Source organism: Alternaria ethzedia (assembly GCF_023757985.1).
Source record: "Alternaria ethzedia strain BMP 0044 chromosome Unknown scaffold_12, whole genome shotgun sequence".
NCBI lineage: Eukaryota > Fungi > Ascomycota > Dothideomycetes > Pleosporales > Pleosporaceae > Alternaria > Alternaria ethzedia.
In genome coordinates this window covers 1-63504 of record NW_026056205.1, presented here as the reverse complement: position 1 = coordinate 63504, position 63504 = coordinate 1, and the positions used below count along the sequence as shown (strand labels likewise).

The following is a 63504-nucleotide window of genomic DNA, read 5'->3' as shown; positions in this document are numbered from 1 at the left end:
ACAAGATCGGACGCAACAGCAACCACGGCGATCCAGCATCAGCACTTCTCGAGCTGCTGGACCCAGAGCAGAACAACAGCTTCTTGGACCACTACCTGGATGTACCTGTCGATCTTTCAAAGGTTCTGTTCGTGTGCACAGCCAACATGGATGAGACGATCCCGCAACCATTGCTCGACCGTATGGAAGTGATTCGACTGTCAGGCTACGTTTCAGACGAGAAGATCGCCATTGCTGAGAAGTACCTGTCTCCCGCAGCTAAGGAGATGAGTGGGCTGAAGGACGCCGATGTCGTTCTCGAGAGCGATGCGATTGTTGAGCTCATCAACAAGTACTGTCGCGAGTCTGGTGTTCGAAATCTGAAGAAGCACATCGAGAAGGTGTACCGCAAGTCAGCGCTAAAAATTGTTACCGATGTAGGCGAAGATGCTCTCCCCGAGGCTGCAGCGCTCACTGAAGAGGGCAAGGCTGCGCAAAAGGAGTCAGACAAGGACAAGAGCGATCTCAAGGAGACACCGGAAAACATTGAGGAGCAGACCACCGAGAAGCCTCGCGTCGCGCTCAAGATCCCAGACTCGGTGCACGTCTCCATCACCAAGGACAACCTGAAGGACTACGTCGGACCCGCCATCTTCACATCAGATCGTCTGTACGACTTTACGCCACCCGGTGTGGCCATGGGCCTGGCATGGACGTCGATGGGCGGTTCAGCGCTCTACATAGAATCGATAGTGCAGAACGCGCTCTCAGCATCCTCATCACCCGGTCTTGAACGCAGTGGATCGCTTCGGGACGTCATGAAGGAGTCGACCAGTGTAGCCTACTCGTTTGCCAAGAGTATCATGGCCCGCGAGTTCCCCAGGAACAAGTTCTTCGAACACGCCAGGATACACCTTCACTGCCCCGAGGGCGGCACACCAAAGGACGGACCGAGCGCTGGTATCACCATGGCGACCAGCATGCTCAGTCTGGCACTTGACAGGAAGATCAGGGATGATGTTGCCATGACTGGTGAGCTGACTCTTACCGGCAAGGTGCTGAGGATTGGTGGACTACGTGAGAAGACCGTTGCTGCACGGAGAGCGGGCGCAAAGACGGTCATCTTCCCACACGACAACATGAGCGATTGGCTTGAGTTGCCTGAGGTATGTTTCCCTACTCTCAATGCAAGCAAGAATGCCTGCTAACACATGACAGAACATCAAAGAGGGCATAGAAGGCCGCCCCGTCCAATGGTACAAGGAAGTCTTCGACATTGTCTTCCCAGATCTCGACAAGGACGTGGCGAACAAGATGTGGGAGAAGGAGCTCAAGGGAAAGAAGGGCGACCGCAAGAAGCGCGAGCAAAAGAAGAAGGAAGAGGAGGAAGAGGAGTCTGGTGAAGACGACGACTGAGCGAGCCTCACTTGGGACGAAATACTTGTACGATAAAGCGAATAGCGTGCTCAGCAGCGCAGCGCATTTTGGGCGTTTTTTGCATATGCATTGGCCATAGAGCCATAACGATTCGACTGCATTGGTAATGAATGATAACAATTCTCTCTTCTCATAGTGCGGTTTAATGCGTAGCATGCGCGTGAGTGAAAGAGGTTCCGATGATGCCAATGGATGATCTCACGTCAACCACAATATGCGGGTTGATAAGAAGGAAGCATATCCAGCATGATCCCTTCTGCCCTCTTCCGCGTTCACAGGCTGCCGATAGCGGGGCGGTCCGTACCTAGCTACCACTCCCGTCTTCGTACACAGCTATGCTATACCCAGGTATGTCTTCAGCCCACCAAAGATAGAACCTTGTGGAAGCAGCATCATTTACGCTCATCAATCAGAGTTTCAGCCGTTTTCTGACAGCATGGTAGCTACGTACCCAAGCTGCAGCTTCCCAACCCCTCCCTTAGCCCTCGTGGTTTTTCGTTACCCCTCATGCACGAACCCCACCACGCGTCACAGGGGGGATCGTGGGATGCCGCAGCAAGCCATGCGCATATTTGGGCCGGGCATTTTCGTGACGGCTACACTATGCAATCGATTAGCAATAGTGCGTCGTCAGCTTCAACGGCTGAATTTTGCAAGTGCCGCGTTACGCCTGGTTCACTCTGCGCCTGCATGGCATGGCCATGGAAGGAACTATGTAGTCTGTGACGCAACTGCCACATGTCTGAAGCCACCTGGAAAAACACCAGGCTAAAACACGACTAACAGAAGAGGAGAAAATGCCAACGCTGTTCGTGGCGTTTGTGGCTAGCAAGAAAGAATGCATGTGGTGATGTTTCAGCGCCTTACGCGCAGCCCGTGTGCGTTAGCCCTCGACTCCTTCGTCTGGTGCATGAACCACATTGACGTGTCAACGGGCGTTGCCTGGTATATATTGTCAGGAGCGTGAACAACGCACACTGCGAACTGGAGGGAACGAATCATAGTCAGGGGTTGGGAAAAGTTGAGGTTGTTGTCAGACTTTGCTGTTTCGGTGGTGAGGAAGCTTCACTTTTTGTTTTGGTGGTTTTGCTTGTCCTTGGGCGTGTCCTCGAGGCTGTGATGTGCGGCGGCATGGCGCGGTCCGGTGAAGTGGGTGAGGGACTACAGATCAGGGCTTGGGAATGACAAGATGCGCAAGGGACAGGTCCTTTGTTCATACTTGATGGTCATGATGGACGGCTTCAAGTTGTTGGGAAGACAGCCGGAAGTACAACCCAGGTCAGGGATGGAGATACATTAGCGAGCATGATGGCCCCGAGGTGCAGCAGCAGCTTTACTCGAAGCTTGCCGGAGCGGTGCCTTGTGCGAGCAGGTGAGTGGGGCAGTTCGTGTACTGTTGCGACGACGGAGTACCTTCCCGCAAGTACCATGAGGTGCAGTAGCTGCCCTCGTCTACGCGTCGACTAATGTACGCAGGCCCAAATGAGGGGTTTTGGCTATATGGTGATGTGAAAATTGATGAGGGGCGGCGGCTGAGGCAGGGAAGAGCAAAGGGAGCAAGAGCAGGAATTTAATATGGCGGTTCCCAAGGGTCGGAGAGGCAGCGGGTGGTGGTTGAGCATGCCAGCTGCGACGGTGAGATGGGTGTGACTCTCACCGCAGGTCTGCTAGAGTGGCTGCCACAGACTCGCAGCGGCCAATGGGTAGGGGATCGGTGCTATGTCACGGCGGGACCCAGGGCGGCGTCGCGCCTGATTTGACAGGCAGAGGACCAGATTCGGGATTTTGGTGCTGCGGCCGCTGCAGGCAGAGGGCCTTTTCTGTCCAATGTGGTGTTGGCGCTTGACCGCCAGCTGTACAGCAGATACATGGCTACCATAGGGGGGCGCTGCAAAAATTTACTTCTCCTTTGCATTATTTGATTCTTCCCCGTCTGCTGTCTTCCACCTGGGACCGAAGGCTTAGGCGTGTGTGAGGTGCCGACAGTTCGCCTCTGGAATTGTGATTTGGCGCCTTTGCCTGGGATACGCTAAGGCGGTGTTCAACCGTTCGCCCGCCTGCGCGCTGTCATTGGCTCCGCGCCCCCAGCCTCAGTCGCCTTCATCCCATGTTGCTTGGGACGACTCATCATCGCACATTGCATCGCGTCGCCTCTGGCACACCACCGCCAGCCTCCTCGCCGCCGCCCTGCTCCTGACCAGACCCCCGCCGAGCCTCACCAGCGACATCCGCGTGCATTGCCCTGCGGCCCGTTTGCTCATTTGGGCGCATGTCGCTTGGGCGTCAACAATAGACGACCGCGGTATTTTCGTCATTAGCACGGAGATTGTCGTGCAGAATCTGCAGCCCTCGAATCCGCAGCGAGCAGGTGGCGTGGCACGGAGCATCACGTAGATCCATGGACGCAGACAGCCACCGTTACACAGGACCGCGACACAGCATGCAGTCGGCGCCAAATCGATAGCACCAATCCAGTCGACCCGTATCGAACCACCCCGACCAGGAACCTCCCCGCAGCGCGCCCGCCCGCCAACGTCACGCCCGAAGGCTGGCAGAGGGGGATAAGAGATGCCGCTGCTATCGGCCGACAATGGCGACTCGAGCAGGAGTCGCAGCCGCCAGCGCGCGCGCACCGAAGTGGGCGAGCATAGGAGCATGTGGGACCGCCTCAACTTCCAGAAGATCGGCTCCTGGCTGAAGAAGGACGAGCACACGCCGCCGCCCTCGCCCACCAAGCCCAGGATGTCCGAGAGCGTGACCAAGGAGAGCAAAGAGAACAAGGACAGCAAGGAGATCACGCGGCCGCATTCGAGCGGCGGACTGCTGGGGCGGAGAGGCAGCAGGAAAGTCATCCCAGGTCTGCCGAGGCCCCTGACCTTCAAGCGAATGCAGAGCGAGAAGAGAGACAAGCTGCTCGAGGTGCCCGAGACGGAACATCGAAGAGCTGTCTCGGAAGACCGCAAGAGCTCCGTGCCCTCGAAGCGAAACCCCTCGCCCCCGCCCATGTCGGTCCCATCCATGTCCGCTCCAGACGTGCTGAGTCCGCACGAGAGTCATAGCGAGAAAGAGAAGGAGTCATTGCCAGAAATGGAGTCATTTCCCAGTATAGAGCGCACCATTGGCGGCGGTCCCGACTCCAACATACCAGCAGGCGCGCGCCAGGTCGACTATGGCATTGAAGAACCCGAAGACTACATGTCGGCCGGCGAAATGTCTACGATCGAGGGCCCTCCACAACTCCCGCCAGTGGAAGTAGCAGACGCCTTTTCGGACCGCGGCTCCCATCACTCAGGCTCAGATATCGACGATGTACGGTTGCAGGAGGAGCTCGAAGCAAAGTGGATCCTCAACCTCAGCATGCACTTCCGCGACCTGTCGGACCGCGAGAAGTTCTTCGTCACCTTCGCCGAGGAGCCCACCAAATGGAGGCGAGTTACAGTATCGTGCGACTACCGCCATCTCGAGGCCGACTCACTCGAGGCGGATCTCAAGACGATGCACTACCAACGCGACAAGAGCAAGCGCATCTACGAAGCCATCCGCGACTCCCTACCCGATATCCAATTCTACGACACCGTTACAAACCTCAAGCTCGAAACTGCCGACGGTCGTCTCCATGTACACGTCACCGAGGATATTAACGAGGCTATCCCGTACCCGCCCACGTCAGCCATCGAACACCTCGACTGCAAGCGCTTCCGAGAGAGCGCCATCTCTTTCGACTCTCATATCTCAGGCTTCGTATACAAGGTCTCCGTCAACAACAATACGTACATTAAGAAGGAGATCCCGGGTCCAGACGCGGTCGAGGAGTTTTTATATGAGATCAACGCTCTCGTCAGCCTGCAAGAATCCAAGTCAGTCATCAGATTCGAAGGCGTCATAGTCGATGAGCAGAACGAGCTCATCAAAGGGCTACTCATTAGCTATGCCGAGCTGGGCGCGCTGGTGGACGTCATCTACGACTTCAAGCCCACAAGCCAATACAAGCCCATGGGCCAACTCACTTGGGAACGCCGCGAGCGGTGGGCACGACAAATCGTCGAGGGTCTGTCCGAGATTCATGAAGCTGGATTTGTGCAAGGCGACTTCACCCTCTCAAACATTGTCATAGACAACGACGACAACGCCAAGATCATCGATATCAACCGTCGCGGTTGCCCTGTCGGCTGGGAGTCACCTGAGCTGGCTAGGCTGGTCGAAAGCGGACAGCGTGTAACAATATACATCGGCGTCAAGTCAGATCTCTTTCAACTGGGCATGGTATTGTGGGCGCTGGCCGAATTGCAAGACGAGCCGGAGCGCCAACAGCGACCACTAACGCGCACCCTCGATCGACCAAATACAGATGTACCGGTGTACTTCCGCGATATTATCAGAGCCCTGCTCAGCGACTCCCCCCAAGGGAGACCGTCAGCAGCAAGCCTGCTCCAGAAATTCCCTGACGATATACTAGACCGGGACTTCAAGCCCAAGGCTGCCATAAGAAGCAGTGTTTCTACACATCGAAGTGACAAGGAGTACATCGACCCCAGGACGGCAGTCGACCTCGAGGATATATCCAAACACCGCCGCCACTCCAGACAGCAGTCGTCATTCGAGGAAATCAACATACCGCGCACAGAATACCCCGCATCCTCTGGCTCATACATCATTCCCGACAACCGCTCCGACCGTGGACGGTCTCCTGGCCCCTTGAGCATCAGCGAGAGAAACAGACGAAGCGAATACTCGCCGTATCCCGGCCACCGGTCCGTGATGTCGCTCGACGACTCAGAGCTCGAGAATGAGCTTGCAAGCCTGCCAGCTAGTAGAGAAACGAGGTGGGAGCAGATCTACGTTGACGGCGATACCAAGCTTGTTCAGCGAGGATGCGCCGACCTTGACGTCCATGACTTTGTCACGCAAGAGCCGAAAGACATTTGTATCACAAGTCCACCAAACGAGATGGAGAGTTCATTTCTTGGGGGCAGGCCGGCCGATGACACTCCGCTGAGCGTGTCGTTTGTTGGTGGACTTCAGCCACACTCTATGCGAAGCAGCGCACAAGGATCGTCTGATCAGGATCATCGAGAGTTTGGCAACAAGGCCTCCTTTAGCACTCGCGTACACGAACTGGCACAGACACATCCAGATCAAGAATACTTAGATTCAGATGCCTCGCCGGGCTACGAAGAAGGTCGAAAATTCCAGATTCCTGCCTCTGGGGTGCTCACCAACCTGGAATACGACGTTGCTATGGACTCTTCCGCCTCCAATACTTCCCCCCCGTCGCGCGTCAGCACCGGCTCCTTTGTTTTCGATCGTCCAGAACCTTCACGCAGAGTTGGCACGGGCTTCTCAATAGCGCAAGGGTACCGTATGCCAATGCATCAAGATTCAGGCTTCGGAGATTCCGAGCGGGTATCGTCTGAAAGCGAGCGGATACGCCACAGTCTTGACGAGAGCATCAAGGACCTGAACTTCACTAGTGAAGATGAGGCAAGGATCGACGAGCGACTCTGGGATGAGAAAGGAGCCCCCAAGTTTGGTGACGGCGTGCGGGCAGCCGAGTTGCAGATCAAGCCGGAGCCCATTCCCATATTCACCATCCCGGCATCCCCACGCAAACAGGATAAGCAGAAGCAGGCGCGCGCATCGATGCCACCTCCGCCAATACCGAGCGTTGGACCGGCAAACGTGCTGAGCGTTGAAGACGTCCAAGACAAAGCTCTAGAAGAGAAGAACTCAAACACTACCATTCGAGCGCCTAGTAGACGCAGTCCGTACGCAGGGCCAAAAGCTGTTGACTCTATGGATATTGTTTCGACCGACGCCAAACACACCTCCAAGAAATCACATACCATCAGTTCGTCATCCAAGGATAAGCTATCGAATAAGCGAGCGAAAGATCCCTCGTACGACGATTACCTATCACCAGCCGAAGACGACGATGACGATGACGCTAAACAAGCATCAAACGATCTCTCCGACTACCTCACTCACTCCATTTTCTTTGACCAAACCATTGATTACACACGCGAGCATCAGAAGCAGAAGCAGAAGAAGACCACAGGTCACGGTTCGCAAGGACCAAAAGTTTGATATTGAGACCCTTCGTTAACCTTTTCTTTCTATTCCTTTCCATCAACATGCATTCGCTTTAAGCCTTGTTTTTATACCAGAGTCTTTAGTATTATTTTTAATCCTCATGTGTGTATTCGTTCCTTCTCAACTCCTTCCTTCCTTCCTTCTTCCCTTGTTTTGTTAGCGATTTTCCGGGTCATTGGTACATGAGCGTTTTCTTTTCGGTTGGCGGGCGGGCGTTGTATGTCATGATCTAGGCACTACCTCATGATGTACGATTGACTTTTTCTTGGGATAGGCTGTGATGTCTCCATTTCAGGCGTTTGCTTTTGGCTGGATTGGGCAAGATTGGGGATACCAGGTCGATTTAGCATTTGGTAGCATGGGTATGGGCATTCTGGGAATATATTGCATTGTCCTCTTGCATGAGTCGTCTTGAATGTGACAGTGTACTTTCGTTTGATCTATGATGAGGGGATTGGGGACTGGACGAGCGTGTCTAGAGATAGCACATGAGGTCGTGCAATATGAGCAATATGAAGCAATTCAGTCGCCACGAGCACGCCAATCTAGGAAAAAACTAAACACCCTAGAGCCTACGTTGCTGTTAGTTTACCTACTTTGTAGGTTTTAGTCTTAATGTAGTCTGTAGGCCTGTTTAGTTTTTTTCTTGTATGAGGTGCGAGTATCCTTTAGATCATTAGCTCATGTGTGCATCTTCTCTCCTATCAAGAGTAGGAGGCGAGGTAATGGATGCTGTTTTTACATGAACAATGAATTAAACACAGGTATCAGCCATTATCATGACTACAAGTAAAATACAGATATGTGCGAAGAGCGCAAGAGAGAGTCACGCCTGCGGAACCCCGAAAGGAAAATACGGCCATCGATGCATCACGCCTTGACCCTGCCCACCTTCATAGCTTGGACACCCACGACCTCAATCGGTTTCTTCAGTACCTGGCCGTGCTCATCATCCGAGACCTCCTCCTCAGATTCGTCATCCGAAGTAATGGCGTCGGAAGTGCCAGCATCAGAGATTTCGTACTCCGAACCCCCATCCTCCGACGCGTCATCATCGTCTTCGGAGGAGTCGTGTTTCTCGCTCGCGATCTCGTCCTCATCGCTCGAGCTCGCATCCGAATGTTCGTCCTCCGAACTTCCGAGCTCGGCAGCGTCGCTTTCGTCTTCGTGCTCCGTCTCAACCTCAACCTCACTCTCGCTCTCGTCCTTTTCTCCTGAACCGCCGCGCATCTCCACCCCGTTCTTCACCTTATGCTCTTGCTTGGTTCTGTCTTCATGCTCATCCTCTGACGATGACAGCTCTTCCGGCTCCTCCACGTACATCTTTCCTCCACCCCGCAATCCTGGCCCTTCATTTTCCCGAGATTGTGTCGAGCTCGCGGAGTCCCTTTCCTTTTTCTTGTCCGAAGATGAAGACTTACGACTGATCTTGCTGAATGCACGGGATGCGACAGATGGCTTTCGTTCAGGTTTTTCACGGCCGCGGGCCGACTGCTGACTGCTTTGGCTATCCACAGAAGCGCGATTCTTTGCGCTAGCTTTACTGTCGCTGCGTTTGGGATAATTTGTACCTGAGCTGTTTCTGCTCTCATTGCTGGAGGCGTTCGATCTTCGCTGTACTTGCGAGAATGACACTCGACTGTCGTTGCTTGACGCAGCCGATGATCTCTGCGCTGTCGCAAAGGGGTCTTGGGGGTCGTTGTCAGAGGCAAACGGGTTCTCCAGTGTGTCTTCAGGCGCGGCCCTACGTTTGTAGTCGGCAGGCCTCGAGGTGTAGTTTCCTTCGCCATCGTTTAATGAAATGTGATCGGGAGAGTACATTGACGAAACAGATTTCTTGATGGAGCCGTACGACCGTCTTGCTGCGTTGTCAGAGAAAGGGTCGACATGGGCTCCCTCGGCAATTGACGGCATGGTCGCGTTGAAGTCTGGCCTTGCCTGATCATTCATACTCATGCTCCTAGAGCTTCCTTTACTGTTGCTACTGGTCTTTTCGTCCGTGTTGGGGTTGTCGATACCATCGGAAGCGTCGTTCGCGAAGGTATACGCTCGCTTGGGAGTTCTTGTGAGCAACGTTTCACGACTCTTGCGCTCACGCTTCGACTTGGAGGAAGAGTCGGATCTCCGGCGAGTGCGCGGTCTTTGAGAGTCAGAGGGCCTCTTATCGTCCAGATCGATATCTTCGTCATCGGAAACTTGTGCCAGTGAGCGGGCCTTTTCCTCGTTTTCCTGTCGCTGCTTCTCTTCAGCTAGTCTCTGTTGTTCAGCTGCGCGCTGCTTTTGTTCGTCTACCAGCCTTTGTTCCTCTGCTAGACGATCAGCTTCCTCTTGCTTCTGTCTTTCCACCATTTGCTTCTTCCTTTCCGCCATCTGGCGACGCGCCTCTGCAGCTCGATCTAGCGGTTCAGTCGGCTTGATCGCTCCTGTGCCAATGCTTTGTTTACGCTTGACGTATGACTGGGGGCGTTCAATATTCGCGTTATTGGTCTCGACAATCGTAGCCATGCTGTCAGACGACTCGCGTTTATTTGAGCGTGGTGTGAATGGCAGCGCGGGGCGATTGGGCTTTGCCCATTCTTTGGTGCTACTATCGATATCGATATCTGTCATGGTGTCGCGTTCAAACTCTGAAGGATCTCGGAGTACTTCGGGTATTGGTGCATTCGGTTTCTTTGGTGATTTCTTCTGCGCCTTACGCCGTGACGGTTCTAGCTCGCCCTTCTCGATCTTGTTCCATATCTCTGACGCTGCTGTTTGATCTGAGTCATATGCAGTACTCGCAGGCTCTATCTTCGGCCTTTTGGTCACCGTGCGCACAGGCTTTGGAGAGAGTAGCTCGGGTTGCTGTACCTCAGTGGACAGAAAGACTCGCCCAGGAGGTCTGACAAGCCCCTCACCTCCTGAGTACTCAATTCCCGGAGGATGTGGCAGTGGTTTTGCGGCCGGCGCGACGTGTGTGGGAACTACACCCTCGGAGCCGTACCACTGACCGCTATGATATTGTTTGCGCGGACCTTCGAGATCACGTAGTTCGGTGGGCCGCTGTTGCGAGAGACCGGCGATTTCGATATGGCGGCTGCGCTCCACATCGTGGACTGCATAGCGCACGCGCCTGTATGCCCTGTAAATGTAGAATGTACCGAGCGATGCCACGACGATTACAAAACTGACGATGATCGCTGGAAGTACCGCTAACGCCATGGTATCCGATAGGAGTAGTCGGGGACTTAGATAGTCAAAATAAGTGCTTGATGGTATGGATGGGTGGTAATTCTTCGCTGCACTTTTGCTATAGTGCGTACGAAGAGGTCTTTACAAGTCTGTTGCGGAAAAGATGTAGACATTGCTCTTCATAGACTACCTGTGATCAGTCTCTTGAATTCCATTGCTGCAATAGCCACGACGATGTAGTCGGTGAAATATGCGAACACTTCAAGAGTGCGCTGCGAAGTGCATTTCGCCATCTTCACATATCTCGACCACGTTCCGGATACTATTCCGAATTGACTATATGTTATCATTCCTCAAAATGATCACAGTTGCGCAGACGTCAGGAGTTGTAAGAGTATGTGTATTTGTTTGTATTATTTTCATATATTAACACGCATATAGAGCTGCGTTATGAGCATCGCTTCTACACGAGTGAGGTCTAAATGCTCCTCTCATGAACGAAGTTCTAGTTGCAAGTGCCGGATCCGCTCTGGCATCCAGAACCACAGTGGCCTGAAGTAGATCCGCACCATCCATACTGCGAGCAGCAGTTACCGAATGTTGAACCAGCGCAAGTAGCACCACCCTGAGTTCCGCAAGTGCCATCAGTAGACACCTTCTTGGTCGGGGCGGGGGTGGTTGAGCCGCCACCGCTGCCACCAGTGCCAGTGCAGGTTCCGAAGGCAGAGTTGCAGCCAGCGCTGCAGTGATCAGTGGATGATCCGCACCAGCCGTATTGAGAGCAGCAGTTGCCAAAGGTAGATCCAGCACACGTTCCCTTGCCTGAGCCGCAAGATCCGTCAGTGGAAACAGCAGTACCACTGCCGCTGCCACCGCCGCCGGAGGTAGGAGGGGTAGTAGAGCCGCCGGAGGTGGCAGTACGGTACCAGTTCGCCTCGGGCTCACCCATGCACTCGCCCATGGTGACACCGCGGTAGCCCTTTGACTTGAGGTACTCGAGCATGTAACCAGTAAGATTGAGAGCAGTCTGCTCATGGATGTCGTGGGCGATAGCGAGGCGGTGACCTGAGGCGGGACCACCAACGGTGGTATCAATCTTGTTCTTGAAGTTGTTCTTGGCAACCTGGATGTTGGATAGCTGGTTGTAGTCATCCGTGTCCAAGTCGAAGTAGCTGACTACGTATCCCAAGTTCTTCATCACTGCCTGGCAAGCGTCGTTGCAAGACGAGTAAGGAGGACGCATGTATGTGGGGTACTTTCCGATAATGTTGCGAATGGCCATTTCGTTCTTGACCATCTGGTCGTAGCGCTGCGCATCGGTGATTTGGCTAAGATCCTGGTGAGACCATGTGTGGGATGCGACTTGGTGACCTTCGGCAACCATACGCTTGATCACGTTGGACCACTGCGCTGTGCTGTCGATTGCGCCTTTTCCGAGGTTGATTCCCGTGACGAAGAATGTGGCCTTGAAGCCATATGTGGCGAACTGGTCGAGGACGCGGTCGGTGTAGATGTATGGGCTGGATGCTAATTAGTCGTGCTATCAATACGTGGGGTTGTGAATGAGCCTACCCGTCATCGTAGGTAATGGCGACAGTGCCAGCCTTCTTGCAGGCGTAGACACCACCACCTCCGTATGCGACGCTGCCCCTCTGAGGACGGGGGTCGTTGCGTGTGCTGGCTCCACCAGGTGTCTTGTTGGCGTCGCAAGCCGGGCCAAAGTCAATCAAGCAGTCAGGAGCTTGGCAGTGATCTTTGGTCGTTCCGCAGTATCCCTAGAGCGAGTCAGCTATTGTAACAGTTCAAGATCTAAGATCAACATACGGCACCTGAGCAGCAGTAGCCCGCAGCGCACTTGGCGTTGGCGAAGCTGGGTCCGCAACGGCCGTTCTGACCACCTTGGCGGGTTTCCAACATGCCATCCCTTGGCTGAGCGGGGTGTCGAAGCACGCGAGCAGCGACAGGAGGTTTAAAGTCGGCTTGCAAGTCTCTCGGTAGGCCAAACATCTTGGGTGCCCCTGGGACTCCACCATGAGCAGCCACAAGAGGCGCCACAACACCGACGGTAAGGAACTCGGAGAAGCGCATCTTTCCCAAAAATTAGATAATTAACAATAAGACCAAAGTCAAAGTCTTCAAAGCGAGTGACAGCTGCCAAAGGAAAAGATTGGCAAAGTGAGAGACTGATAAAGGCCGGTGTAGGGACGGGGCGCAATAAAATAAAACAACAGCAGCAGCAATATACTTATAAACGCCAACCCCATGCACACATCTCGACGCATCGATAGAAAAAGACCGGAGAGCATGACGTTTCTGGCAACTAATGAGCGTGCGAGCTAGGTATCGCAGATCAAACATCGCGCATTATAGCCAAGAGGCGCTCGCGCCGGCACACCTCAGAACGAATACGAAGGAGACGGCGGGCGTGGCACTCGGGATGTTGGGGGAGATTCCCACATGGGCCGCGCCCAGAGCATGGCTACCGTACTCTGGCGTACGATTGGGATAACAGTGCTGCAGGCAAACCCCAACAACGCATCGCTAACACTGTTAGCACTGCCGGACCATCGAATTGCCGCCGCTGTCATGCTGTCATTCATGTAGGGACCGGGTGTAGGAGGGCTCCCAGCGCGATAAGAACGGCGATAAAGAAGCAATTCCCAGCTGTGCGACGGCGCACCTTGGCTTCAACAAGCTGACTGTTCGGGCGAGGGAGTTAGGGGGCAAAGTCGGGTACAGAAGTTTGCCAAGATTCGGGAGGATGCAGCGGCGGAACCAAGACTTGCCCAGGCGCACCTAGCGACGCTGGGCTGTTCTAAAAACAGAGCTGCATGCATGGCGTCGACTCGCGAGTGCCTTCTGGATGCGGCAATACTTAGTTGCTATTGATTTTTTGACGCTGAAGTTTTTCGCATTTTTGCGCTTTTGAGTTTCGGGAGTTTTGCGCATGTGGGAGGAATCTGGGGAAGAGATGATGTAATGTGGTAGTCGGATCGGGGCTCCGCCACGCTATCGGATGAGGTAAGCGCACTGGCACAGGCGGATCGTGAGATCTGTCTCACTGGCCTAGCCCTACCTAGGTAGTGTAGGCTGACAGAATTCATGCCCTCTGACCGTATCTTCAAGATTAGCTCGAGTGATTTTGCACGTCTGCCTCAGTGTCAATACCCTACTCTCGTATTGCTACTTGGCTTTCCCCGCTCTACCTCTTCCCCGTCCACTCCCTCTGCCTTTGCCACTCCCGCGTCCTCGTGTCGCAGCCGTCTTCTTCCTTGGCGAGTTCCGCTCAGTCATATCCGTCATATCCGTCTCACCATCGCTTCCTTCGGCAAAGAAGTGGCTCTTGACTTGTGCGTCACTTTTCCTGGCTGCCTTACGCCTCGGCGCTGAACGCGTAGATGGCGGTGGTGTTGGTGGGTCGGAAGGAGCGCCAGAGGGTGTGTCGTTGTCAGACCCTGATTCTATGAACGTAGACTTACGTTTTCGCGTGGACGCTGTCAGGGCTTTGGCTCCGCGACCACGTGGACGTCCACGACCACGAGCTGAAGATGTGGTGGTCGACTTGCGACGAGTGGACTTTGGTTGAGGCACATCCTCTTCGTCTTCTTCGTCGCTGTATTCGTCTTCTGGAGGTTCAGGTGCGTCCATATCCTCGTCCGCATCTTCGTCAGGACGCTCGCTAGATTCGCTGGGCGGCTGCTGAAGCGCCTGCGTGAGGGAGATCGGTGTGCGATACGTACTTTCCGCCATAGGCGCGCGTGACATGTCTTTCTTTTCGCCGTGTTCAATGGTTAGATCCCCGTGCTCAGGGTCGTCTTGACTTGCTGGTGAGAAACCACCAGCCATGTCATCGTCGTGTTGTGTACTCTGGTGCGTCCGTTCAGGTACGAAGCCACCGCCAGAATCAGCGCCATCGCCGCGCATGAAACCGCCCTCGAAATCGGTATGGTTCTGAAACACTTCCCATTGCGATTTCTTTTCCCCACCATCTTCTTCGGGTGACACCACCTTTTCCTTCGCTGGCAATTCGACATCCTCACCGTACTCTTCTCGCATTCTTTCCACGATTCTCAGTCCACTCGCAAACTTTCTCCAAAGTCCCAATAGGAACTTCTCCCTCTTTTCTCTCTCTTTCCGCTGTTTTTCTGCCTCTTCAACTTCCCAAGCATCAATGAGCATATCCTCGTGCTCCTGTGCAATCACAACACCGGTTATTACAGGCACAGCGCGTTGCTTTCCAAACTCGAACCCGGTACACGCTTCCGCGTGGTCTATGTTAAGTTTGCGACATATGCGCGCCGTACCCCTGAGTGGAACGTGAACAGCGCCTTTCGGCACCATCGTGGGCACATAAACGTCAATGTTTCCGTATGAGTTACGCGGGATTTTGCCGTCAACAATAGGATCAGGAATGATCCAGTCCGTCTGCGCTTTAGAGAAGAGACCTTGTTTCACTTTCTCACCTTCAAGACGTTCCTGCTCTTCCATTTCGCGTTTACGTGTTACCGTAACAGCCCGCCTGGGTACGAGCTTGAGGGGCTGTTCACCCTCACGTACCTCTCGGCCTTCTTTGTGCCAGGATTCTTGGGTCTTACAGTTTACAACGTCCTTTCGCAGATATACCGGCTCGGTTTTCTCGTTGCCGCTTGTGCCGAAGGTGAAATGTCGAACGATCTTGGCGCCGGGTATGAGTGCCTCCTCGCGACGCAGGTGGCGCTCGAGCACGTATTCAGTGGAGGTCTTATAGCCCTGTAGCGTCTCCTTTCCGCCTTCGTGCATTTCCTTCTTCTTTTCTGGTTCTACCAAGACAAGATCACCTTCATCTTCAACTTCATCCCATGGCTGACGCTTGTCGTGAGGTCGTGCATAGGGGCGCATTTGCGACTTCACCCAGTCCCACTCTTCCCACCGTTTGACCTTGCCGCGTTTGTTGTGTATGGGTATCTTCTCAATAGGCATGCGGACACCCCTTGTCCGACCAGGCCACTTGGGTACATATCTTACAGTGACATCCTTTGCTGTGCCGTCAGACGAGAAAGCGATGAAGTAGGCCGATACCTGCCTCGCCCTGTCGGCCGTTCCACCGCGAGCGTAGAACTCAGAGAACTTGTCTAAAGACGCCGCACTCGCGATTATTGCCTTGGGAAGCGGCGAAACTGCTATAGGTGTATGGGTGAGATGAGAAATGGCCTCTGTCCAGTAGGTCGGAAATGGCAGTTCATCGCGGACGTTGCGTGACTTTGGCGTTTTCTTAACAGGCCGCTCATCTTCGGATCCCGAAGAGATAGATATGACACTGCTCAGATCGCTGCTATCATCCGGGTCAACTTCGGCCATTTTACCACCCTTATTCGTAGCGGCGGGAGGTTTTGCTTTGCCATTTGTGGTTGTTGATTTCGAAGGCGTGTTATTGTCGGCAGGTTTTGCATCCTTCAGTTTTTCCAGATTCCTAGGCGTTCCTTCTTCGCTCTGATTCCAGCCATAACCAATTGGCTGTAGACTGACTACCATGCGGGCCTCGATGCCGAGCCCTCGTACTAAAGCGGTGAACAATTGCTCTCCCAAGTCCCTGCTCCCCTCACATTTACGAGCTCTGTCGCGAAATGCTTCTAAGTTCTCCACTCGCTCGCCAAAAGTATCGGGATGATCGGGGTCCTCCCTCCAGGTATTGATCTCGGCTTCTAGCGTCGATGGCGAGAGGTAGCCGCGTTTGCGTAGGCTCGGAGTTGTGATTTGGAACTTGGACTTCCAATAAGCAGAGAGATACTTGAGGAGGCGAAGTAGAGGATCCCCAGCTGACATGTTTGGGGCTTTCGGCTCGAGTGGTTCAGATGTCGCGTTCCAATCGCGACCCTTCTTGGCGCCTTTGGCATCGCCCTTGCCCTTGCCCTTGCTTACGGGAGCTTTCTTCTTGTCTTCGCGAGCAGATGATCGCTTGTGCGGGCTTTCGTACACTTTGACGCCGTTCTTTCCGCTGTTCTTCCATGTACCCTTCTTGTCTTTCGTCACCTGCTTGGGTGGAGGACTCGGCGCCCTCTGCACAACGACAAGACTAGGGCCGTCTGTGATTCCGGCGTTATCCCAGTACCTCTCCAGTTCGCGCCAGCAGCCGGCCGACATGCCTTCCACTAGTATCTTCTGCACTTCCTTGTCTTGTATCCAAGCGTTTCTTATGAGATTGTGGTACATCAGGCACTGTACGTGCATACAATGTGTGACATTTCGTATTTGCCGCTGTATCTTGGATGCGCCCTTTTGTCCTTCCGATTTCGAGTCGAAGGCGGTCTTTGGCGCGGCGGACAGGGTGAGGGCGATGTCGCCAGTGATGACGGGTGCAGGACCGTGGTCTGGTTTATTGTTATTCTGCGCACCAAGCGCATCTTCCCAATCGTCGGCTTCGCTCTCGTCGCTATCACCACCAGCTGTCGCCCTTCCCTTGCCTTTGCCCTTGCTTGCGCCGTTCAGCGGAACATCTTCGAAATCATCTTCGCTGCTCTCCGGTTCTGACAACTCGCTGTCATCATCTTCTTGTTCCAACAGGGCTTTGGTCTGGGCCAGCGTGAGCTTGGCCTTTGGCGGTGCGTCGAGGGTTTCGAAGACAGACTCTTTGCCTTTGCGCGTGGGTGCAGTAGCTTTGCGAGCGCGCGCACGCTTCGGTGGCGGTTCTGTTTGCGGTGAGGCGGATCGCGAGCGCTTTCGGGAGAGGATGGGCGGCATTCTGATGCCTAGTTGTCGTTAACGCGATCGTGACATGGGGACAGGCGTGGTGCGACTTGTTTGTGAAGGTTGAGGCTAGATGGCTGGAATGATGACGCACTTTCCCCTGTTGGAATTCCGATCTGGCGGGACGATCTCGTGCAAGGACCCACAGTCGCGTGGCGCCTTTTCGCGCGGTCACGAGCGTCTCACGTCACATCAGGCACATTGTCCAAAGTCCCTGCATTGACATTCTACTACTCCAGCCCCGAGCCAATTTATCCTGTGCATCATAATTGCTTATTTGCTAGCCCCAATCAAGACCGGTCTAGCCTACGAGTCTCGTGGAAGCCAATAACTCTTCTCAGACCTTCTTCCAAAGTATCTCTATCCATTGAGAAAAGAAAGCGGAAATTGCCTGGCTTTTCATCATGATATGCGTGGCCGGCCGACATCTCTACGCCGTGATCATACAGTGCCTGTCTCAATTCATCTTCACTCCGCCACGTCGCGCTCCGTAAACACGCCGAGAGATCGATCCAGAGGAAAAACCCAGCGTTACTAGGTCACATGGTCCTGTCAGTGACTCCTGCCATGCAACAGCTCGAAAACGCTGGGGTGTACTTACGCTTGCTTGTAATAGCGAATTCCAGCTTTGTCAAGTCCCTTGGTGACAAGCTCTTGGTGTTCACCCAGCACCCTTGCACTCTCGGCTAGAAATTGGTTGTGCCATTCGTCGTCCTCAAGTATAGTAGTGGCTATAGCGTCTGTCACTGGTGATGCGCCGTGGAAACGTCTGCCAAGTAGACGTATTAGCCTTCTTAGCTGTACATGGGTGCTCAAGCAGACCTACGCTAGAGATTGCACAGCTTGACCGAGTTCTTCGTTTCGGGTGACCAGACATCCTAGTCTCAGACCAGCAGCGGCGAAGTCCTATCAACGCATCAGTTACAACAACCATTTTTCGCACAAAAGTGGTCTGACCTTCGACATCCCGTACATTACATGGACAAGCTTATCATCAATGATGCCGGCCATGTCTACAGAGAGTACTGATGTAAAGCCTGGATGAGACTCATCCGTTCGATACACTGACTGAGCATAGATTTCATCGCTGATGAGATGTATCTTATGCTTTGAACAAAATCGTAGTATGGCCTCGAGAGCTTTGTGAGTATAGCACTGCCCTGGAAAGATGAGTCAGTTCGACAACCTTTACGAGGGTACATGGTACGCGCCAAGAGGATTGTGCGGGTTGGAAATGACAAGTGCCTTCACGTCAATTCCGTTTCGGCCCGCTTCTTCAAGGGCGCGCTCGTAACATTCGACCGCTCCGGTAATGAACTGATCCACGCCATGGAATGGGGTGTAAACCAACTTGCAGCTGTTCCAAGTTCAGTGGCTGCTGAACGCAGTTATTGACACGTCGAGACTCACTTCGACATGCTTCGCATATCTGGGTTGAAAGAGCCATATATCGGCATGCCAAGGAGCAAACCTTCATTCTCTCCATCGGTCAGACATAATGACAACATGTCGTTCAATGCCGTCACACCACTGACAAAGGATATTTCATCCATCGCCACAGCTGATGCGGGCAAGAAGCGCTTGTTGATGAAGGTAGCCATTGCTTGTCGTAAGCGTTGAGAGCCGAACGGGCCGTCATGATAGGTCAATGTGTCGAGTTCAAACGAAGGAACGCACTACACGATATGTTAAGTGAGACCCTTTTGCTCAAGTGGAAAGACCAACCTTGGTCGTCACGTAATCGAGCACTTTTCTGCGCATGAGAAACTATTCGGTGCATTAGCTCTGATACTCAAAGTATTCCAGCAATGCTGTTCGACTCTTGCTTACGTTCTCCGCATTCCTAAACGACACAAGACCTGTTGGATGTTTGGTTTTGTCGTAAGGGAGGCCACGATCTTTCGTGTAGCTTGCAGCCAGATCTAAAGCCGCATAATTGCGGCCACGTACAGAAAGCATATTCTTGTAAGGGTGAGTCTCAGGTTTCTAGGCAGCTGATTGCGAGAGGCGTCGGTTCATGAAGCAATGGCGCATCTGAAGCTCTGATTCGCAATGCGGGGCAGCGGTCGCATGCATGCCAGCTCTACCTGTGAGCTACTCAACAAGGTACCTACCAAAGTGGTCAAGTGCATGATAGGCTGTGAGTCATATAAAAGGCGCAGCAGGCGGGCATGGTAGCACCGAGTTACAATAGGATGCCCTTTGGACGAGCCTTGCTTACGGACATTGTCTCGACTGCTGCCTGAGAGGCCGCCCCTCTTGAACATCGTGGAACGCCTCAACGAACGATTGGACATGAGATGTGCGCGAAGCATGCAGTATCCGCTGCCAGTTTCCAAAAGGGATAAACGCCAGATGAGACTCATCAACCTGCGATATGAATAGTACCAACACCGGCTGCAGTGGTTGCCTTGTTGCGTTGACGACGTGTGGCGTGTTGTGCTGAGGGCTGACTTGGGAGGTGTCGCGCCGTTATATATCGAGTGCGCATCCTCAGTCTCATGGAATCCATCTGAACCTTCTTGAGATGTTGTTCCATTTAGTGATGATATTCAACGTCTTTCATAATTACGAGGGCGCACTTGGTTGCCGCCTGCCTCTACGAGAGCCACTAAGCGACAAGACCAACAAGAAGATACTAGCACTTGTCGAGCTAGAAGAAACGAAACGATGCGTGAAAGGAGGTGGAAGATGCGGTGAACATACATCGGGCAAGAGCTGTGAGTTTCGCGCGTTCCAAGGTTCCCGCGCGATGACGCACGTGCACGTGACGGAACTCGACGGAAGGTCTGCGGTCAACCTCAGCTCGAGGTGTCTGTTGCTATTGATTCACAGCGCTAAATTCTGGATAAATCGACAGATAGTCACATGTCTTGCGTTCGACAACGTTTCGATAAGTTGCACAGCACCAAAGTCACGAGTGTAGGGAGTTGAGCCGGGCACAACCCCTCACCAAGTCTCAAAATGGTATGGCGCAGGTACCCCGTCGGATTGATCGCTGCACGGCGCCGTCGCTCGTCCCTTCGTCACAACCACATTTACACGTCGCATCGCATCAAGAGTGCACTTTCGTCGCTGCTAACCCCACAACCTGACCAAATCGCCGCGAAAGACGCAGCGAAACCGCCAGAATGCTGCTCGACACCTACATCATCAACATAGCCACACCTGCCCGTGACCTGTGGCTCCTCAGGCAGCCGGCCTCCCTCCCCAGTCCTCTGCCCTTAGCATGCATCGGCTGCGATTGACCTTACGCCCTCTTCTCTACTTTTTTCTCACCTGCGTTGCTACTCTTCACCATAGTGTACCAGCTTTGTTACAGTCTGATTTTGCATACTGTTGACGTTCTCACACTCTAGTTCCGTCATTCTCGTCGGTCCCACATCTTCCTGTCCTTAGGCATCCAGATACACACCGGAGCATGTACCCGCTGCTGCTCTTCACAGTAATTATTACTGTCCTCTCCGGTTCGGTGGAAGCGTCAAACCCGTTTGCAGACCTCATCGTGTCTGACACTCCCATGGACGGAACCTACTCCGGCATCGACGGCGTGCTGTGCCAGCTTTGCTGCCTGCCCTTATGCCAATGCATTCACGCGCACATGGTAGGATCACAAATCGCTTCCTCATAGAGCCTGCTAACAGTTTCATTCAGAACCAATATGGCGCAGCGAGCCCTCTCTACGTAGACCCCAGTGTCTTGCACATGCCACCGCTCGGCTTCGATCGGACGCAACCAGACCTAGCACCGATATATAACTACGTCAACGGGGGACAGCCCTTGCTCAGAGAGCACGTTCAGGTCATGGATGCGAACGAGACCATGGTGCAGCCAGCCACTGTGCAAGCGCATGTTGAAGATACCTATAACCCTGGTGATCGCTTAGCGACACCAGGCAGTCGGAAGCGACAAGCACCTCGCCCGGGTGGTTTCCATTGCGATAAGGATGGCTGCAGTAAGACTTTTAACCGTCAATGCGATTTGAAGTAAGTCCTACTACTGGATCAAGCGTACTCGATTGTCGGCTTACCGTTACAGTCGCCATCAGAAGAAACATTCGACCGATAAGCCTCACGTGTGCTCGAAATGTCCCATGAGCTTCGACTATCCGAAAGATTTGCGGAGGCACCTACCACAACATAACGACTCTTCTTTGGCAACAGACAAATACCTCTGCCCACATCCCGGCTGCGGTAACCTTGACGGCTTTTCTCGCAGGGACAACCTCCTGCGACACCAACGAAGGCAGCATCCTGCACGTTAGGTGTTGCATCGCTACATGAGTCCTCATAATCATTCATTCTTATTCCATATCTATTGTATCACCACAAAACTGAGTTTAAAGGGGTACTGGCGTTTGTATACATATTTCCTTGGCTGTTGGCAATACCCTTTCCCTGATTTCATAGCAAGCGCTGCTCATGACTCCTGTGGCCACGCGCTTTACTTCATCATCACTCAAACGTTACGTGTTTCTTTTCCTGTTTAACACAAAAATGGTGGTATATACGGATATCTTGATAGTATTTGTTACTTGATCAGTCTCTTCCTCGCAGTGGGAATGGAAGCTGGTACACTACAGTCGACGTCGACACTACAATAGACATCTGTTTCATATCCTAGTCGCTTGGCATGTTTGCTTGATATCTTGTATCCCCGTGACTTGTTTGAGAGGTTCAAGTTTCTGAAGGTCAAGAAGATGACGATGTGCTACTCTACCCCCAAAACTTTAAGATACTTGGTGAACTGACCAAAGCCCAAGCTTAAATCCACGAGATATTGCCCGGAGTTTGTGGGTCTGGATACTTCTCTGCAGCACTGCGCCACTAGGTATCTTGTGCGCCCGATCTATCCGGAAACTCAATCTGCTTCAACAAGTCTTGTGCCGCCGTTCGAACGCCGTCTTGGCTTACAAAGTGCATGTCCGGCAACACTTCCCACTTCGCGCCCCACACTAGGAAAGAAGGGAGCGGATATTCGATCTTGATCCACTCCACTTCCTCTCCTCCCGTTACTAAACATCCACGAACCCGCACTGGCGCGAGCTCGCCTTCGCCCGGCGACCACGAATGATGGATAGGAAACAGCGCATGGAGGTTGTATCCGCCCGTTCCCGTCGGATTGCCTGCGCGAACTAAATTCAGTGTACGCAAGAACCCTACCGCGTCGCGAAAGATACCAAGCTGCTCGTTCTCGGGCGAGAACATAGAGGGCGTGATAGGTGGGCCGCGCTGGCAGAAAATCGCGGTGATGTAGTTACGGAGAGGCGACCCAGCTGGTGTATTTTCATAAACCCATCGGACCGTGTCTAGACGACAAATAAAGTACTTCGGTTGCATCAGCGCCATACCCAACCTCAACACCGTATTTTGAGTCCTCCAGATTCCGAGTTCGCCGGCCAATATCTAAGACGTGGGTGTGACAAGTCAGTGAATGTCTCATATCCCGTTTGTACATGAACATATCTTACCCACAGTTTCATCAGGTCCAGCAATTTGGTGTCAGCTTTGTAGTCAGGGGGTTGGCGCTCGTATAGCCATTTGAAGAGGGTTCGGAAGGTATCAGGTTCGGCGTTGGGGAGATGGATGTCGCTTAGTATGATGCGGGGGAGGCCGTTGGGCATGGTGAATAAAGGGGAGACTTTTGAGAGGAGCGAGTGGTGTACGTCGAATCGCGTTGAGTTGGCCGTGGGGCCGACGACGAAGGTTATGGGTACGCCGACGCCTTGGTAGGCTGTATAGGGGGGCAGGGCCATATTCGAACAAACGAGATAGGGGTTACTTTTGGAAGGCTGGGAAGGCCCGATGGATTGAAATATTTTTGTAGTCAGATGTATCTGAATGGCCTGAGTGTTTGCTCATCGTTAACCGAGAAACTCTTTGAGAAAGGAGAGGGTGGATTGATACAATTTCGGATAAGGCAACAGCTTATCTAAGAACACAGTGAAAGACTGTCTCGGAACGTGATTGTAATCCAAACACCGAGCTTCCACACACGGCTACACACTACTAGAACTCTGTATTGTCTTAGAGATTAGCCCGCAATTGCTGTTCAGCTGGAAGCATAGCTGGCTGGACAAGTGTTGGATTTGAGGCAGGGCTGATACCAACATGGTCTTTTTACGTAGTGTATACTTTAGTCATGCAGCAGCTGGGAGGTATTCGCTATTTTTCGCGTTTACGTAGGACGAGAAAAGATTGCGTGTATATCGCCAGGGCGTAGTATATAAGTACCGTACAACTTGGGGGGTTAGAATGTAGTCTGCAGAGACAAACTTTAAGTTGACCCAGGACTAGGCAAAGCATAATACATATCTCTAGGGTGTACACTTAGGTAGAAAATGACTCGCGACACAAGTGTGTAGTCTACTGAGATAAACTTCATATTGTAGGGTCTCCTATATACATTGTTCTATCAGACTGCATTATGATGTTGTTAGCAATCGCGCCTCCAGCCCGGTGATCCTTCTTCACGCTTACGAGATCTGCTACCCAATAACAAAGATCTCGTCAGGTCCAAGTCGAGCTGCTTCCTGCTCATGCACCTTCATCAAATGAGGAACAAATGCGACACCGCAGAACTCAGCAGGACCTTCTCCATGGAGTGCGCCGGTTTCGTGCTCGGGTTCTGGCCATCGTAGTATGTGAAGGGGGAGTTCGCCGTAGAAAACACAGACTTTGTCGCCGGGCTTGCATCCTGGCGTGGCGACACCGAAGCGACCGCCGGTGGTACTGAAGAAAGAATGACCAGTCATACCATGCAATCTATCTGCCCAGAGACTCGCCCGCAATTTCCGCTCAGCTGGAAGATCGAAATAATATTGGCAATCATCATCTCTGAAAATATTCCACCCGTCTTCGTAAGCGATCGCTGCTTCCCTATGGATCCTCGTATCCATGAGTAGAGCCATCATATACTCTGAGGGCATACTGTCGACATCTACTTCTGCATCGTGAGCCGTCTGACGAGCTAGATGGAGGCTGCGGGTAAAAACATCGACATTTGCCGCATGTACAGGATTGCCCATATTGCGCGCTCGGAAATCTGCATTCGTTAAGGAGTCGTAGCAATTTTGCAGTTCTTGGTTTTCCACGACCTCTGATACAGTATCCAAAAGATGACCGCAAGTGTGCAGGTAATCATCCTTCTCCCCGAACGAGATGAATTTGCGCGATACATACGAGGTCGCCAGCTGTCTCAGGTCATTTGGCTGCTGCATTTCAACCCCTTCTTCTACAACCTCCTGTAGAAGTTGTTTATGTTCTTGTCCGCTTACAGGATCGGCCCAAGCCCCTATTATCAAGAACAAACACGCCGGTACACCCTCCAGAGCTGGGCACCAAGACGGAGATGATTGCGACCTTCCCTCAATTGTGGGCGGTACTGTCAGTAGACACAGCGATTGCTCTGCGGCTATGATCGTTCTCGCGAACCGCATGTGCGTTCCCCAGAAGTCGACACGAGCGTTATCGCTGTAATCAACTTCTGGCTCCAATTCCGATCTGAGATGATAGCTCAACAATCCGGTGATTGCCCAGGCTCGATCCACTGGCTCCCTTACATGTCGGTCGCGTAGCGAATAGAGAAGGTAGGGTAGTTGATTGATCGGTACCGCTCCGTTCGATAAAACGTCCTTGCGGTATCTTCTCAAGGTTAGGAACTGGTCCGCACATCTCCCTAAGCCCTTAAACATCTCGACGAGCCGCGGCCAGGAGTACATATATGCCTCAGTTCTAAAACACCCTTCACAGATCAACTCAAGAAACTCTTCAAATTTTAACCAAAGAGGTCCTAGCAACATGATAGGCCGTCTTGCAAGAACTGCCTCTTGAAAGGTCCATAGACGTTCAAACCACTCGTGCTTGCAAACTTGTATCATGCCAAGCCAGAATGGCTCATCTGCACGGAACAAATCCGGTTTCTGAACCGAGGGTTGAAGACCCTGATCGAGCATCGAACTCCACTCCTTTTCCATTTGAAATGCGCTGGAGAACCCGAGCATGAACTGCTCACTCTGCGCCGTGGGAAGGCCCATCCATATGACGACAAAAGTAGCGAATGAGTAGATTCGATGCATCAAGGGTATTTGTACCGCCTTCTCCTCAGAGTCTTGCTGATTGATGCATATAGAGTCCAGCCAATACGGGTAGTTTGGGGTTAGATAATGGAGCATCTCGAAAACAGTGGGAGTAACTGCAAGGTTCTTCCCATTGCATAGGACGTTGATAGAAGCTTCTGCTGCCCCCCAGACATAGGACACCGCGTCGTATTCAAGATCATCTTGAAACTTGTGCGGGGTGACGGTCAGCCGCAAAGTATCCGTGTCGCGAACGATGGTGAGGAGTCGGATTTCATCAGGCTGAAGTAGCCGTTCGCTATAAGGTGATGTGGTGTTTGCGCTATCGCAGGGTTCGTCGGGTTCTTCCAATGCGCACTCTTCAAACTTTGCTTCCAGACTGTCAAGTGCCATTCAGGAGTCGGTATTCGCCGTTGCGCAATGTTTGTAAGCTGCTAGGAGGATGGTTGATGAAAAGCGGGGGCGCGACGCTCAAGTAGCCCGCCACGGCTGACAGCACGAAGATTGGGGGCTGAATGTGGCTGCCTTGCCAACCTGAGGGCGTGACCCGGTGCGCAGCAAGCCACTCCTGTATCAGCCCAAGAGTGACGAATCCTGTCCACTGTCGTAATCATGAGAGGATGTAAGGCGCATGTACATGCGCCAGTTGAGTAAAGCATCACGGTGGGCTTGAAGTAGTAGGGACGCGCGCGTGAACTAGGAGGCGGACGAATTACGCTAGAGCCAACCTTGATGATGTCATCTCAGTGCTGATACAAGGAAGAAACTGAACAGGGGCGTTGCAGAGTACATTGTTATAAACAACGGTATTTGGCGAAGTTTCAACGCAATGTAGACGTCTAGGTTATCGAATTTGGTAAATGTGCAATCTGTTCCTTTGGTATGGTGCTGTAACAGATATAGAAATTGCGGCGCAATCACGTCCCGCCCAGCGCATGGAGAGGCTGGGAGTGCTCATCAATCTTGCACCGACATACTGATACGCTTGATTCATGTGTTCGTGGGAAGATATGTTGTCTTATGAACGTGACCATCATGGCCAGTTCTTATTCGGCGGCCCCTGCAGCTTGAAGTAACCCGGCTGCAGCTTCTGGAAAACCTCAGTAGGATCGTACTTGCGCGCGATAGCCCTCAGCTTGTTTGCACTCTCCCCATAACTATCAACCACATTCTGGAACTGGCTGGCGTAGTTCATATAGATGTAGTCGTTGACCATATTCCTGCGCTTCGCCTCGGCCTCCATCTTCCTGACGATGTTGGCGTTCGCCTTCAACACGCGCTCGTCGTCCTCCTTCTTATCCCAGCGGCTGCTCAAGTTTATGAGCAGGATCGGACCGTCGGAAGGCGAAAGGCCCAGCGCATTCCCGCCCTTCTTCTGCATCTGCGTGAGCTGTGCGACGGTGATGACCTGGAAGGTGTTTGCAGGTAGGATACCGGCCACATCTCGGATCTTCTCGAACTCTTCAAAGGTGGCGTCGAACATGAACTCTACCATCCCATAGTCTAGTTTGGATGAAGCCGTCCAGAATGAGTCTCGATAGCCTTTGGGGTTGCTGTCGTTCAGCATTTGCGTGAAGTTGGCCAGGGTGTTCAATTGTAAGGTGTCCTGGAAAGCTGGGACTGCGCGATACTCATCGAAGACTGGAGCGTCGAGAACCGGGTCAGAGTACTCCAGCTCGGCAACCGCAATCTTGGTGTTCGAAGCGGCATCCAGGAAGATAGCCAAGAATTGAGCAGCTTTGGGATCAGCCTCTTTGTTCGACCCCAAGTTCACGAAGGCATCGATAGCAGCAGGGAAGCTTTCCTCAAAGAACCTTCTCTGTCCACCAAGCATTAATGGGCCGTGAGCGAAAGTTTCGAGATTGAAGGTTGTGACGATGCCGACATTGTTGCCGCCACCTCTCAATGCCCAGTACAGGTCTGGGTACGACTTCTGGCTTGCTTGTACGATGCGACCCGACGCGGTAACGACCTCGAAAGACGCAACGTTGTCACATGCCCAGCCGTATTCGTTAGAGAAGAACGAGATGCCGCCTCCCGTCGTGAGACCTCCGATACCGATAGCAGAGACGCGACCGCCTATGACCGCAAGATTGTCCTTGGCCAGGGTTGAATAGATGTCGTACCAAAGGCTACCAGGTTCAATGGCAGCAACCTTCTTATCTTCCGACAGGGTGATCTTCTTCATGCGCTCGAAGATGACAGTGATGCCACCATCATTGCTCGATGCTCCAGTGAATGCTGCATGCCCTCCACTTCGTACTGCAAAAGGGCATTGGGTGAGTCGCGACAGCAGAACGAGAGTAGACACATCGCGTGCTTCCTCGGGTTTGAAGACGCAATACGGTTGTGCTTCGCGCTGTTGCTGTGACCAGAAGTAGTTCACAGCTACGCCGTAGCCTGTCTCTTCTTGAGTGTCGACCTTCGCATCACCAAAGATGCGTTTGAGAGAGCTGCACTAAAGTCGTGGTCAGTACCATACCTGAAAAGAGATAACGTGTGGAGGCAGGCGGGACTTACAGCAACCGAACATGAGCCTGAACTGGTTCGCTTGGATAGGTCGGTTGGGTCAGGAATATCGGAGACGTTTACACCATTGTCCAATAATGCAGCAGTAACATCAAAGTCAGGTGACTCGAATGTCTGTTGTGCAAGTAGTACGCTTGGGAAGAAGCCTAGGAGAACAAATTGACTAAATCGCATCATGGCTGGATGTTAAGTGCCCAAGAAACAGGTGCGAAAAACAACAACCCCACAGCACGACTCGGGGGCACTTCCTTATAACATCCTGGATTCCTTTGCCACGAGTGAAAAGTGCATGAGCCCGCCAGTCTGGTGCTGCCGGGCGTGATCCCGGGCAGTGGCGAGCTGTGAGGCAGGGTGGGGACCTTCCTAGCAACACCATGGCTTGTCTAGATAGAAAGTTCGTAGCTGGTCAAGATTTAGTCAAGATGCCAGTCGAGTAATGTACGATGGTACCTAGGTTGTGGCGGCCACTACATGAGTAGTTTCCAAGACCAGCACGATGGGGATCTGGGGCTATCCTCAAATGGGCCTAAGCCGTCTCTCCAAGTACGCGTGCGCCCGCCACGATTGTGAACTGCAACTCAGATCGCCTATAACGTCTCGTGGAAGCTAAAACACTTGCTGAATCTATATAATAATTCGCGTCAGTAGACATTTCTTCAGCTGCTGTTAGTTCTCATGGCGTCTCGACGCAGCGGAAAAACGTAGCCGTCGGTGCATGTGCAGGAAGGTCCGATCGGTGAGCTTCATGCAATAAGTGGGTTGCATATATTTCAATAGCTGTAACAGTATTCTCGCTTACGAGAGATTCGTGGGTTCACATTGCGTCTTGAAGATGAGGGCGAAGAGGTCGTTGTTCCTGGGCTGATGAGGGGAGCGGCTCCGAAGGCCGGACCAGGAAAGCGGAGTGAGGCGTGGGTCAACACTAAGCTTGAACTAGCAACGGCAGCCCCACTGCTCGCCTTCGCTTTCTTATCGCCTTTGGAAGTTTACCGTCTCGCTACCTATGCTTTTTGCGAAGCTCTTGTTACCATAATCGACTAAGGCATGGCGGCAATGGCCGGCGCCGTGGACCCCCCATGGCCTCGCTCCTTCCGTCTGAAGCCAAAGCCCAATGGCTCGCGGGTACTGTTCAGCCACGATTGTTTCCAGGGTCCGCAAGATCTACCCCCTGAGGTTCTTTACAGCGACAACTTGACCAAATCCGAACAATTGGCGCGCGACTTTCTCGATGAGGCTGTCGTGGGCTTTGACATGGAATGGGTTTGGCCAGAGACAGAAGTTCTCAAGGGAAGAGTTGCGCTCATCCAGGTTGCGAGCGAGAGCAAAATAGCCTTGTTTCACATCGGACGTCATGACGGAGATGCAGCCGATCAGCTCATTGCGCCGTCGTTGCGCACGCTCATCGAGAGCCCCACTGTACTGAAGACTGGCCAATCTATTATGGGAGATTTCTACCGACTCAACAAGTACTTCCAACTACAACCGAAGGGCGCGATCGAGCTGAGCTATTTCCAAGTGTTGGTCAATCCGGGCAGGCCAAACTTTAATTCGTCCTATTATCCAGGAGGTCTCAGAGGTCTGGTCGAGAAGTACTTCCCGGGATACACGTTGAAGAAAACTGAGCACATGCACAAAGATTGGCTGGCGCCGCTTGAAACAAACCAAGAGCTTATACAGTACGCCGTTGCAGATGCATATGCAGGACTTATGATCTACCATCGGCTGAATGCGTTACGACTGAACATGCAGCCTTGTCCGCCCCTACCAGCACGGGTAGAAGAAACTAGGGCTTACAAAGAATACACTTCGGGTGCTTTTCCTGAGCCCAAGCCAATTTACTTGCAGTCCATCCACCTGCATGGCTCAAGTCGACAAGCTAGTTGGTTCTTTTCGATGGAAGAAGATGATGAGGTGGCGACGGAACTTGATACTGATTCGAGAGCGTTGTACGACCGGCTGGTAGAGCTTCGTCAGAAGATAGCGAATGAGGAGGAGATACAACCTGGCGAGCTCACTACTGACTGTACACTTCGACATATTGCCTCAACCCGGATTGCGACAACGGACGAGTGCATAAAGCTACGCGGGATCTTTCCACAGCTGCGCAAAGTCTTAGCCAGAGAGTACGCTAAAGTGGTAAATGCTTTCCAAGAGGAGATCCAAATTGCAGCGGCAAACCAGCAACCTGAACATGGATCTCCAAAAATTGGTGAAGATGCCAAAGGCACCGTCTCAGATCCTCCCCAAATGCCAGCGGAAGAGACCGGCCAGGCACATACTGGACTTTCATTCTCCATGGCAGAAACTGGGATCGCTACGGACGAGCATACCGGCGGCGATACCGAGCCTGAGAGCGATGCCGACGAAACGAATGATGTTTCAGCAATTCATGCTTCAGCTGGCGTTGAACAAGATCAAGACACCGACAACCATAAGGATGATGCACCGTTAAAGCGAAAGCGTTCAACGAGCCCACAAATCGGTCGGCAACCTCCCGCGAAGAGCTCCTAGACGCTTTGCCGTGGACAACTATACGTCCGATGACGCAATGGTATGGCTGTGGCCACTTAGCGGCTACGTTTCTATTCCATACGAGGAAGCAATTGGACGTCTACCTCCTGGAAGTCTGCAATGTTTTAAGGGTTTTGTCAGCTTGAGGTTCAGTATCAGTGTAGACTGCTGCGCATCTGTTCGGCTTTCCCTTGCACGAGGTGCATCGAGGGCTTGACCAGAACATGACCGCGTTTGAGTAGAGAGGGGCTTGTATACATGCGGGAGCGGGCCTAGATCATGTCAGAAAGTCAGCTTGTACGAGGGAAGGCAAAGGAAGGGACGCCCCGCAGCTTACGGCCGAAGCAACGCCGATTAGGGACCAACGGGGAGTACCTCTTGGTGTATGTATACTCATGGAATGACGGCTAAGCTTGCTTACTCGCGTTGGTTGGACTGAGTAGGTGCACTTGTCAAAAGAGTGTACGAGGCTGCCTGCATGGCTCTCGCATTAGGCGTGCCTAGCTAATGCAAGGCGTAAGCTGTGTATTGTACAAACCCCGCGCCCGTCCACAGCTCTTCTTCATGTTCTCAAAACAAGCCTCTCATCTTATCTACCTTACCTTCAAGTGCGAACTGCCTCCGAACCCAATTAAAGATGCCGATCGACTCGTCAACATGGAAGGAGTACAGCAAGATGGACGCCGAGTTGGAAGCCGTGCGAACCATCAGCAAGTCCATACACGCACTTCGCTAACAGAGTAAGCTGCTACCCAATCTACCACCGAGCAAGTCTTTCGAAGACTACTCATCGGCTGTCGAATTGCGTCAGTCTTTCAATGAGCAAATCGCTCAGCTGGTCGCAGCTGGTATTGTGGCTTTCCCAGACTGGACTGGGTACCATCGATCCGAGATTCAGATTCCGACGCGCGATGGCGCACCCCTGCGTTCGCTCGTGTACCGTCCAGAGGGAAAAGAAGCAGGGCCATTGTACGTGTACTTCCATGGCGGAGGATGGAGTTTTGGGATGCCAGAGTATGGCGAGGGCATGGCGGAAGTATTGGTAAAAGAGTTGGGCTTTACGGTGGTAAGCGTCGGGTATAGGTATGGGCCTGAACACGTCTTCCCTACTGCCGCGCATGATGCTATCGATGCGGTCAAATGGGTAAGTGCATGCACAATCATTTCTTCCAATTCCAAGAGACTGATTTACACATCTTCAGTGTGGCGAGAATGCAGCGTCGTTGGGCGCCAACCCTTCTGAAGGCTTCATCGTGGGAGGAACGTCAGCTGGAGGTAATCTGGCAGCTGTAGCAGCTCATCAAGTTATTGACGACAACTTGTCTCCGAAGGTGACTGGCGTCGTCCTCCTCTCTGCCCCGTTGTGCCATCGCGAAGCCATGCCAGAAGAGTACAAACCCCACATATCCAGCTGGGAGGACCACAAGGACGGCCTGGTACTGAGCCGACAAGCCATTGAATGGTTCTATGGCAACTACAAACCAGATCCTATGTCACCGTTGATGAGTCCGTTGATCTGGAAGACCCATAAAGGCCAACCCGCTGCGTATCTGCAGGTCATGGGGTGAGTGTGGTATGTCGTAGATGCTGAACAGTGCTGACGGACGTAGGACTGATCCACTTCGTGATGAGGCGCTCGTGTACGAAAGTCTCCTCCAGGACGCCGGCACACCGACCAAGGTGGAGGTTTACACTGGGTTGCCACATGGCGCACCCGACTTCTTTCCCATGCACAGCGCTGCGAAGAAGGCATTGGTGGATCTGAAGGAAGGTGTGAGTTGGATCATGCAGCAGAGCTCGGGTTGATACACGACGAAGGATGTATGCTAGAAAATGGTAGATGCTAGACAATACATCGATCTGGTTCGCGTCTAATGGCTAAATCTCACGTAATGATAGCACATGTGAAGAGACAGCCCTACTGACCGTTGCTGCCCTAGGGGCTCGCTTAGGGGCGGGACCCTGCTTGGACGCAGGTGGCCTGCACGCGTTATGGCTCCGTCATAGCGCGCCTTTCTTCTTTCACCCCAAGACACACGATACGGGACATCGTACGCCCGCACACACGACGGGCGACGTCCTGCACCGCAGGCAGAGAGCGCCAAGATGTCGAACCATCCGCGGTCAAGCCCCGCCGCCGCGAGGCCTGGCACTCCACGCGGGGCGCGACAAACAAACAGCGACGCGAACCTCCTTTCACACCCGCTCAAACGCCTGTCCCTGCACTCGGCCTCCAACACCCCGCTACCGCAGTCCCCCGCCTTGAACTCGCCCAGAAGTTCCGCTGACCTGCGCCGGACGCCCTCGACGCCCAATTTCAAAGCCAATGCCATCCAGCGCAGCCCCAGTGTAGCCAGTTTCCGCTCTTCTACGCCCACCCTGGGCAGGAAGACCTCGACCTCTTCCCTCCGCGGCGACCCTCCCCGACCGGGCACTCCCCGAAGTTCCGCTTCCCGCCGGTCGTCGTTCAATCCCAATATGCAGGCACCCATGCCCAAGAGCCCGCTGGGCCCCACACATGTAGAAGAGAAGCCACCACTGCGCGCATGTGATGTCGCCGAGGAGTACTTCAAGAAGGAGCTGGCCCGACATGAGGGCATGGCAGGCGCAGTCAACGCAGGAACTGTCGTCATCGTGCACGACCAATGCTACGGCCATCGCTTCTCACGGCCCAAGACATCCAAGAGCCACCTCAGCTTGATCATGGAGCGACCTGAGAGAATACTGGCGAGCGTTTTGGGCATATCGGCAGCCTACGTACGGCTCGGCGAGCGCCACGCTGAGGGAGACAACCCGCCACATCCACACCACAACCCACCCGAACGCGTACCTTTCAAAATTCGCAAGACTTCGCGGGCCGTCGACATCACTTCGCAGGTCGTCACAAACGTACACGGAATAAAGTGGATGGGCGAACTCAAGACTCTGTGCGACAATGCGGAGAGGAAGCTCGCATCAACTGGGAAGGAGCTGGCCAGGGACGCTCCTGCAGTCCAAGGACAAGCGCCCAAGCAGCAACTCCACGCCGGTGACCTTTATCTCTGTCCCGAATCGCTCAACGCTTTTCAGGGTGCTCTGGGAGGTGTCTTGGACGCCGTGGACGCTGTCTTCCAGGGAACAAGTCTAGGCGGTGGTCCTTCCAGAGCTTTTGTCTGCATCCGTCCGCCTGGCCACCACTGCTCTGACGACTTTCCCTCGGGTTTCTGCTGGCTGAATAACGTTCACGTTGGCATTGAACACGCTATGATGACGTACGGACTCACTCACGCGGCCATCATTGACTTTGATCTGCATCACGGAGACGGCTCGCAGGCCATAACATGGGCGCGCAACAAGAAGGTCCAGAACATGCCCAAGAACACCCCCAACTGGAAGAAGACCTCGATCGGCTACTTCAGCTTACACGACATCAACTCATACCCATGTGAGGACAGCGACGATGATAAAGTCCAAGCGGCTAGTCTCTGTATTGACAACGCCCATGGTCAGTCTATCTGGAACGTCCATCTACAATCATGGAAGACACCCGAGCAGTTCTGGGAAATCTATGAGGAGAAGTACTTGGTACTACTTGAAAAGACCCGTCAATATCTCAAACATCACACCAACCGCTTACGGTCCACACCAAACCAGCCCGCTCCAAAGGCAGCCATCTTCCTATCCGCTGGATTTGATGCGAGTGAGTGGGAGACTGCTGGAATGCAACGTCATAGCGTCAACGTGCCTACTGAATTTTACGCTCGTTTCACTCGGGACGTGGTCCGGTTGGCTGAAGAAGAGGGCACCTCTGTGGAAGGGCGTGTCATCTCAGTCTTAGAGGGCGGATACAGCGATCGAGCGCTCACTAGTGGTGTATTCAGTCATTTGAGCGGCCTCGTGGACGGCCAAGTCCTGAAGGCTTCAGAACCATCAACGGGTCTCTCTCACTCTATGCGCAACAGACTTAGTGGAATCAGCATACAGGACGAAGACGTTCCCATGCAGTCTGTCGAAGCAGAGCTCACGCCCGTCAGCTACGATCCTCTATGGTGGCATGCGGATCGTTTGTCTGAATTGGACGGCCTCGTTCCGCCTCCGCCTGTACATGTGTCGAAGACGACACGCACTGACCGTCTGGCCCATTTTTCTTCGCCCACCCAGTCCTACGTAGCCAAAGTCGTGGATCCAACCAAGATCAATCGAAGCCTTTCCGCCAAGTACGCCTCAAATCCATTGAGAGCGCCCACCCCACCACCACCGGAGGTTGACTGGGCTACTGCCGCCCATGCTCTGCGTACTTTGCTGGTACCATCAGATCGCCAAACCCGTAGCCACCGACCAGAGGATTTGGCCGAGGTCAAAGCCAAAAAGGAGAAGCCTGCTGCGCCTGCTGCGGCCTCAGCCCGCACAGATACATCAGGGCGACAACTGCGTGGTCGTAAAGCTGCCCCCTCCTACGCTGAGCCTGGTTCGGATGACGAGAAGACATCTCGTGTAGAATCACGGGCGAGTAGGCGGCAGACCATAGCCGACTTTGCACCAGCCAGCTCAGAAGCTCCAGGTACAGCAAGCTCTGCTTCTCGTCGCATGAGTATTGCTTCGAGCGTCTCTTCCATCGGCGACAACAGGGGTGTTAGTCGTGCGCCAAGTGTAGCAGCAAGCCGGAGAAGTGTTGCGCCTTCTGCAGCTCCAGCCAACGGAGTTGCGATGAAGAAGGCACGGGGCTCAACAACGACGGCAGCTGCAGCAGCTCGTGCGCCTCCATGTCCAGCCGTTACGAGAATGCCTTCGACCCAATCTGTCAAGCCCAGTGCCCCTAAAGACAAGGAGAATGATGGCATGGACGCACTTACTTCAGGCTTAAAGCGGGTTACGTTGAAGATGCCCTCAAAAGAGGAATATGATGCACGGGAGAGGGAGAAGGCTGAGAAGTTGAAGGCTGCCGAAGCACCGAAAAGAACCACTACCCGAAAGCCACCGGCTGCTCGCGCTCCTCCAACAAAGCCTACGACCAAACCCGCGACGACCGCAAAAAGGGGTCCAGGTCGTCCAGCAAAGACTTCCAAACCTGCATCCCCAGTTCCCGAGGCCCCGCAGATGCAGGTAGCTGCTGCTGCGCCGCTCGAGCAGCCTCAGCCGGTACAGATGGATTCGTCTACTGTCTTGCCACAGCAGGAAATGCAAGCTTCCATGGAACAACCTCCAATCGATCGTCGAATCTCTGGCGGAATCGTGCAACCACCCACTGAATTGCATGATATGGCTATAACACCCGAGCAAATCCGGGAACAGCTACCTATGGTAAGTTCTGACTACGTAATGCACATGAAACATATGCTAACTTCGCAGCCCTCTTTCGTCACTGTAACAGAGCCGCTCAAGGATGTTTCACCACCTTCCCGCGCCGATACGCCTCCACCTCCACCCCCATCGAATCTTTCCGAGTTTGTCAACTACACTGCGCAGAACTTTGGCGGAAACTCAGAGTTCGTAACTCCGCACGACGCATCAGATCCTCAGGCCTCGGCAACTTTACAGTGGGTTGCCAATACACATGCTGAGGATACAAGCATGCCTGGAGTTCCACTCATGTCACCGCCAAGCAAGAGGGCTGATCTGCCTGTCTTCACATCAAACGGCGCGATACCATTCGCATCAAACTCGAACGGAGCCATGAACTCACACACTAGATCGGAGGATGCCGGTGCCGGATTGAAGAAAGAGGAGAATGGAAGGGATATCTGGGACATACCCGACACGCCAGCTCGTTAGAGTACTTCAGCACTACAGCCCCTCCACTCGATTTTGTTCTGCTTTCATTCTTTGATCACGCGTACCGCGATGCGATATCGCGGTTGCGTTAATCAGTGGTTATTGCCGGCTTACGCGAGGCAGACTATACCTGACGTTTCCCAGCTTGGTGTTTACTGGTGGAGTTGATTTCACTCTAGCGAATCGGCGCGTGAGCCGTAACTATTTGGAGTTGTCTTTGTAGAATTTCTGTGGGGCAGATCGTCGATTGTAGCTCTACCTAGAATATGCGCATGTAGAAGATAGATACCCCCGGAGGCGAGTATGCGAAGGATTTAATGCGAAATTTCTCATACTACACCCGTCTTTCAATCGTGTTCAATGGCTTCCTGCGTTGTCTAAACAGCTTTCAATGTATCAGAGCTGAACCAACCCCGCGGGAGTGAAGTTCCAACACCACCCAAAGTACCAATACACCCCTCCCACAATTGCCACAACCCCCAGGGTAAGAAACCCTGCCTAAGCGCCCGTCCGAATCCCGTACTCAGCGCCGGTGTAACTGCAGCCCCCGCAGGCGGCCGCCCAAGTACATGGTGTAGCATGTCAACATCGGTGTGGGCAGGCGCGGGAACCAATGATTAGCGTGCATTCCGTATCATGGGACAAGGTTTCGGTGCGGGGCAGCCAAAGCGCGACATGCGCATCATGCACGTCCAAGGGTCTTAGCTTACGGGGCGTGACGTACTTCTGGGTCGCGTCCTTGATTGCGATGGTTAGTTGGTTGCCTGGGAGGAGTGTGTGTAGGAGGATGAAACGTACACGGGGATGGGGGGCAGCTGGAAGATGGGGGCGAGCACTGTACTTATGGTGGCTGATCCGACGGAAAGGTTGATACGCTTCTCCTTCGCTCCTGCCTGTGCACCTTTTGACAGGACGCTTGGACGTGGTTTGTTTGCTGGGTCCCGGTACTTGATTAGGGCGAAGGCGTGGGCTAAGGTGCAAGTACCCGATTGACCATCGAACCTTCCACTCTACTCTTCGTTTGTTCAGCTTGTGCTACCTGGTTCTCTTCTTCCTCTTCTACTCTTTTGCCCCCCTCCCACCGACAACACCACCGACTTCTACACCAAAAGTTGCCCCATCCATACCCCAAACAAACCTCACAACCATGGCCGACGCCGCCCCCGCCAACGACTCCAACGGCGGCAGCAGCACGCTCAACCCCTTCGCGAAACGCACCTCGCACTCCGACCAGTCCATCCTCCTCTACAAGATCACCACCACGATCTCCTGGCTGCTCCTCGTCATCTCCGCCATCTACACCACCTTCGCCGCGCCGTCAGGCCCGCACTCGCACAAGTTCTGGCACAACAATCCGCAAACCCCGTTCGCGCAGTCCAGCATCTTCACCTCCATCTACGTGCTCATCATCTTCATCCTGCAGGGCGGCTACGCATACGCCCTGTACATGAGCGACGAGACATACGTGACTGCAGCTGCAAACCTCGGATCGCACTTCATCGCCAACAACCTTCTTCTCTTCGGCTTTGTTCACCTCTTCACCCGCTCGCACTTCTGGCTTGCGCTCTTCTTGCTCGTGCTCAACTTTGGTAATCTCAGCTTGGCTTATTTCCGCCACTCTGCTGCCCCGAGGACGATCCATGTGGGTACTGTGAGTGGACCGCTTGCGTGGAACTTTGTTGCGTTGTACTGGGTGGGTGCTATTGCGGTCCATTCAAATCACTTTGCTGCGAGGATCGTGGCGAATGTGTTTATTTGGGGGTGGCTTGGGTATGGCATGTTCTTCTTGGTCGCGTACAAGGATTACACCATGGGATTCGCCTTGAGTGTGCTGGCTTTCTGTAAGTTCGACCTCTGCTCTCTATCGTGCGAAAGTGATTTGGCTAACTTGGCTTCTAGCAACCGGTGTCGGACAGTTCCTGACTCGCCCGCATCTCTTGCAACTCCAGTGGATCTTCGCTTTCTCAATCGGCGGTCTACTCTTCCTCCTCTCGCTTGCTGTTGGCATGCCTGGCCTGCTCGGACGCGATCCCTTCCCTCGTGGTCAGATTGTCAGCGAGGACAGGGAGAGGGCACCTCTGTTGGCTGATGACTAGATGGTTGTCGAAACGTCATCACGGATCTATTTGCAAGCTGTATTGCTTGAGATAAGGAGATGATGATCTGATTGGGCGACTATTAGGATATGATTTTCGAGGTTCAAGTTTGAGGATATGTACACATGGCACACACCATATTGGTTTAACCGTCGAGACGTATAGGCAACAAGAGCCTATGATACCTATGGCTCACATAGTTGAAAGCGTCTGCTACTATTGAAGTAGCATAAAAGTCTCACCTCCGTCAAGCTTTGTGTGATGTACATCTCCCCGTGATCATTACACTATCTACAAACGTCTACTAATACTAACTGCCCCCTTAAAGTAAAAGATCCTGATTCCCGTCGTTCGCTCCAGGACTCAAAACCATGTGTTGCGGCTCATTCTGATTAACTACCCATCCACCTCCAGCACCGCCGCCGACTTGATCCGCAATAGGACTTCCACCGAAGGTGCTTTGCCTCCCTACACTAGCAAAATACATGTCTGCATCGCTGACAGCGTTCGCCATGCCATTGCCATTTGTCGGCGAAAGTGATCCATTACCATTAGTAGTGGTATCGAGTCGCGATCGTTCGGCGGCGGAGCGGTCTCGAGCCTGCTGTGCTGCTTTGACAGTCGGTAGTTCGTGTTTCTGAAGTGCTGGTGAGTCTTGCAGTTTACGTGGGCGAGCGCTGCGGAAGACTTGGTTAACTGGCTTGAGGTATACTGTAGCCAATGTGCCGACGTTCAGACACATTTCTTCCAGGGTACCAGGGTCGAGCTTCTCGGACTCTTCGGCAGTAATTGGAGGCTTCTCACCCATGACGACCTTCTTCGCTTCTTCGGGTGCCGAAGAGAGTAGACGCCAGTACATGTACCCTCGATCGCGGAGATCGGGGTTGTCTGTTTCCTCAGTTGCCCACTTTAGTACCTTGGGTACTAGATTAGAACCACGAGTAGGTCTTTGGATGAACAGCTTGACGGTGGCAGTGAGTAGTGCCAGTTGCACCTCATGAGTCTCTTCTTGGAAGGTATCCAAGAAGTCTTCTAGCAAGACGTCTGAGTCTTCTATTCGGTCTGCGTATTGCCCGATGACCCAGATCATAGCGGCTTTCGCTTCTGGTTCATCTAGGGAGTCGAGGTTCTCACATAGTGTTGAGATGATCGATTCGTATTGGTTGGGGTATTTTCGGAAGATATTGCGGATGACGACGGTCGCCTCTTGTACGATGTACGAGACTTTCGTGCTGACGAGCGAGAGGAGGGTGCTGATGCACAATTGTGCAGCTGGCGCAATTTTGATGGCGAGTTTGCCAATGGCGCGTACGGACTTGCGCACAAAGTCGACATCGATTTCAGTAGCGTATCTGTCGTGGAGTCAGTTACCCATATTCAGAGTGACCTTAGAGTACTTACTCAGAAAGCTCCGTCAGCACTTCCTTGATGTTTCTCTCCGTCGCCAACATGAAGATGAGCTCCAGCTTCGTCACCTTGACGTATATAGGGTCGTTGTATTTGCAAAAGAAGACGCGGATATCGTTTCGCAGTACCTCTGGCCTGCGCTGCAGGATCAGAAGCGCATTGCGTAGTGCTAGGTACTGGATCTCGGGTCCTTTGGAGAGGAGTGTGACGAGCGGCGGTGACAGCTTGTTGCATAACGAAGTGACGACTTTCTGATCGCTGATGTAGTTCATTAGGTAGAGGATAACGCGAATGCAGGTAAGAACGACGGCAGAATTCGAGTGGGAAAGGCGCGGTGATATGCGCTCCGCGAGGAGAGCAGCTTCGCTCGTGTCCTGGGGGACGTAGTTCATCATAGCCTCTAGGATGTAGGTCTGACCCCATTCTGAGCAGTCTGGCAGAATCTGAACAATCTTGGATGCGCTCGCATAGTCGATCGTGAGCTTGATGTTCTCACTTCGCTCCCAGATGTCCATGAGTCCTGCCAGTGCACTTGACACTACTGTGGGATTCTCGTCTCTTAACATGCCATTCAGCCTGTCGATCAGATCTGATTGTTCCACCAAGTGTCGGTCGTGATCGTAGAGCTTCGCCACGCAGAAAGCTGCCGTCTTTCGAACGTAAGGATCGGAGTCTTTGAGGAGGTTCTTCAGGTGCGGCACGGTTGCCTCGACGAATTCTCGGACGTGAACGTAGGACATGGTCCGTAGGGCGAGTGCTCGTACTAAGGGGTTGTTGTCGTGCATGTCTTCCTGAATGATGGGCAGCGCTTTGAGCGCAATGTCAGGTTTTATCCTGGCATAGTTGACGAGATACAGGAAACACCTGCCCACGTCAGCATAGCCCTTCCTCACATAATCCTCACTACGCACATCTTCTTGATCTCCAAACTCGGTATGTGCATGCAGCCCACGATGTCCATGAATAGCGCGACCATGTCGTTGTTGCTCATGGTCATGTTGGCGACAATCTTCTTGAGGGCCGTCTTCTTCTGGGAGAAGTTCTTGTCCTTCTTGTTGCCATTGTTGAGTTCGACACGGAGTTCCGCGACTTTGCCCTGGTGAGTGCGGAGGTTTTGTAAGCGCGCGTTGTCAAAGGTGTAGGGTAGAAACATCATCATGGCAGTGGATGCCCATAGCAGACAGACAGGCTGAATAGGAGAAGATGCAATTGCACAAGTCGGAGACGTGGGTGGCACGAATGACGAGACAGACGTACCCTCGCAAAGAGCTTCGCATCTTGGCCGCCCTGGCTCATGTTGGGCTAATGATGTCGCGTATGCCAGCTGGGCTGTCCTCCCAATGCATGTGCCTGCCGTAGCACAATCAAGATAACCTCCCTCGCGACTTAGCGCCCCTCCCTTGCCGTCTCGAGGAAGCGTGCGGGGTTCGATGGCTGATTCGCTGGTCTATCGGCTTCGTATCGTGTCGCGCATATCGGAGGAACGTGGAAGAGGGCTGGAGAGGCGTAACGACAGAAATGATTTGTGATGTTTAGGGACCGTAACTTTTAGGAAGCCTGCCAGCGGTCAACACGGAGGAGGGGACGTGCATCCGCCAAGGCCGCCATATGTGGAGCTCTCCAGAGGCCCGCTCCGCAACACCACGAGCGAAGTTGCAACATCGTGAGACCCTGGACCCTGGCCACCGCAACACCATCTCAGACTCTGCTATCCGATACTCCGCCGTCACGAAGACGCCCCATCATGTCGAAATCGCCTCCTCCGCCCCCGCAGTGGGTGCTCGACCTCAACTCGACGCCCGCATCCAAGCCGAAGAACGCCTCGCTCTCAGACCCACCGGGCTACACGGCTTCTCTCACCAAGAAGGAGCGCTCTCAGGCATCAAAGACGCAGAGGCAGCCCCCGACCCCGGAAGAGATGGATACACTCAAGATGAAGAAGGCGTGGGAGGTCGCCATCGCGCCCGCAAAGCAGTTGCCCATGAACGCTTTTGGTATGTCATTTGACAGGAGACTCTGTGAGCAGACGCTAACAACACCAGGCATGTACATGACAGGCAACACTCTGCAAATCTTCTCCGTCTTCATGGTCTTCACGCTCTTCAAAACTCCCGTTCTCGCTGTACTAGGTCTTCAACGCACCTTCGCTCCCTTTGAAACCCCCGGCACATCTGGACGACTCCTCGGTGTCAAGCTCGTTTACATTGCATGCAACATGCTGATGTTGGCGTTGGGTATATGGAAAGTGAATGGCATGGGACTCTTACCAACGACAAAATCAGACTGGCTGGCATGGGAAAGTGAGAGGATATGGTCTGAAAGGGCAGTACCGAAGGAGTGGTTGTGAACGCAATCCTGATTGGAGATACGTATTCTATGATTACTGTGACGGAATAGTCGCTAAGGCTTTATACAAGGCCATCATGCTGACTTCCTCCGTTCCATCTTGGTCATCTCTGATCCTTTCCCTGGTGTCCGTCTCGTGTTGTTCGTTCTTGTCCTTCTCTTGCTCGTCCTCCATCAGAAAGCGGTGTTCAACTTGCCTCAACCGCTACGGGCCCATTCCTCGTCCTTGCCAAACTCCACATCTCCGTGTTTAATGAACCTCATCTCGTCGTCCGTAGATTCAGGATTCACGCCCGCATGATCGCTTCCAGCCAGCGTCACAGAATCGTCTTCTGAGATTTCCCCTAACGCTTCATCGTCGGCTGCTACCTCAATCACAGCTGGCTCTTGTACGGCGCGGTCGAGTTCAGCAGCCGTCGCCAGGTCGGCATGCAGCAATTTCATCAAGGCTTTTGGTATGAGATGTGGACCTTCGTGTCGCAAGTCCTCAGCTCCGTCACGGAGATCGGAGACACTGTGGTACCCATCGTAATGTCCACTGAGTGTCATCTCGACGGCGGCTAATAGAACGATGAGAGGGTCTCCGACGTCATCTGTGTCCAGGAAGGGGGCGACATCGCTCCATTTGGTGATGGTTTGCTCTATGACCTTGAGCATATCACTCTCATCCTTTTCAATGGCGTCTTCAGTGCTTGGAGCGGTGGCTGAGAAGTCTATGAGCAGAATGTCTGGATAGCCGCGATACCGATGGTGATGGACAGTCGGGTACAGGTTGAGCATGATGTTCGATGCCTCAATCTTCCCGTGTACCAAACCCTCCTCGTGTAGGAACCATACAGCATCGATCAGGCCCAAAATGATATGCGCAACGAACCAGCTGGGAATGCCGCCATGATCATTCTTAATATTCGCTTCGCCGAACTGCGCCAGCGTGGGACCGAAAATGGGTCGGAGACAGGTGTACGAGGTGGGTGACGAGTCGGCGTACTCAGCGCGTAGGACATATGAGCCGATGAATAGCGAAGCTTTGTCCCTCTTACGGTGCTCCTCGAACTGCGTTGCCTCATTGCGGAGCACGTCCTCGTCTTTCCTTGTCTTGACTACGACCAGCTGAGGCAGCAATCTCAGGTGCTGCTCTGATAGCGCAGACGTACTATTTTCCTTCATGCTCTTGTACAAGACGTCGCCCAGGTTCTTGTATGTCAACAACGGCAGTTGCTGTTGGAGACGCGCAAATCCAGATAAGGTCTTCCAAGCGTCGTGGTTCTCGATGGTGTCATCGGAAATATCCGGATCAATCTTATTTGACGGCTCGAATGGAGGGGGGAGCGCGCGTGGTAGACAGAGATACACTCCCGCGGAAGACTTCGGCGCTGAGAGGGTCTTGACCACGCGGAAGGATTCAGATGGGGGCCTGGGGACGGCGCCGGGGAGACGTTTTACAGCGGACGCCTGATCGAGCGACGGAGCGGAGGAGTCCATATCCGTAAAATTTTGGTAGAGATGTGGTAGAAGAGATGGTTGCAAAGTCGGTTGCAGAGCTGGTTGCGGAGTTGAGTGAGAAGACTGCCCAGTTGGGAAATCACGGTGACTGTGCGCATGATAACGTACGAGTCCAGCATATGACAGCCCCGGAGGGAAGTCATCACTGGCACTACACGTGTGAAAGCGCTCGACGCGCTAACAACGTCATATTAGTTGGGAAATAGCGTATCAAGATGAACCTCAGTGGGATAATGCGTGCACTATTGACAGCCAGAAAGGGCATGTGGTCTGCGAATGTCTGCTTCCAAATTCTGGCGTTAATGTGCCGCTCGATTTGTGCTGCCAGGGAAGTGTCTGGCCGACTCTTTCGCTGGACAAGCAATGGCCATAGAGATCACAGTCTATCCAACAGTGGGAACGATACCGTTAGATACTTCAGTTAGCGATTACTGATGCTGATGCACAAGTGTGAGCGCCACTCGTATAATCCCACCATGTTACGTCTATCTCGCCGACAAGATACGTGGTGAAGGACACACCAGATTACCTAGGTACAGTCAGGCGCTATGACCCTCCCTACTTGCGTGTAGGCTTTCTTCGTATCCTCTAACAAATCACCCCACTACTGCTTGTCTGACCAACATCCTGCCAACACATCTAGCTTCTCTATACGAACATGGCTTCAAATGGACAGCCCTATCAGCAAAAGCCGATTGTACAAACGCACCTTCAAGAAGTTCTAGGCAAGCTTGAGCAGCCAACGCATGAAGAAAGGCTGCTACTACACCAAGTCTCTTCAGTACCATACGACCTGTTCAACGCGGCTGCATGTGAGGGGAACCCAAACACGCTTCCACTTGAAGGCGCTTTACTATCATGCCTTCTTCGAAACTTCCCTGAACACGGTCTATCCGCGACATTCATCTACGCCATTTTCCACGCCCTCCTCGCCACGCTTACCGCACTACACAAACACTCCGTCTTCCACAACGCCATCACCGCAGAGAAGATCCTCATCAAGAGGCCAGACAGACCTCCTCCTCGCAATGGCTTCCGCGCTGAGGATCTCACGATACACCTCCTTCTATTTCCGACTTCGTCACTATCACCAACACCTATCACGCCCTCACAGTCGGTTCCAGACACCGCAGCTGCAATCAAGCTAGTCTACGGACTCACCCAAAACCATCCCTACTTCATTCACAGAGCGGCCAACCAGGCGCTCTGGGCTCCTGCGCCTTGGGGACCACCCTACATCGCTGACTTGGCCGATGAACTGAAGGAGGAAATGTCTGCCCCGAGATCGTTGAGAATCGCGGAGTACCTGTGGAACGACTACATGAAGGCACTGTTGGGCATGACTACAGGGCTGGATCATCACATTCTGAAAGAAATCTGGCATGTGGCTGCGTGTTCTAGGATGGAGAGGTTGCCAAGGTGGTTGGAGTCACAGATCGGGTACTGTGGTCAGGTGGTGAATATGCTTGGAGTGGGGATTGAGGATATAGAAATGTGGAGATTGAACAACGCGGAAACAGACGCCGACACGAAGGCACAAGGATCTGAGTGGTTTTCTTTCCCGATCATGTTTGGTTCGATGGATTGGGCATAATTTTGCGAGCAGGTGAAGCTGCTTTCGAACTTGGCTATGACCCCTCCGCCGATAGTCGTAGACAGTAGATATCTTGCGCAATACACCCTTCATTTGATATCTTGATACTCAGCACTGCTCTTCCAATTCTTCGGGTATCCCCTTGCAATGCGCCACTCCTCCGCCTTAGTTCTCAGCCGCTCATATGCACTCTCTCGCCATCCACCATCACCATCTTCCTGGAAACTGAACGTAATTCCAAAAGGCCAATACAACATGTTTTCAACGCGAGCTCCATCCTTGGACTCCAACAGACCGATAGCGATGTCGAAAATCTGCGGTCGTTTGCCAGTAGTGTAGAAGACCACTGCAGAACATGTGTCGCAGAAGTGGCGATAGACATCGGGCGAAGAGTTGTAGTACTTCAACGTACCCACAGCGGGGTTCTTTGCGTCAATGAGTTCGTTGAGGGCGTACATGTCGACGGGGAAGTCTTTGGTGCTATCTTTTCCAAATGATATGGACTTCGTCTCTGCGTACGTCCAGTTAAAGATGTCACTCCCACTTTGCAATCTGCAGCTGTCGCATCCACAGAAGCCGGCTTTGAGCTTCCTGCTGACAGGTTCGACGTTGGAGGGCAGCTCATCTTCGGCCATGTGCTTGTAATCGCCACGCTGGAGTACCAGATCTACCCCGCCACATTTGCAGCGTATCGGTACACTTTCTTCCCCTTTCGCTTTGAGTTCCGGGAGAGTGGAGGGTTGTGGCCAGTCCGCAGGCAACTCCTTCGCTCCAGGGCCACGACCGGCTACCACACTTTCGTAACGCTTCAGATCTTCCCCTTCGCCATTGAGAGCACAGAGCCAAGGACTTGCACCACCATCTTCCGTGTCGGCCACGAAACCCTGCCCACCGAACTTGATCAACTGGCGACCTCCGATGTCCACGTTACCGAGCGCACCAGTGACCACTCCCAGATTCCTGGCCGGATCTTTGAAGGCACAGAAGACCGGGCTTGAGCAGGTAGGGCAGAACAAGAGGTCGAAGCGCTCCCAGCAGCTGAATGTCCGAAGGCTGGAAATGTCGACGTTGGCGCGAGGCTCAGGCCATGATGTGAGCGATGTGTGGAGCGAGCCGCACAGGTGCCGACAGGTCGTGCAGTGGCACACATGCCCTGGTAAGGGAAGAGCGGATGCAGGAAAGGTTGTACTGTAGTTGTGAGCGCCACAGAGACATGATGCCGTTAGAGTTACGGTCTCGGTGGAAGAAGACATCGTAGATCTCGAAATTGGAAACGATTCTGCAATCGTTGCAGGACACTCTGGAGATGATCCTGCTAGTTATAGGATATCCAAAGTCACTATCAGGATGGGTCTCCTTACTTGCTACGTTGCATGTGCTACGCCGCAAGCATGACGATGCCAAAGTGTGACCACATGCCGGCGCATGTCGAAGGGCGTGGCGTCGGATTGGTCAGCGTACATATGTGGGGCTCGCATTTTCGCGTCGTACCTCGCATTCAGGCTTGGGTGCACAACGAGTTGCTGTTAGCGGCTTGGTTAATATTGAGACGAATCCTGCCGTCGGCTGTATAACTTGAAGGATTTTTAAATCTTGACCACCCGCATGACGTCGAATAGGCCGGTCTTCTGCTTATCGGACATGCCTGCTTTCAGAAGACCAGTTGCATGTTCGCCCTCTCGGCCCCGCTGGTTGCTCACGATCCTTGTGTCGCCTCGCTTGAACTCACATGTGCGGCCTGTCATACCCGAGATCCACATCTTCACATTGCGAAAATGAGGGCCATGTAGCAGATTGGACCCGTATGCTGATGCCCAAGGCGCATCTACGTGCCAGGAGTCCAAACAACCAGGTAGATCTGGCGCGAAGGATGTGACAACAACGATTTGTCGCTCACCCTTTGACGTTCCGGAACATTTCAGTGCTAACGTGCCACTCGGTGATGCATTGGGGCTGTTGACTGCATCCAAGAGCCACCTCAAGTCCCTTTTATGCTCCGAGTTGTGCTTGGCGACGTCCCACATCTCTATACCGATATCCCTGTTGAATTCGGGCATCTTTCGCAGCACAGCAGGTGCGTCCGAATCCGGTATGTTACTCCACAGCGTGCAGCCAAGCAGCGTAATGTTCGTGCCCGGCACGTCGCTTCCCGTCTCGTATAGTATCTCCAATTTCCCCTTCAGAGAAGGCTCTCTCTCCATCTTGTGCGCCAACTGTAAGCCGTCCATCCAGCTAATGCCGTGGAACTCCAGCGGACCGAGAACAAGAAATACCTTCTCATGAAGACCACACCGTCGAATCAGGAACCACAGATACAGCTCGTAGTCTATAAGCCTGCCAATGTTTCCAGCAAGTATCAAGAAGGGCGCCGCGACGGGTACGTGGAACGCGAGGTATTGTGATTCGTAGTCTAGGTTGAGATCTGATAGGACCTGGAAGGAGGTCTTCGGGTTCGAGAACAGGCTAGACAGGCGTCGCAGTTTGCTCGGTAGCATCTTCGCGGGGGCGGTTGTATAGCAAACTAGAAAAAGAAAAGGTGCGAACGAGCGTTGGGATGCACTTGACGACTCAAGCGCTGGTAAGGAGACTGAGGGGGTTGTGTGGACTAGAGACAAGCTAACAAGATCAACAACACGCATGAATGAAGCGACGGAGAGCCTGAGATACGAGAGAAAGAGCTCGTCTTGTTGTAAGGGCTGAGCGCGGCTGCGCCATGAGAACCGATCGCGGTCCGCAGCATTGCGGCGCCTGTGTTACTTTCCAACACCGTCGGTATCAAAGACGAGCAAAGTTGCGACTGTGCCCATCCTTTCAACCCTTTCGATCTTCGCGGAGATTTGCTATTGGGCGCAGCGCGACTGTGCGGCGTTTTGGTGTTGGAAGTTGGTGGCTGTGAAGAGAGATGGCCTTCTAGTAGGGATGGAATTAGATCCCGTCTAGGCCGAGTCCGGATGGCGCAATTTCGGCCCGGCCCCACGTCATCTCCTTCATCCCCTTCTGACCCAGCAGCGCCAGCTTTCGCGACGGCGACGACGGCGGCCTCTACAACCCTCAATGCGTTATAGTTATCCTGCTAGTGTGTGTAGTGCATACAGTCTATCTAACTAAGAGCGCGCTAAGACATAGCATACGCTAACATAAATAAGTAATTTTTAAAATATAGTATACTAGCGTTATACTACTTAAAAAAATTAGCGTACTTAGTAATAAAATTTTAATTTAAATAATTCTTAGATTTATTTTAAATTAATTTAGACTAGATTATACTTATATTATAATATAAAGCCTTTTTTACCTATATTTAATACTAAGCTTAAATTTCTTAACTTTAATATATTAAACTTAGATATTTATAAAAGATTTAATTTATATTTATCTAGCTCTAGTAAGAGTAATAATAGTAGTATTAAAGACTAAGTTAAAGTATATAGTTAAATTAATTTTAAAATAATTTTAAACTTATTTAAACTAAAGTATAGTTTAACTTACTTCTAGAAATAGTAGTATACTTTTTTTAAAGGCTAAAGTTATTAAGTATACTATATATCTACTTTAATACTTTAGTATAAACTTTAGAAGCTATACTTATATTATTTAAGTTTTAAAAGTAAATAGATAATATTCTTTAGTTAAGAAAGTATTATAAAATACTAAAAGTATAAGTAGCTTACGTAAACTATTTTTAGATTAATTTAGAACTAATCTAGTATAAGTAGTTTTAATACTATAGAGCTAGTAAAATAGAGAAGAAGAAGACTTTTAGTCTTTTCTTAAATTTAACTACTTAAAAATAAGTTTTTAAGTACTTTAGTATTAAGATATATAAATATATTTAGAATTAATTAAGAAATTTTACTTACTTATAAGTAGATAAAAACTTATATAAAATACTTAAGTAGATAAAAATATCTATAAACTAAATTAAGTAAAAAAAAAAAAAAAAAAAAGCTAAAAGCTACTTTAATAAGCTTTAGTATTAGTTTAGAGATAGTATTTATACTAATAAAAAGAGTTCTTATAGTCTAGAGTTATTTTAGATAGAATTAATAGTATATATAGTTAAACTATTTTAGAAATAATTTCTAACTAATTCTAGTAAGTAATAGAGTCTACTTCTTAGTTTATTACTTATAGTAATTACGCTCTAAGTAATATAGAGTACTATATCTAGAAAGTACTACTAAGAATTAATATTATCTACTTATAAGCTCTTTTAGATAGTAGAGTAAAGAGCTTTTATAAAAACTATAATATAGTTAAGCTCTAGATCTTACGTTTAAAAAACTATAGTAAGTTCTTAAAGAATATTTCTAGATTAATTCTAAACTATTTTAGATACTAACTATACTTAGAGTTAAGGTAAACTTATTTTATAAAACTATAATATAGTAATTAATATTATTATTTTTCTATATTTTAAGTAAGTTTTATACTTTATAGTAGTTTTAACTAGTATATACTAGTATATACTTTCTCTACTTTAGTAGCTAGATATAGAATTAGTTAAGAATATAGTTTATATATTTTAATTAATATTAATACTAAATACTATAAAATATAAGCTATTTTATTAATATTAATTCTAAATTATTTCTAAACTATTCTAGCTACCTTTTTATAGTCTAACTAGTTTACTTTCTACTTAAAGTAGCGTAAAGTTTTATTAATTAAGAAACTTTATACTACTTAGATAAATAAAAACTACTTTATAAGAATAGCTACTATCTAAAAATTAATTATATTTTCTTTAGATACTAGTCTAAAGAGAGTTCTTTTTAAAAAAAAAGTAAATTATTCTAACTCTACTACTATAAGCGCTATCTAAATTATTTTTTAAATATTTCTAAATTAATTTATATAAGTATATATCTACTAAATCTTACTAGCTAGTAAAAGCTATATTATTATCTAAGTATAGAATAAGTAAGCTAAACTACTTATAAAATAAGAGACTTTCTAGATAGATATATCTTTTAAGCGCTACTATAATAGTTAGAGAGAAATTCTTTTTACTACTATACTAAAGAGCTATAAAAAGAGTATATAAATAACTTTTAAATTAATTTATAGCTAATCTACGTAGTTATTATATTTAAGTACTTTACTACTAATACTAAGTTTTCTAAAATATACTAAAAGATATTTACTATTTTCTTTTAGACTATTAAGAAGTATTTAGATTAGCTAGTATAATAGTAGTATCTCTACGTACGTAGTTTCTATAGTATTACTATTAATATAAATACTAAGTAGATAGCTAGTAAGTTAAATTAATTTATAATTAATCTATACTTATTTTAGCTTAGAATTTAGAAAGTATCTTACTAGCTTTAACTAGCTTAATAGAGACTAGAAGTACTACTTTAGCTACTATATAAGATTTTATATTATTTACTTTCTTTACACTATTAATAAAGTTTATTTTAGTATACTATATATTAAAGATTTTTTATAAAGTAAAATAAAAGTACTACTTACTATAGTAAGCTAGGCTAAGTATTTTAAGTTATATAATCTACTTATTAGTAAGTAGTCTAAATTAATTCTAGAACGTTTTTAAACTATTCTAAGAAAATACTCTAATATCTATAGCTAAAGAATAGGTAAAAAATAAGAAGAACTCTATTATTACTATAGAATTAAATATATACTATAGTAGTATATCTAGAGCTACTTAGAATATACTAGAATTCTATATAAATACTATAGAATAAGTATATATAAAGAGCTATTATACTAGCCTAAGATATAAGCTTTTAGTTAGTATTAGACTATATATTAAATTAGTTCTAAATTATTTTATAACTAATTTTATATAGCGCTATATAAATAGACTTATAAAATATATAAAAATATAAAATTTATAAAAAGTATAGTATTAGATATAAATTAAAGTAAAATTTAAGTCTAAGTAGCTACTTTTATAATAATATAAGGTAAGAAAAAAGTAAGTATTTAGTTATCTATATATAGATTAATTCTAAACTATTTAGAGTATAAGAAATAAAAGAAAGAAAATAAAAAAGAAGATAATATTCTTAAATTACTTAAATTACCTAAACTATTAAGATAGTAATCTTACTAGCGTCTAAGCTTTTAGCTAGTAGCGTAGCGCTTATATATATAGATATTCTAGTTATTATTTTTAGCTTTATTCTTTCTTAGAGCTAATTTATTACTAGCTCTATAAGTATAACTATTTCTAGATTAATCTAGAACTAATCTATATAAAGAATACTCTAATCTAGATATAAACTTAAAAGAAAAGAAGTGTAAGCTTAAAAAAGAGTATAAAAAAGTAAAACTTTAATAAGAAAAAAAGTTACTTTAAATCTAAACTAAGAAAGCTAAGTTAAAGCTCTAAGAAAGAAAGCTATAAGTTTATTTTTAGTATAAATTAATCTAGAACTAGTTAAGAGGTAACTAAACTAGTTTTAGAATAGTTAGTATAATTAAAGAGTTTTTAGCGCTAGATAAAATCTATTAGAAACCTATATTCTAGATAGTTAGATAATATTATATAATCTAACCTAGTGTAAGTATAAGTAGATCTAAGAAATTATTACCTAGAAGGTAATAATTTATCTATTCTTACTAAATAATATACTATTACTTTACTATCTCTTATATTTTATATTAATTAGTAGTTACTTATTTAATATTTAAATTATTTACTTTATAATACGCCTATATTATATAATATCTACTTATAATACTTATAGTAATAGTTATATACTAATAAATATTAATAATAATATAAAACTATTTAATATAGTAGTATTAGCTATAAGTTTATTAGTACTAACTTCTATTAAGAAGAAAGTATATAAGCTAATACTTTTTATATCTAAAATAGATAATAATATTAGTAATAGTTTAATTCTACTACTATTACTATAAGATTATATTCTTACTTCTAATAAAATCTAAAATATTCTAGAAAAGGCTATTCTAGACTAGAAGCTGTAACGCCTTTATATTTAGAGAATACTCTAGCTAAAGTATATTAAGCTAGCTAAGTTATAGAACTTTTACGCTAGAGTTACTATAAGTAATCTAACTACTTTTAAGAAGAATATAAAAGTATTATTTATAACTTACTTAAAAAATACTCTTTTAACTAAAAATCTTCTAAGATTTAAACTTCTATAGTTATTCTTAAAAACTAACTAAGCGTAATATAATTACTAGAAGTAGAATTATAAGTTATACTTTCTTTATATACTATAAAGCTTTATAATAGAGATATAGAGAGTAGATCTTAGTACTATATATATCTTAGAACTATTAAAAACTTTATAGTATATCTATTAAGTATTAGAGAAGTACTAGAACTCTATTTAGATACTATTATAAGTAGACCTTAAGTATATTATATTAAACTTACTTAGTTCTCTATAAGAGTATAAGTAATATACTTATAATTACTTTAAGCGCACTATATAGTATAGTAATTAGAATTTTATAAACTTTTTAGATTATATAAGACTATTATAGAAGAAACTTAGATTAGACTAAATACTAGATATATAAGTACTAGAGTATACTATAGCTTTATAGAATAATATTAGAAAGAGCTTACTTTTACTTTTTATAAACTAATACTTTACACTTCTATAAGTAGAAGAATATACTAACTTTATTTTCTAATAAAAGTTTTATATTATAGAAAATAAGCTATAACTACTTAAGAAGAATAGACCTTAACTTATTTAAGATTAATCTAATATTTAAAGTACTAGTAGACTTCTAAAAAACGCTAAGCGCGCTAGATTAGCTTAAAATAGATTAAAAAGAAGTAGTTTAGGTAATAATAATATATTAGAAAAGTAAATTATATACTATAAATATAGTAAAGTTAGTTATTATAAAAATAAATATTTAAAAGCTAATAAGTCTAATACTATAAGTAAGTCTACTAATAAGTCTAAGTTAGAAAAAAACTAAAGATAGAAGAATTAATCTTTTATCTTACTATCTATATCTCTCTAAATAAAAAGAATAAAAATATAGAAACACTACGTAAAGCCTTATAGCCTACCTTATTCTAACTTTTAATAGTAAAGTTTACTGCTTTATTAAGTGTGCTAGTGTAGAAATACAGGTATAACGCGGTTAAGTAATATAGTATATAATCGCAATATAGGTGTATTTTCTAAACACCTTATTTTATAGTAGGCAGTAGTATATATTCTTTTAAAGGTTTTAGAAATTAAAACTAAGCTATAAAGTTTAACGCTCTTAAACCTTATACAAAAGTATAAAGGCAAGAAGCAAGAATCTACTCTAGAAACTATAGAGAAAGAGGTATAGTAGAGTATCTACGCGTTCTGTATATCTCTAAGAGAACATTTAGAAGTTGTATATATATCTTATTACTCTCTAGAAGCTCTATGTAGAAGCAGAAGGTAGAATAGTAAAGTTTACTTTTAAGATATTTAAGCCTAAAGAGGTAATAATTAATAGTAGTTTATAACTAAACTTTATCTCTACTATATTAGTAAAGAAGTAAGAATTAGTTATTAATCTTTTACTTAACCTTCTTATAAAAGAAGTTAATAGTAGAAAGCTTACTATCTATAAAATAACTAAAGTAGATATTACTATTACTAATTTATAGAGCTACGTAAAGATATAGTATATTTTATTTATAGTATTTAACCTAAATAAGTATACTATATATTTAGAATTACTATAGATTAATAACTATAACTTTAAGTTAAACTATACTTTATAGCGTATACTTTTTAGAGGTAATAAAGCTAAGAAAGTTAGCTCTTTTTAAAAAATTATAGTAGAAAATATCTAATTATTTAAAAAGAGTATATATAATTCTAGTATAGACATATATATATATCTAGTAGATATAGTAAGTTAGAATAATCTATTCTTAGCTTAAATAAGTAATATACCTTTACTATATATAGAGTTTATTAATATTTACTCTAAGAAGAACTTAGTAATTATTACTAAGTATAGTCTATAAGACTTAGCTTTAAATCTAGAGCCTAGAACTAATCTACTATATATACTATTATATAATCTTTCTTAAACTAAGTTAAAGCTTTTTAAAAAGTATCTAGAAGAGTATATAGTATAAGAGTAAATAAGACGCTTAAAGTTACTAGCTAGTATACTTATTCTTTTTATTAAAAAGAAGAATAGCTCTATAAGACTATATATTAACTATTATAGCTTAAATAAGATTATAATTAAAAATAAATACTTATTACTTCTAATTATAAAGTTTTTAAATTACTTAGCGTAAGCTAAGTACTATACTAAGCTAGATATATAAGAAGCTTACTATAGAATTTATATCTAAAAAGAAAATAAGTAAAAGACTATATTTTATACCTAGTATAGTTATTTTAAGTATACTATAATACTTTTTAGCCTTATAAATATACCTACCTAGTTCTAGATATATATTAACTAGACTTTTATTAGTCTAATTAATATATTATATATTATCTACTTAGATAATATTTTTATCTTCTTTAATACTCTTAAAAAATATAAAGTATATATTAAGAAAGTTTTATAGAGACTACGTAAGGCTAAGCTTTACTTAAAGCTTAGTAAGTATAAGTAGTATACTTAATATACTAAGTACTTTAGTTATATTATTATACTTAATAAAATTAAGATTAACTAAAACTATATTAAGACTATCTAGAATTAGCCTAAACTACGCACTATTTATAATATTTAGGTATTTATTAGCTTTATAAACTACTATTACTAATTTATTACTAAGTTTTCTAAATTAGCTCTACTATTAACTATTTTAATCTAGAAAAGTCTAAGTATAGCTAGAGGTAGCTACGCTATATAAAAAGAAAAGAGCTAGTTTTTAGATATTAGTAAAGCTACTAGAAAGGCTTTCTATAAGCTTAAGAACTCTTTTTTAAAAAAACTAATTTTAGCTTACTTTAAAAAAGATTATAAGATAAAGATTAAAGTTAATATATCTAGAAGTATAATATTAGATATTCTAAGCTAATATATTATAGAATTACTTAAGCTAGATAACTAGTATCTAGTTAACTTCTAGTTATGTAAGCTTATTATAGTAGAGTATAATTATAATATATATAACTAAGAACTATTAGCTATTATTAAAAGTTTAGAATATTAGTAATATTATCTTAAAAGTATCTATTTTAAGATCTTTACTAATTATATAAACTTTAAGTAGTTTATAAAAACTAAAGCTCTTAACTATTATTAAGTTTAGTTTTATCTAGTACTTACGTAATATAATTTTAACTTAATTTATTATTCTAGAAGCACTAATCTAGTAGATAGTCTATTACGCTACTCTAATTATATAGCTAAGTTATAAAAGCTAGTCTAGAAGTATAATAAAGCTTTTATATAGCTTATAAAAGATCTTATTTTTAATAAAAGTAAAAAGACTTTCTTAGCTATAGCTATACTAATAAGATCTAGTTCTAGATTAGAACTACTAAATAAATTAAGTAAAGTACTTAATAAGTTTAAATAAGTTAATTAGACTAAACTAAGAGAATAAGAGCTTATAGAAGATTAGAATACTTTTAATAAAGCTAATAAATTCTTCTTAGATAAATTAGACTTAGATATAGAATAGATAGACCTATTAGAATTTATAATAAGTTATAGTTACTACTAAAAGCTTACTAATATAGAAAGTAAGTTAAAGGCACTTATAGAGTACTATAATAACTTACTAGTAAAATATTTTAGAGTAAAATATATATTAGAAAAGCTTTAATATTAATATACCTAAAAGAGTATAAAAAAGAATATTACTAAGTATTATTATAATTACTTAGCCTACTATAAAGTAATACTAGCTTACTATAAACTATATAGCTTATTAGAACCTCTACTACTTCTAGATTAACTATAGAAAAAAGCTACTATAGATTTTATTATAGAGCTTCTCTCTAGTACTATATAAGATTAAGTTTATAATATAATACTAGTTATAGTATATAAACTTACTAAGATAGCTTATTATATTCTAGTAAGAAGTAATTAGAATAGTTTAGACCTTACTTAGGCCTAGATATATAAAGTTATCTACTTATATAGTATTTTAAAGTAGATTATCTTAGATAGAAGTCTACTAATAAATATAAAGTACTAAAATATCTTTTAATACTATTTAAACTTAAGAAAAGTTTTTATATCTATATTCTACTTCTAGACTAATAGTTAAACTAAGTAGTAGAACTAAATACTAGAATAGTATCTATAGTATTACTATACGCTAGAATAAAATAACTAGACTTTATAGATATTTATTAGAGAATTTATGTATAATAATAGTATTTATATAACTACTAGTATAACTCTTTTTTAAGTCTATTATAGTACTAATTTAAAAGAAGTAGACTAGCTTAGTATAGTCTAGAGTAAGAAAAAAAGCTTTATAAAGCTTTCTACTACTATAAAAGTACTTAGCTTATAAGCTAAGTATAAGAAAAAGATTATTATAGCTAATACCTATTATAGTAAAGTGTTAATATAGAGTAGAGTAATAAAACGCAGTTAGTAACTCTATATAGTAATCTTAATATAGGTATATTTTCTAAATACCTTATACTTACTATATATAGCTATAATAATTAATAAAACTCTCTTTATAATGTTTGCTATAGATATAGCGCTTTAATAATAATAATAATAATATACTTATAGAGAGTAATAGTAATAGAGGCTTCTCTAGTATACTTAGAGGTAAACTTAAGAGTAGTAATAAGCAAGCTATAGAGCTATAGAAATATTAAAATATTCTTAAAAGTTAATATAGAAGCTTTCTAAGCGTAGGTAAACTCTAGGTCTAGAGTAATATTAAATTATAGTATTATACTACTATAAAATGCAAAAAGATATTTGCGTAGGTAAACTATAGTATAAAGAATAGTAGCCTAGAAGAGAATTATATAAAGCTTTATATATAGAGAATACTTCTCTTTATTCTATATCTTTCTTAATACCTCTACGCATATCTAAAAAATCTACTAATATATCTACTAAATATAAAGAACTTTCTATACTAAACTTTTCTTCTATACTTATAATAGAGGCTCTAGTTCTTATAATAATAATAATAATAATAATACCTAGCGTAATAGAACGTACTACGCTAGTAGTTCTTACTAGTTATACGCGTAGCGTGTTTAACTTTCTAGTCTATTTTAGAAAGTTTTTAATAAAAGACCTATAAGATATAGCTATAAGAATAGAGCTAGAAAAAAGCTTCTATTAGAATAGTATAAAGTAAATAAAGGTAATTACTAGTAATAGAAGACGCCTTATAGCTTTATATATTATAGGTATATACTATCTCTTCTAAATAAACCTTTCTTCTAATATTCTAGTAATTATAGAGAAATAGTTTAACTAACTTAGTACGTTAAATAAAAAGCTAGCTAAGTTAGTAAATACGCTAGTAACCTAAAATAAGCTTAACTTTATTAAGCTTATAAAAAGTACTATTTTTCTTAGCTAGAGAGAGGCAGCGCTTTACTAGCTATAGAAGATAGTATATATATAGTGTAGTATTAGGCTATACTAATAGACGCGCAATAATAAGTAGAATAGATAGTTAGTATACTAGAGAATAGCGTAATATAGCTACTAATATAGCTAGCTTATAAGTAATTATATATAGAGTATAAGTTACTAGTAATTATATAAGTATTGTGTGCGCGTTATATAAGTGTCTTAGATTAGATTAGGCTTTATACTAGTAGTAGGCTTACTAAGTTACCTTTTAGAGATGCGTAGTTATATAAGGCTAGTATTAGTACTAGTTAATAGTCTAGATAGCTATTAGTAATATATAATAAATATAAAGTAGTTAGCCTATTATAATTACGTATATTAACTATTATATTAGTAGTAGAGGTAGTATAAGTGTAAGTGTTGTAAGTTATAAATCTAGGCTTACGTTAGAGATTTTTTAAGTTTACTTTTAGAGTCTAATATAGTAACGCGTTATTACGTAATTACGTAATTACGTAATTATTTAATTTTAAAAAAAGTACGCTATAGGCCTTGTCTCTTAGACTTAAGAGAGATAGCTAATATCTATTAGAAAGTATATACTAATAAAAAAAGAATATCTCTTCTATTTAAAGTAGAGAATTAAGTTTTAATTTCTAATTAGTATATACATTCTACTAAGCTAAAGAAGAAACTAGATTAGAAGTATATAGGCTCTAGGCGTATAATAGTCTAGATTAGCCTATCTACGTTTAAAATTAATATACCTAAATTAAAAGTAGTTTATCTAGTCTTTTATATATTACTTCTAGAACTATATAAGCTAACTAGATAATTATTATACTTACTAATATAAAGTATTAATACTATATATAGATTTAGTAATAATATATATAATATTAACTAAATTCTAGATTAAAGGCGTAATAAGAATAATTAGTAGAAGTATTTTATTAAATAGTAAAGCTACTCTAATAAAAAGAACTCTTAGAAACTAGAACTAAAGATTAGCGTAAAGGTACTACGTAAGTTTTAGAATAATAAAGATATATAGTTTTAATATTAGTCTAAAAAGAAAAAGTCTAAGTAGAGCTATAGATAGCTCTTTAAAAAGAAGAGAGATAAGTTAAGATAATACTTAAAGAATAAAGCTAAGTATACTTTTACTAGTTTTTTTTCTAATTTAAATCTTTTAATATAGTGTTTAATAGTACTATAGTCTAATAGCTTATCTTAGCTATTCTTATAATAATTATATACTATCTATTATAAATTATTATAACCTAATCTACGTTATAAAACTTTACTTCTACTAGTTTTCTATAGATTTTAGATTCTAAGATAAAATATTATATTTCTATAAGTTACTTAAAAGATATATTTTATAAGACTTTAGTAATTCTTACTAAGCTAGGTATACGCTAAAGAATAAGCTATTAAAGTTTATTATAAGTTAGAATAATCTAAAATAAGCTAAGAGTTCTAAATATTATACTTAAAGGCTACTTTTCTACTAGATTTACTACTAAATACCTAAACTAGTACTTAATACTTTAAAATTAAGCTATATACTACTAGAATAATCTAGAATAGCTTATTATAAAGTATTTTACTTATTTTTAGTATTATTATAGATTATATTAGCTACCTTAATTTTCTTAGTAAAAACGCTCTTCTAATCTTAGATAGTATTAACTCTACTATTCTTAAAAGTATAGATTTTAGTAGCTTTATCTAATATAATTTTCTTAAGCTAAATCTTTTTAGAATTAATAACTATATACTATTATAAGTTAGAATAGCCTATAATAGCCTAGTATAGAGAAAACTTACTTTCTTAAAACTATTCTTTATTATATTATTAAAAGTGTACTTTTACTTAGCTACGTAAACTTAATTAGAGACTAAAACTAACTTCTTAGAGTAACTAGAAGTAGAGAGGTAAACTAAAAATATAGTAGACTAATAATAATAAGTTTTACTATTATAAAGAAAAAGCTTTTTTATATAAAGATAATATTATCTATTAAGAGTTAGAATAGTCTATAATAGCCTAGAATAGCTACTTACTTTTTAATAATCTTCTTAAAAATTATAGCTATTTTTAGAAGTTTATTAGTAAAGCTTTAAATTTCTTAAGTAGTATAATTATAAATAGATTTAATCTACTAAGCTAGAGCTAGAACTTTAGTACTATTAGTATTAGTAGAAGGTATAATCTAGGCGCTTTAATTATTAACTTAATAAAGTAGATTATAGTTATAAATAGTAATAGTGCTTTAATTAATCTTTTATAAAAGATTACTAATAGTATAATTAAAGTAACTATTACCTAATTCTACTTAAGAGAACTATACTATAGATTAGTATAGGTTATAATAGTCTATTATAAGGTATTATAACTTACTATATAGTAATCTTAGTTAAGAATCTAGTACTTAAGGTACTTAGACTAATAGTAAGTTTTACTATTTATAACGTAGAACTAACTACTTAGAAGACTAATATACTTAGTACGTTTTAGAATTTTTTCTTTATCTAGTAAGTAGATAATATAATAGCTAACTTTTCTAAAGTACTTAATACTACTAGTAGAGAAGAATATAATATAGTAGTAATAAGAGTTTATAGCCTACTTACTATATTTTATAAAAGTATTTAAAATATTAGTAGAGTTTATAGTAGACTATTCTAGACTATAATAGTCTTAGATAGGTCTTTTAGAGGCTAGATAAGGTAGAGTTATTAAAAGTAAGTATAAATATAAGTAGAATAAATAGTATAATATAGATAGTTATCTACTAGTATTATATTAGCTTAGTTATATTTTAGTAATTTATAATACTCTATAATAGCCTATAATAGACTATTATAGGCTATCTAGGCTACTAGTAGAAAATATTAAAATTAGAAGTACTTATTTAATTATTATTAGTTAGTATAAAAGTAATAGTTAAGAAATTTAAAAGATCTTAATATAATACTACTAAGACGCTAGCTACTAGCGTAGATAGTAGTATTTACTATAATATTCTATTATTACTTATTTTAGTAGTAAGTAAGAAAATTACTAAGTAAAGATAAAAGTAAGTTTAAAAAATAGCTCTTTTATAATATAGCGTATTTTATATCTACTAATATATATTTTAATTACTAGATAATAATAATTTATAAAATAGTCTACCTTAGTCTAGAATAACTTATTTTACTTAACTTTAGAGAATTAAAGCTAAGAAAAGAGATATTATTAAAAACTTATATTCTAGATAGTTAAATAACGTTATATAACTTAACTTAGTATAAGTATAAGTAGATCTAAGAAATTATTATCTAAAAGATAATAATTTATCTATTCTTACTAGATAATATACTATTACTTTACTATCTCTTATATCTTATATTAATTAGTAGTTACTTATCTAATAAAATCTACTAAAACCTACTTTACTTTTTAATTCTATCTTTTCTATATTAAATATAGTAAGTAGAGTTCTTTCTAATAAGGTTTATCTCTATCTAACTAATTCTAAATTAATTACTAACTATTCTAGCCTACGTATACTTAATATACTACTTTTACTATACTTTTATATAGCTTTATAAAGTTTAACTTTAAAAACTCTAAAAGAAGATATATTATCTTCTATAGAAAACTCTTTTATTATATAAAGTATAATAAAAGCTTCTTAAGTCTTTATAGTATAAGTCTAATAGTTATCTAAAACTCTTTATAGATTAATTTTAAACTAATTCTAGTAGCGCTATAAGAGAAAATTAAACTTTATTAAATATATTTATAAAACTTACCTTTAGTACTTTATTATACTAGTATAATACCTTTATAGATATACTATACTACTTATTACTTTTTTTAAGAGATAATAAAGTGCTATAATAACTCTAGAGTAGTAAAAAAGAATACTATTACTAAGAAGTAAATTTAAAATAAACTTTAGAATTATTCTTTAATTAATCTAAAGCTAATTTAATCTACTATCTAACTAGCTACTCTCTCTACTAAACTCTTATTAGAGATACTATACTTTATATTCTTAAATAAGTAAAAAAAATAAAAAAAAAGTAAAATTAATTTCTAATTAGTTTATTACTTACTACTTAAAAATAATAAGCTTTTACTATATAAATTCTACTAAAGTAAAAGATTTAAATATAAGCCTCTTTTTACTATTTAAACTTTAATTAATATATATTTTACTTACTAAAATATAGCTTATTACCTTTATTAATAGTATTATAATACTTTTACTTTTTAAAACTTATAGAGAATATAATTAAAGTTATAGTTTTATTAAATTTATTTTATATATCTATTTATTCTTAAATTATTTCTTAATTATTCTATAAATAATTCTACTATAGTTTTAGTTCTTATTACTATTAGACTTAGAAAGAGTAGCTAGGCCTTTAGGCTTAGAGATCTCTCTAGAAAGGTTATAGAAAAACTACTAAGAAGTATATATAGTAAACTTATTATAGAAAAAAGTATAGTCTAAATTTTATTAGAATTAATTAAGAAACGTTTAAAAAATAATTTAAATAAAGCTTACTCTCTAGGTTTTTAGTATTAAGGCCTTCTACGTTATACTCTTAGTAAGAGAGGTTAAATTTATTATCTAGATTAGAGAAATACTTTTAGATATAATTTATTATAAAGTTATAATTAAGCTATATTAGTTAGAAATAATCTAGAAACGTTTAAGAAATAATTTACTTAAGTTTAATCTTTATTAAGCTAAATAGTATTCTAAAAAGAGCTATTATTCTTCTTCTCTTCTTTCTCTTAGCTAGAGATAGCGCTCTTATCTTCTTATTTCTACTTTTCTTCTTCTTTCTTATTTTCTTCTTCTTTTTCTTCTTTGTCTAAATTAATTAATAATTAATTTAAATTCTCTTTAGTAATAGAGAAAGAGAAGTTAGTAATTATATTATAGTTAGCTATAATATTTGTATAGAAAACTAAGTAGAATTAATTTAGAAATAATTAAAAAATAATTTAAACTTATCTAATTTAAGCTAAATTAGCTAGTTAGAAAGTATACTAACCTACTTAGCTATAGCTATAATTAATTTATAGGTAGTAAGTAGATAGTTTCTAAAGAAGGCGTAGCTAGTAAACTTTCTCTAAAAGAATAGTTAGAATTATTTAGAAAATAATTAAAGAATAATTTATATACTATAAAGGCTACTACTAATATTAATTATATAGTATAGCTAACCTATATAGATAATAGGCTAACCTTATATATTTATAGTAAAGGCTAGATAACTAAATAGTAGCTAGTTAAGCTACAGAAATTACTTAAATGTAGGCTAAAATTTATTAGAATTAATTAATAAATAATTTTAGAATATTTTATACATTACTATAAAGTATACCTATAATTTAGTAGGCTATAATTTAGCGTAGTAGGTAGCGTAAGATTTAGTAGCTTAGTTAGTAGTATAGATAGTATAGTAGAGTAGTATTATTATTATTTTAAAAGAATTATTCTAGAAATAATTTCTAACTAATCTACTAAAGCACTAACCTAGCGCGCGCACAGGCTGCGTATAGACGCTCTAGCGCTCTAGCGCTCTAGCGCTCTAGCGCTCTAGTACTCTAGTCTTCTAGTACTCTAGTAAACTCTAGAGCTAACTAATCTATAAATATTTTAAAATTAATATATACTAATATCTTACTAGCTATTCTATCTATTAAGGTTCTACTAAATATACTTATTATATTTTATTAAATTAGTATATAATAATATCTAAAGTTATTTTAACTA

The 63504-nt window shown here is 45.5% G+C and overlaps 15 protein-coding genes across 15 annotated transcripts in view; 7 read left to right on the top strand and 8 right to left on the bottom strand.

Annotated features, from left to right (window-relative positions):
- The window catches only part of PIM1 (ATP-dependent Lon protease pim1), a gene marked incomplete at both ends in the record, with an annotated part of 3340 nt that extends 1945 nt beyond the window's left edge, over positions 1-1395 (top strand). Inside the window, 2 exons of the mRNA XM_049377186.1 lie at positions 1-1145; positions 1198-1395. The exon at positions 1-1145 is cut by the window's left edge and continues 1945 nt beyond it. Coding sequence (XP_049232812.1) covers positions 1-1145; positions 1198-1395 — 1343 coding nt within the window. The remainder of the gene's footprint in view (positions 1146-1197) is intronic.
- A 2589-nt stretch (positions 1396-3984) lies between these two features.
- On the top strand, positions 3985-7500 carry J4E87_005575 (uncharacterized protein; the record flags this gene model as incomplete). The annotated part of the gene is made up of 1 exon (XM_049377185.1): positions 3985-7500. The coding sequence occupies one exon, from the start codon at positions 3985-3987 to the stop codon at positions 7498-7500; it is 3516 nt and encodes a 1171-aa protein (XP_049232811.1).
- Positions 7501-8376: 876 nt separating this feature from the next.
- J4E87_005574 (uncharacterized protein) lies at positions 8377-10707 on the bottom strand (the record flags this gene model as incomplete). The annotated part of the gene is made up of 2 exons (XM_049377184.1): positions 8377-10627; positions 10703-10707. 2 exons carry the CDS (start codon positions 10705-10707, stop codon positions 8377-8379), a joined length of 2256 nt encoding a protein of 751 aa, XP_049232810.1.
- Positions 10708-11182: 475 nt separating this feature from the next.
- J4E87_005573 (uncharacterized protein) lies at positions 11183-12765 on the bottom strand (the record flags this gene model as incomplete). The annotated part of the gene is made up of 3 exons (XM_049377183.1): positions 11183-12197; positions 12250-12452; positions 12502-12765. 3 exons carry the CDS (start codon positions 12763-12765, stop codon positions 11183-11185), a joined length of 1482 nt encoding a protein of 493 aa, XP_049232809.1.
- Positions 12766-13860: 1095 nt separating this feature from the next.
- On the bottom strand, positions 13861-18366 carry J4E87_005572 (uncharacterized protein; the record flags this gene model as incomplete). The annotated part of the gene is given in 7 exon segments (XM_049377182.1): positions 13861-14138; positions 14157-14948; positions 14982-15216; positions 15235-17395; positions 18002-18169; positions 18227-18306; positions 18358-18366. 7 exon segments carry the CDS (start codon positions 18364-18366, stop codon positions 13861-13863), a joined length of 3723 nt encoding a protein of 1240 aa, XP_049232808.1.
- Positions 18367-26510: 8144 nt separating this feature from the next.
- J4E87_005571 (uncharacterized protein) lies at positions 26511-28183 on the bottom strand (the record flags this gene model as incomplete). The annotated part of the gene is made up of 2 exons (XM_049377181.1): positions 26511-27935; positions 27998-28183. 2 exons carry the CDS (start codon positions 28181-28183, stop codon positions 26511-26513), a joined length of 1611 nt encoding a protein of 536 aa, XP_049232807.1.
- An 876-nt stretch (positions 28184-29059) lies between these two features.
- On the top strand, positions 29060-30517 carry J4E87_005570 (uncharacterized protein; the record flags this gene model as incomplete). Its single annotated transcript, XM_049377180.1, has 1 exon — positions 29060-30517. The coding sequence occupies one exon, from the start codon at positions 29060-29062 to the stop codon at positions 30515-30517; it is 1458 nt and encodes a 485-aa protein (XP_049232806.1).
- Positions 30518-31174: 657 nt separating this feature from the next.
- Positions 31175-36268, top strand: J4E87_005569 (uncharacterized protein; the record flags this gene model as incomplete). The annotated part of the gene is made up of 6 exons (XM_049377179.1): positions 31175-31183; positions 31257-31661; positions 31720-32081; positions 32128-32294; positions 32550-35797; positions 35846-36268. The coding sequence occupies 6 exons, from the start codon at positions 31175-31177 to the stop codon at positions 36266-36268; spliced, it is 4614 nt and encodes a 1537-aa protein (XP_049232805.1).
- A 1147-nt stretch (positions 36269-37415) lies between these two features.
- Positions 37416-38364, top strand: J4E87_005568 (uncharacterized protein; the record flags this gene model as incomplete). The annotated part of the gene is made up of 2 exons (XM_049377178.1): positions 37416-38109; positions 38168-38364. The coding sequence occupies 2 exons, from the start codon at positions 37416-37418 to the stop codon at positions 38362-38364; spliced, it is 891 nt and encodes a 296-aa protein (XP_049232804.1).
- Positions 38365-38686: 322 nt separating this feature from the next.
- J4E87_005567 (uncharacterized protein) lies at positions 38687-41067 on the bottom strand (the record flags this gene model as incomplete). Its single annotated transcript, XM_049377177.1, has 4 exons — positions 38687-39716; positions 39766-40635; positions 40683-40867; positions 41029-41067. The coding sequence occupies 4 exons, from the start codon at positions 41065-41067 to the stop codon at positions 38687-38689; spliced, it is 2124 nt and encodes a 707-aa protein (XP_049232803.1).
- A 448-nt stretch (positions 41068-41515) lies between these two features.
- Positions 41516-42118, top strand: J4E87_005566 (uncharacterized protein; the record flags this gene model as incomplete). Its single annotated transcript, XM_049377176.1, has 2 exons — positions 41516-41765; positions 41814-42118. 2 exons carry the CDS (start codon positions 41516-41518, stop codon positions 42116-42118), a joined length of 555 nt encoding a protein of 184 aa, XP_049232802.1.
- Positions 42119-42315: 197 nt separating this feature from the next.
- J4E87_005565 (uncharacterized protein) lies at positions 42316-43599 on the bottom strand (the record flags this gene model as incomplete). Its single annotated transcript, XM_049377175.1, has 1 exon — positions 42316-43599. One exon carries the CDS (start codon positions 43597-43599, stop codon positions 42316-42318), a length of 1284 nt encoding a protein of 427 aa, XP_049232801.1.
- Positions 43600-44278: 679 nt separating this feature from the next.
- J4E87_005564 (uncharacterized protein) lies at positions 44279-45214 on the top strand (the record flags this gene model as incomplete). The annotated part of the gene is made up of 1 exon (XM_049377174.1): positions 44279-45214. The coding sequence occupies one exon, from the start codon at positions 44279-44281 to the stop codon at positions 45212-45214; it is 936 nt and encodes a 311-aa protein (XP_049232800.1).
- An 89-nt stretch (positions 45215-45303) lies between these two features.
- Positions 45304-46429, bottom strand: J4E87_005563 (uncharacterized protein; the record flags this gene model as incomplete). Its single annotated transcript, XM_049377173.1, has 2 exons — positions 45304-46267; positions 46344-46429. The coding sequence occupies 2 exons, from the start codon at positions 46427-46429 to the stop codon at positions 45304-45306; spliced, it is 1050 nt and encodes a 349-aa protein (XP_049232799.1).
- A 371-nt stretch (positions 46430-46800) lies between these two features.
- J4E87_005562 (uncharacterized protein) lies at positions 46801-47709 on the bottom strand (the record flags this gene model as incomplete). The annotated part of the gene is made up of 1 exon (XM_049377172.1): positions 46801-47709. One exon carries the CDS (start codon positions 47707-47709, stop codon positions 46801-46803), a length of 909 nt encoding a protein of 302 aa, XP_049232798.1.
- Positions 47710-63504: the final 15795 nt, after the last annotated feature.